The sequence below is a fragment of the Xenopus tropicalis genome, chromosome 5, assembly GCF_000004195.4.
Source record: "Xenopus tropicalis strain Nigerian chromosome 5, UCB_Xtro_10.0, whole genome shotgun sequence".
Classification (NCBI taxonomy): domain Eukaryota; kingdom Metazoa; phylum Chordata; class Amphibia; order Anura; family Pipidae; genus Xenopus; species Xenopus tropicalis.
Genome location: NC_030681.2, coordinates 85,593,623 through 85,645,433, shown reverse-complemented (window position 1 = coordinate 85,645,433; position 51,811 = coordinate 85,593,623). Strand labels below are relative to the sequence as shown.

Genomic DNA, 51,811 nt, shown 5'->3' with positions numbered 1-51,811 from the left:
ATGTATGCTATTAGCTTTCTGCAGAATAAACAGCATTGTTCCCACCTTCTTGCTGTATGCATCTTCAGGGAGAACAGGAACATTTTGATACAAATGAAGAGATACTGTCTGTATACGAAGTGGCAGGAGGCACAACTGCACCCAGGCCAAACCCCCCATTGAGGTCTACTGGGGACAAAGATCACAGTTACAGTGTGTGTGCAGGGATATGTCCCAAATATGGGAAAGGCCGGGGGCCCCATAGGGAGGTAGTTACAACACTGTATAGTGCATTCAAGTTTAAAAAAGTTTAAAAGTAGAATTACAGGGAAGCGCACATTAAATAAACACTATATAGTGGTAGGTTAATACAAATTTTATGATCTCTCCTTTATCACACACCCAGTGAGTCAGCCTACTCACCAGATATTGATCAGTATTAAGCCAAATAAATAGATGGGTTCATTCAGTCCAACAGGTTTTGCATGGTTATACATCATGCTTCCTCAGGGACAGAATTCATTCAAGTTTTTTTGTTAACTGGTATTATTTCAGTTTTGCAGTGTTTTACTTTTTTTTATTTTATTTACTGCCAGCTCGCCACAGCTCGTACCCTTGTGGTGCTTTATAAATAAAGTTATACTTACATACATACAAGAGCTGACCCCATATGGTACTGACCAATTGACCCACGGTATGGCTTAATGAACTGAGCAGCAGGAAGCAGCCGTCCTTAAAGGGGTGGTTTACCTTTCAGTTAACTTTTAGTATGTTATAGAATGGTCAGTTCTAAGCAACTTTTCAATTGGTCTTCATTATTTATTTATTTTGAATAGTTCTTGAATTATTTGCGCTCTTCTTCTAACTTTTTGCAGTTTTTAAATTGAGGTCACTGACCCCAGCAGCCAAAAAACTATTGCTACAATTGTATTGTTACTTTGTATTAGTTGTTTTTCTATTCAGGCCCTCCCCTATTTACTACGTGGTTGCTAAGGTAATTTGGACCCTAGCAACCAGATAGCTGCTGAAACACCAAACTCAAGAGCTTTTGTACAAAAAAGGAAATAATTAAAAACTACAAATAATAGAAAATGAAGACCATTTGGAAATTGCTTCAGAATATTACTCTCTACATAATATTAAAAGTTAACTCAAATGTGTGCAATTCCTTTAACTAGAAATAATGTTTATTTTGCCTATAGGGGGGCATAGGGTAAAATTCAAGGTTGACCACCCCTTTAAGTATTTCCAGAAGCTGTATTCTATTAGTATACCCCCTCAGTTACCACTCTAATACCTCTCACATTCCCCTTTAACATGATGAGCTGAAACCTCTACAGACCCACAAGAGTTGGATTCCTTGAGCTGACCCTGATAATTTCAGCACACTATGCAGACTGCAACAACGAAAAAGGACAGTTACCCATATAACAAGGCCTCTCCTGGACAGTCTTTAGTCCTGTTACATCTTGCTAATGTAGGCATTCAGGTGACAGTGCTGTAAAACATATTTCAATAAGTAATTTAACAGATTAAGGCTCCATGTAGCATGGTCTGGGCAGATCTTAAGCATGGTCAACAATTGAACAGGAAATTCATTCCAGAAACGTGGACACAACCTGATTTGTGTTTATTCTTTTGCAAACCCACTGATCATACCCACAGTAGTACACCTTTTACATGAGTTTTATAAGAAATGAAGACCAGGCCTTACCAAGAATGCAAAGGAAGCAATATTTTGGATAAAAAACATTGGATCAGCTGATACACAAGCTGCCGATGCATCATGAGTATAAGCTGACCCCAATGTAACAGTCTTTCCAGATCATTCTATATTACTCTGATTGCTTGCATTCTAACACACACTGACAGAAAGCTAGAGCATGGTCAGCATGCTTGCAGAAGTGAATGAGATGAGATTTGCTGGTGTGAATAAAACTGGATGCAGTTTATCCTCTTGTTATACACTAAATATGATCTATTGATAGAGCTCACTATAGCAAAGCAAGCTTCAGGTTGATACAATCACTGCCCTATCAAAGGCAGCATATGTAGAGAAGCCCAGCATTTACCATAAACTAAACACATTTATATTATTGCAGTTTATAGATAGAAGAGGGATTTTCAGCAATGGCTTTTTGGATCACTACCATTTAAACAGGTCCCACCTAGCACATAACAAGGCTTCAAATATAGAAAAATATTGGTGCATCAGCCATTCACCTGCCGTTCCAATAACATCTAGGGTAGCAAAAAAAATATTCATCCTCAAATTTAACTCCAACTGGCCTTCAAGGTCACCACCCATGAAGGCTTTTTATCCATATCATGCTCTAAGTGGCCTTTGGGCTGCTGTCCCCTCAAAAATTCTAGGCTGCATAGTGGGCAAGTCCCACATTGTGGATACCACAAATCTACAGTCATATTATGCAAATATACCCTCTGGATGCTTATTTCCCCATATATCATCTTCTCTGGCATTAGAAGAAAGGAGGTCTCATCTTTATCTGCATAATTATTTTTTTTAATTAAGCATTTTAAAACAGCAAATTCTTCAGCCTTGCCTGATTTGCTCTTCAGCTGGAGGCCTGCAGACAGTGATGTGCGGGGCGAGAAAATCTCAACCCGCACCGAACACTACCCAACCCGGCTCCCTCCCTCCATTTATAGGCCCACGCCCGCCCCACAATCACAAAAGGGGTAGGGCTTTCCGGGCATACGCCCGGAAGAGAGCTGCTGGAAGTGTAAGGTTGTGGCCATGGAGCGCTCAGCCCAAACCTGCCCACAACCCGCATGTGATGTGCTGAGGCCGGCCTGAACCCGCAGGTATTGGACCGGCACGCACATCACTACTGCAGACACAGCCCTGTAGGAGATATTTTGTTGATACAGCCTGCCTCAAATGACTCCTTTCTCTGGCATCATTATTGTCTTATTACCTAACAACCAGTAATATGGAATTGAAATTATATAACGAGACAGCGCTACTTTGTCGTAATACAACAATGCCTTGTAAATAATCAACCTGATATAGATTTATGCTGATAAAGAGAGCTGGCAATCTACAAAACCCCAAACATTCTAGATAATATACTTGCACAAAAAGGCAGCTGAAATGTTAGACAGAACCACCTAGTAATCCTATGATATGATACTGCACATTTGTCAATAAACACACACACAGATGTGCATTCACATAAATACACAAAACTATTTGTAGCCCTGTATATTTATCCTGTCTATTAAGTCATGTAAGTCATGTAAGTCAGTTAACTTTCGGTAAGTTAAAGAATGTCCTATTCTTATTATGTTTTCAGTGGGTCTTCATTACTTTTAATCTTCTTAAAATTAAGTAACCTTCTCTTTCGCCTCTTCCAACCTTCAAATAGGGGTTATTGAACCTGGAAACCAAAAAGCTATTGCTCTGTGGGGCTACAAATTTATTGTTACTTTTTATTCCTTACTGTTTTATTGCGGTCCACTCCTATTCATCTTCCAGACTCTTATTCAAACATCTGCCTGGTTTCTAGGGTCATTTGAACCCTAGTGATCAGATTGCTGCTGAAATGAAACATTTTTGTGTATTCAGTCTGTTACTCTGAATTCTAGAAATCAAGTCCAATTCCACTACCAGTACCCAGTTGATCACAAAAACGATTTATTTACTAATTACTTCTGTCAAAAATAAAGCTCTCAACAATGGACCTTATTTATTGCTTGTATATTTTGTAGAGGACAATAATTTTAGTTCATAACATATAGAGCATACATGTAACAATGTAATACATTTTAAAACATTATCTGTAATTCAAAAAAGCAAGATATACATTTGAAGCTAACAGAAGAATATTGCAGGATGCTGCAAAATGTTCCTACAAAATGCAATGCAAAATAAAAAAATGCCTCACCTTGTTAGCTGGACCCTTATTTAACAAAATAATCCTTTTCAATATGTCTATACACTTTAGTTTTGCTTAGAAAGCATTGAATTTTGTTTAATGGAACACTAACTTTTTCCCTACGGATAATTATGTTAGATATATTCCTTTAGTCAACCTATAAATAACAAATAGAACATTTATTTTACCATGAGTTGTCACATTCAGTAAAACCACAAAGAAACCCATCTAAAACAATTCTTGGTTCAGATTGTCACCAGAATTCTAAAGGTTTAGAACACATCTGAGAGTCTATCGCTTTCCATACATGCTAAGACATCTCTGTGGCAGTAGTGGATCTTTACTGTAACTGGTCATCCATGATGCCTGTCTCTCTCTCTCCAACTTACATGAGCTGATCTAATTGTCTGGCTCCAGTGCAACTCTATCAGATCAAATTGGGAGCATGTGCAGACATGTAGAAAGAGGGTCTCACTCAACAGGACTTTACATCCAGTCCAAACTATTGTGTTTACAGACAAAACCATCCACTCTCAAACAAGAAAAACGCAACTTTTTAATCAGAGTAAGAGATGTTTTTATTTTTTTTAACATATGTATTTACTTTTTGCGTTTATTAAAGGAAAGCTATAATTTACAGTACTTAAAAATAAAAAATAGATAATGTCCCCTTAAAGACCCAAATAACCCAGCTCTTAACATTTTACCTCTACAACCAAAATCAACTTTTTTGTTGTTGTTGTAGTATTTGAAACACGCTTGTTAATCTTCTCTGATGTCTTAGGCCCAAATTAAGTTCCCTTTACCGTTGATGTAGACAACAAGCATACCTTGAAACCATAATTTTTGGGTTGGACACATTTTGAAACCTGCACCAATGATTCAGCTGAATACCTAACTAAACTGTAGCCCTAATTTCCCTATTTCAGTTGGTAAAATAATAAAAAAAATTAAATTTTTTGGTCAAATTGGTCACCTTATTGGTCGCTTGGTAATCTAGTTCAGATTTGGTTCGGCAAAGCACAAAGACACGCTGAATCCAGATTTTGATTTGGGATTCGAACAAATCTCAGTACCTTTTGCAGGATTCAGATTGGCTAATTAGGTGCAACCCTAGTACACTAAGACACTGCAGTAGTTTTTAAAATCTCAATTTTTTTTGTGGGGCAGCTTTCCAGTATGGAATTTAGTTGTTGGCTGACTTACTCTAGTAACCAGGTATTTGAACATGAGAATGAAGTGCCTAAATGATAAACAATGAAATTAAATAAAAACACAGCTATAGGACCTGTTATTCAGAATGCCTGGAACATTGGGTTTTTCGAGAATTGGGATTACCATATCTTGTCTACTAAAAAATCATTTAAAACATTAATTAAAGCCAACAGAATTATTTTGCCTCCAATAAGAATTAATTAAATCTTAGTTGGGATCAAGTACAAGACAAGATTTGTTTTTTAATTAAAATCTATGGGGAAGCTTCTGGATAATGGATTTCTGGATAACAGGGCCAATCCCTATATTATGGTTTCTAGAAACTAGTCAATAGAAATGCAGATGTACAGAAGCATGTGGGTATTTTCATTGTTTGGGAGATACTGGCCTGAAAATGAATAAGGGAAAGATTAGATCCCCTTTTGAGGTATAAAATTATCCAACTTGTTTCAGAGTTTCACACACAGAAAATGTAAAGTTTTAAATACCTTCAACCGTGTACAACTTTTCTTCTTAGGCAAATAAACTAAAATGTAAATAATTGTACTGTGCCTTTGAAGACCACAATTATTAAAGTATTTCTGTGGATCTGATATATTATATAAGTTCTTATGAGTACATATATTAAGTCAGTCCTTACTAAAACAGACTGTTTGTTTTAGTATCCCATACAGTATATTGTGGCGTTGAATTGTTTTTCAATCATATCAGAAAGAGAATTTATTATAAGTTGCACAATATCTGATACATATTTTCATGGACTCTCACTGTGATATACAGAAAAATACCATATACAATGGTTTTTTTCCAGGAAAGATGCTGCTACTTAAACTCTCTTTTAAAGCCACCTTGAGACATATGCAGCCATTCAAACAAATGAAGTAAATACAAGTTGTCACTTCTGTAAACAGTTCTCCACACATACCTGATGCACATGGGATTTAATGTGGCACTCGCTAACGGCTGATGGACAAGACCAAACATTATAGCTCATAGTCAAATATGTAATCATTTGCCAAGTATATTCTACGGAATATAAGAGCAGCCAATGCTAATGTCAGTACAACAATAAGAACTGCTGATCCAGTATTGCTCCCATTAACCGCATGCTGCTGGACCTGAATGAGTCCCGTTGAGGCTGGAATTCTCCTCTGCTGTGCACGGCGCTGACGTGGGCTTCTGGAGACATTTGTACTGGGTGTTGGTGGACTTGTTTCTTGACCAGCAGAGGTTGATGCATCTGCAGCCTCAGTCTAAAATGAGCAAAAACATTTATGGAAAACAATGCAATATATGTCAATACAGTAAAACAGATGAGGGGCATTTTATTTGGCTTAACCAAAATTTTTTAGTGTGCCTTGCATGATCTAAATTATGGAATATCTGAATACTATTTAGGGTTGAATGTATTTTATCCTCAGTATCTCGTTTGGCAGGTATGGCCAAGTAGCAGAATGCCATTGCCCTTCTGACTACCCTGAGACTCCTTTAGAGTAGACAACCAGGCAATATAAAATAGGATGGTCAAGACATAAGATACATCTACACGATTAAATGTATATTTTAAATTGAGTGATCTTTGTTTATTTTAATGGAAAGCAACCACAAAAAGATGTTACTAGTATTAACTACACAACAGGATAGAACTGTACATGATTTACAAAGCAAGGTGTCATTCTGTTTAAAACTTGCAGTACATGAGTGTATGGAGAAAGGGAGAATTTCATGTTATGAGCATAAAAATTTAGAGCAGAAAACTATTTCAGGTTTGAAACAACAGAGGAAACTAGAAGTTAGCACTGATGGAGTTTGGCATAATCTTCATGAAAAGAAAGCAATGCCTTGGCCATTCCACTGAAATATAGAGTTTAATAGTTTCACTGTAATTCCAGTCCTGAATTAAATATTCACTTCAAAGTCATTTCAGTCAAATATTCACCTGACACACTGCCCTCAATACTTTCCTAAATCCAGTAATAAATAATAACCTACTGCTTTATGGTTTACACTGTGCAGTTACAGAAACAAGAATACCTGCTGGTTTTATGTAACACACAGATTAACAAATAATTCTGTAGGGAACAAATAATATACTGTAGAGCAACACTGCACTGCCTTACCAAACAAAAAAAAATAGCAAAGACATCACAGAGCGATTTGAGGTGTACCTTTCAGCCTGACCATAGATTACAAAATCAAAGGCACATATCCCACGAATCTTTAGTACATCAGAGTGCTCAGATTAAAGGAGATAAATGGAGATAAATAGGAAACTGCTGAGATTACCAGTGATAAACCACATCCCTAATAACATATATCTACTTCTACTGGGATTTATAATATAGTACATCATAAAGCTTGCCAAGCTATAGGAAGGAAAAAAAATGAATGCGAATTTTGTTATATTTTTATACAACTGGAAAAATAGCCTTTGTAGCAAATTTATCTTACTACTATGGTACTAGCAAAATTGCTACAAATATAATCTTACTTTATAAAACAAGCTATAATTTCTGAAGTGGGGAATATATGAGCAATTTATGAATATATCACCCTAAATGTAATTTCAGTAGGGATTTTTCAAATGTAGAAGTCCTGGGTAGCAACTATAATAACTAAATGAGCCTTGGGTGAAAAAAGATTGCAAACTCTTGCCTTGACTAAGTTACACCTGTAAAACTGTATTTACCAAAATATATACCCAACTTGCTGCTAGAGGTAGAATACTGACGGTGAACATCAACTACCAGCAATCTGAAAATGATAGGGGTTGTACATCATGTTATAACAGTGTTTCATATACTGTAGACCAGTGCTGTCCAACTTCTATGGTGCCGAGGGCCGGAATTTCTCTAGCATACATGGTGGAGGGCCGCTAATGGAACCCAGTTTTGACCACTCCCCTTTTTGAAACCTCACCCACTTCAAACCACACCTATTTTATCACAGTGGTGGTAGCACAGCAAAATCCCAAATGCTTGGTCCTTACTGTGGGGATATCAACCATCATTCATATGTGAAAGAATTATGTCATATTAAGATATACCCTTAAATTCCTTATGTCTCCTCCTCCCCTGTGGATAGCAGAGCAACCCCCAGTACATAATTACACACCTTAGGGACCATTAATGGCTATTTCCAACTGCTAACAAACTCCCACTACAAACCCCTGCCAGGTTCACCTCCCACAAGCAGCAAAGGGCAAGCAGAGTATGGCACACACAGGAAGCATTCTGCCTTCCCTACCCTGCCTGTGTGTGCCATACTCTGCCTGCCCTACCCTGACTGTGTGTGCCATACTCTGCCTGCCCTACCCTTCCTGTGTGTGCCATACCCTCCCTGACCTATGCTGCCTGTGTGTGCCATACTCTACCTGCCCTATGCTGGCTGTATGTGCCATACTCTGCCTACAGTACCTATGTCTGATGTGTGAAGAAGTGAACAATGGGAGTGATTACAGTCTGAGCCTGAGGTGTGAACACTGCAGGAGGTGAACAATGCAGGTATTAAAAGGTGTGAAAAACACAGGGGATTACATTTTTAAACAATACAGAGGGATTACAGCCTGAATCTGAGGTGAGAACCATGCAGGGGGCCAGTTAATCTCAGTACTGATACCATTTAATGCTTACTCAAAGGTAAGCCATCAAAGCAGCCAGACAGGTGGGGGGCCACACAGAGGGGGTCATGCGGCCCGCGGGCCGCCAGTTGGACAGCACTGCTGTAGACTGTCCAGAGGGGGGAGTTAAGGTAAGAAGAGGAAAGAATGCTCAGGTACTTTTTTTAATAGTGCTCCTTATCTGTATTTACAGTTCTATTTACTTGCAGATAAGCAAATCCTAAAGGCACTGGCTTACACTGTGCCCTATTCTGAAGGCAAGGAAAGTGGTAAACCCATATGGGGGTCCAAATCGTCTCTATTGTTTCACTGATTATAACCATTTTTGAAACTATGACTGGGTGGATGATAAAATATTTTTTCTATATGTGTAACACCCTTAAGGGTGACCCTGATGAAAATGTGGAACCAAAATAAGCCTGAAGCTTATGACCCTAAAATGCACAGTTAAAATTACAATTTACAGGAGAGACGAGTATTGTAGGTCCATTTGAACTGACTAAGCACTGTAATGATGATTGTGTTAAGTTGCTGTTAAAGGTATTCCCCCATTTAAGCAGTCCTGTAAAAAGCAAAGCCTGCTTGCTGCAGCAGATGGTCTGATGTTATTAGACGTGTTTTTGTCTTTACCAACCCTCAGGCCCACCACTGCTCAAATAAACAAATAAATAAAGTGCAGCTTATCTAGGATTTGAGCACAATTTATCACTGAATTTAGATTGCATTTACCAAAGTCTAGTGGCAGCTGCCTTGGCTCAGAACCAGAGTCCATCCACTACCATAATGGATGTGTTATATAAATACCAATGCACAGAGAATTAGGGAAATGCCAAATTAATGCTTTCAATTATAGAAGTGTTACATAAGAGAAAACCTCATTAAATTCCTATTTCAATTTCTAATGACACTTCTTTGACTAATTCACTGCCAATGGCGTAGAAACTACTATTTTATTTCTGAACCAGTTCTTAAGACACAATGCTGGATACCCTGGCCCCATTAATTACTTTCTATGACTTACACACAATGAAGAAAAATATATACTCCACACAATGAAGAAAAAAAATTACTAGTATTTAACCAAAATAATGAAAATAATGACACATTCACAACCGCGTCATTCTAATGTTTTTTGTAGGGATGCACCAAATCTAGGATTCGGTTCGTGATTTAGCCAAGATTCGGATACATACGAATCCCACTCCTGGTCGAAACAAACCTGAGTCCTAAAAATCACGTGACTTTTTGTCACGTAAACACGGAAGTTGTAAATTTTTTACCGCACGTGCCCGACATTCAGATTTGGTTTAGTATTCTGCTGAATCCTTTACGAAGGTTCCGGGGGTTGGCCGAATCAGAAAAAGTGGATTCGGTGCATCCCTAGTTTTTTTGTCAAATTCCAGATGTACTTTCCCAAGGTTCTTTATCAGTTTTTGCTTATTTGTCCTATGCTTGTACAGGCCAGTGTTTTTTTACATTGTTGCCCTATATCAACAGGAATATAAATCACCAACATATTCTGCAATCTTTACTGTTCTATACAACAGAACATAAATAATAGTGGAGGATTAATTAAGATGTGAAGCAGAACAAAGAAGTGATGCTGCAAAATAGGTTAATACTGTTGGACAACCTGTTTTAGTCTGCTAACATATGTTTAAGCCCATAACATGGAACGACAGTGTGTGATATACTGATAGAGGGTACACAGATGGTTAGAAAATTAATCAATTAAGAAATTAAGAAAATTGATAGCAATGGAAACTGAAAAAGACAGAATACAGATAAGTTATTTAATATGTATAAACTTTATGACTTTACATGGAAAGACTAAAGGTCCCCATACACGGTAAGATCCGCTCGCTTGGCGAGATCGCCAAGCGAGCGGATCTTCCCCCGATATCCCCACCTACGGGTGAGCGATATCGGGGAGCTTGAAGTTAAAAAAAATAAATAATCCGATCGTTTGGCCCTGGCCAGATAAGCTGCCGAGTCGGTCCAAGGGGCCGATATCGGCAGCTTCTATCGGCCCGTGTATGGGGGCCTTTACTCATGAGGGCAAGGTTGCTAAATGTGTGTAGCTTTGACTGATTTGGCAGTAATCATATTATCTGACAATCAGACAAATGATTGGAGCATACAAGGGACCCATCCACCACAGATCACATGCATAGTCTGATACTGCCCTTTGCTAATATGATTTTCCAGGCTCTTTCTCATCATTACCTGAATGGGTCCTAGTCAAATATCAGTCTGGGTGCGGATCCATAGTTAGCAAATATTGTCTGTTCATGGATAGGCACCTTACGGACTGATTTTAGTGTTATCTGTTCGAATCATGGAACAAGCTTAGAGAAGGTACAGCAGAGTAAAAAATGTGTTGCAAGTAACATTAAAGGAACAGTAACACCAAAAAAATTAAAGTGTATAAAAGTAATTACAATATAATGTACTGTTGCCCTGCATTGCTACTACTGGTGTGTTTGCCTCAGAAAGACTACTATAGTTTATATAAATAAGCTGCTGTGTAGCCATGGGGGCAGCCATTCAAGCTGGAAAAAAGGAGAAAATGCACAGGTTACATAGCAGATAACTAGTAGATAAGCCCCATATAATGGGGGTTTATCTGTTATCTGCTAATTAACCTGTGCCTTTTCTCCTTTGAATGGCTGCCCCCATGGCTACACAGCAGCTTATTTATATAAACTATAGTAGTCTTTCTGAGGCAAACACACCAGTAGTAGCAATGCAGGGCTACTGTACATAATATTGTAATTACTTTTATACACTTTCATTTTTTGGTGTTACTGTTCCTTTAAGGGCTCTGGCACACTTCTGCGATTTCACTGAAATCGCGCCGCCGCGTATGCCATACCACCGGCGATTTACATTTTCGCCGGTGGGATGGCATTTCGGGGAGATTAGTCGCCCGCGAACAGGGAGATTTGTCGCGGGCGACCAATCTCCCCGTGTGCCAGAGCCCTAAAGAAGAAAACCTGGTGCAATTTTCAGGAAATGGACTTGCCATTCAGTATTTTAATGTGTAAGTTGCAGAAATAAAGGTGACTTTATTTTTGTGTCCTCTGCATTTGCCCTAACGTTATCTATTTAAAATTATTTCTCTAAAGAATTACATCCTTATCAGAAATAATTCATGACAAAGGATGTGCAGATACAGAATGGCTCATACAAACCTCATGATGTGTGTGAGCATTTGGTTCCATTGTCTCTGGTGACTGATTAGGGGGATTTTCAGCACCTTGAGCACTCCCAGGTGGGTTCACTTCTGCCTAATTTTAAAAAACAAAAAGCATGTTTAAATATATTACAAATGTTAGTTTGTGCAAAAAGGAAAGTACCCTCCCTGAACTACGGCCACAAAGTGGGAATCATGGAATTGTCAAGAATGTTATTGTATGATGTAGTAGCACCCTTGTCAGCAATGATGGGAATGGCTTAAATAGTCAATTAGAAATAATTTTTGGTAGTTTTATGCACTTGTCAACGCTTCCATTTAAAAGAATTCTACAAACCCATTTTCAAAATATTTGGCACATTATGTAAAATGTAAATAAAAATAAAACAGGGTGCAAATCATTTAAGCCCTATATTTAATTTCTACGAAGGCAACATGTCAAATGTTGAAACTGAGAAATGTTATTGTTTTCTGAAAAATATTTGCTCATTTTGAATTTAATGCCAGCAACAAATTTTAAAAAAAGTTGGGACAGGGCAACAAAAGACTGGAAAAATTGTGTAAAGCTGAAAAAGAGTGTATCTCAGAGAGACTGGGTCTCTCAGAAGTAAAGATGGGGACAGGTACACACAGGTACACTCTGTGAAACACTGTGCCAGCATATACTGCAACAATTTAAGAACATTCTTAAAGTAAAATGACAAAGAATTTTGGGATTGCATTTCACAGTACATAATATTATTAAAAGATAGGATATCCGTGACTACTGGGCCCTCGGCACCACTGCATTAGAGTAGAAAAGCCAGCAAATGTGGTGGTATGGGACATTAGCGCACATTGCATGGGTAGCAGAACATCTGGGAAGCCACCATAAATGCTAAAAGATATACAACGTATACAGGTTTGGGAGTAACACATGCTGCCATCCAATCTCTTTTTCAGGAAAGGATCTACCACAAACAGCATGTTTTACAATAGCATTGTTCCATAGTAAGAGAGTATGCCTGCTAAACTGGCCTGCCTGCAGTCCAGACTTGTCACCCATTAAAAATATTTGGCCTTTTAAACAAGAAAAGGGACAAAGGAGACCCTAAACAGCTGAGCAGCTAAAAGCCTATATCAGGAAAGAATTGTACAACATTTCACTTTCAAAACTACAGCAAGTGGTCTTCTCAGTTCCCAAACAGTTATGGAGTGTTGTTAAATAAAGAGGTGATACAAAACAGTGGCAGGCCCAGATTTGTGGCGGTGCCACAAAGGCCTGTACCTGGGGAGGCACTGGAGCCAATGCAATTGTTTCAATAAGGTAACTTTATTTTAACAAGCCTGGATTGGAGTAAGCCTTTTGTATGCCTGCCAATTATCTCAATATGAGAACAGTTTTTTCAAATGAAACCAACAAATATTCATTGGAATATGTGTAAAGGTTCAAACAGAACACCAATTCCACACCCTGTAAACAGCTACCAACATGCATCACCATGAACAAGGCTACATAGCTTATAAACTTCAGGAGCTACAGCATATGTAGTCTTACACTGACTCCTTTATTATTTACCTTAAAACTGATTTGTCTGGCAAGCTCTCTGGCCTCCACATCAGCCTGGCTGGAGCTGGAGCTAAGAGGAAGTAGAGTACACTTCATGTTAACCCCACATACTTCACAGAAGTAGTCTTGAGATCTGTTGGATATAGACAAAATTGACAACATGTCAAGAAACAATATTTGATTTCAAAACCAACTCTGGCAGTAATGAAGCAGTTTACTCATAGGCCTAAAACTTGTATAACATGTTAGAGTATCATGATAAAGTATTTAATATAATCTTTGCAAGGTTTTATATTTTAAATGTCACCACACTCCATAGGAACTAGTTTCAACAAGACTGGAACATTTCCTGATGTATATAAACATTTGACTTCAAAGCAAAATAAATGAATTTCCAGCTCTGAACAATTTATGGCAAAAGTCAGATCACTACTCATTTATAGGACGATGCTTGCATTGAGATTATTTAACTGAAAGCAATTGCAATTACCTTTTGGCAAGAGCTTTTCTTTCCTCGGGTGTGTAATCCAGGGAACCTATGGCACCTTCTCCTTTTGTAGGCATAAATCCAATTATGGCTAACAAAGCAGTTCTTACTGAAATGGAAGAGAGGTAGGAACAACTTGTAAACCTACATATAGTGCATGCATGCCCAAAACTGCACTTCACTGCCATGTGCTTAAATGACCAACAACTCCACATTCTTGTATAGAAGATAATCAGGGCAAAGATATTCCCTCTGCATAATGGACTTTTGCTTATCAGTAAGCCAAAACAGCCACAACATAGCATGAAGTGAGGGGAATGTTTATAGGTTATTATTAGTCTGCGCTAGGGATGCCTGGTAAAGTAAGAAAAAAAGAAAGCAATTAAGTTCCCTGGCCTAACATATAGGCACAACCCAGTGAATCTGCCGTTTCTTTTCCTTTAATTGTATCACAGAAAAGTGTGAAAACAAAATAAAAGTTTATACTCAAAATAGCTAAATAAAAAATATGCATTTTTAAAATTAACCAAGAGGCATAATATATTTTTCGCACAAATTCTATTTACTTTCGTCATGTTAAAAAGAAGTGTATACTTAAGATGAGATGTATACTTCCCATTTAAAAAGGTGATAAAATTATGATAAAAGGTAACCCATCTAGTGCCTCTTGTAATTTCTATTAATTTCAGAAATTCTATAACATGGTTTGGCAACCTACTGCTTTCCCAATGTTGTTCTACACATTCTAGTTGAAGGGTGCAGGGAGTTTCAACAATCTAAACAGTCTAACAGTAGTTTGTACTACCTCAGATCTGTTTTGATAGTCTGTGCCTGTGCCAGTCTCTGCCAAAGAAAAGACCTGTCTGCTTATAAGGGCTCTGGCACACGGGGAGATTAGTCGCCCGCGGCAAAACTCCCTGTTCGCGGGCGACTAATCTCCTCGAGTTGCCTTCCCCCTGCCATTCCACCGGCGAACATGTAAGTCGCCGGCGGGATGGCAGACGCGGCGGCGCGATTTCGTGCAAATCGCCGAAAAAGACTCGCGGCAGGGAGAAGGCAACTCGGGGAGATTAGTCGCACGCGAACAGGGAGTTTTGCCGCGGGCGACTAATCCCCCCGTGTGCCAGAGCCCTAAAGAGCAAGATTTAAAAATAATCTGCATCATAGTACAGCTGTGCCCTTTAAGGGCTGTGACAGACAGGGAGATTAGTTGCTGTGCGACAAATCTCCCTTGTCACGGGCGAATAATCTCCCTGAAATGCTAGAATGTAAATCACCGGTGGGATGGCATACGCGGTGCGGCGATTTGCCGAAATCGTCGAAGTTGCATTGAGAGGAAATTTAGCTGATTTCGGTGCCGCATATGCCATCCCACCGTCGATTTACATTCTAGCCGGTGGGATGGCATTTCAGGGAGATTAGTCGCCCGCGACAAGGGAGATTTTTCGCATGGCAACTAATCTCCCCGTATGTCACAGCCTAAAGGAATACTGTCATGGGGAAACATGTTTTTTTCAAAACGCATCAGTTTAAAGTAGTTCTAATGTGTAGCGGTGGCTCCTTCTGAAGGCTCAGACTCAGGCACGATACACTGAGATGGCTGCCAATATTTCACCACTATTACAAGTAAAAAAAAAAAAAATAAGTAAAAAAAAAACAAAAACATTTGTTAGTTCAAGAATAGTAAATAGTACAATTTACAAATAAAAGTACACCATAAAAATCATGTCAGTATCCCTTTAATATCCGAATAATATACTCACTACTCCAGGAAGGCTGCCATGTTTCAGGGTGATGGCCAGAGATGCTCAGACAGATTTTCTTGCCCACCTCAAACCTTCCATTTGCCTGCCAAAATGAAAATAAATGAGAGACTGACTTCATGGCATATGCATTGCATGCTCATGGCAAACAGCTGGCAGAACTGTGCAATTACCGTTAGTAAAATAATGCTTGGAGGCTTCATAGGATACTCTGGTGGCAGGACAATTCTACCATGGTAAACGCCTCCATCAAAGTCTGAGTCAGGGGGTCCTCTGACTGTAAAGTGCCATTCAAAAAGATTATCCTGCATAAAGGGGGGAAAATAATCATCCTTAAATACAGTATTTCAAAACTAGCCATAACTTTTTTTAACCACTTATGTGCCACAGGTCATAGAATCTGCACTGCTGGTACTCAACTTACAGTGCCCCAAACACAAATATTTAAACAATAACAAAAAGAACAACTGCAACAATGACCTAGACTGCCAATGTCTAAATCATACAAGTCTCTGTGTACATACTACTGGAAGTTAATGTTGCCTTTAAAGGGGATCTAATCCCAAAACAAATATAGATTTTTACTTACACAGACTTCTTATTTGAGTACTTTTGCAATTTACATGTATTTTTCTTAGATAGCAGCAGAATTAGACTGCTAATACCAAGATTTAATTTTAACAGCTCTCTTTGAAGTTCAGAGTGTCAGCAACCCTAACTGTCTATGCATTTTGCATGCATCAGTTAATAATGAGGTTGCTAATTCTATGTTGTGTCAAAAGCATGGTAGCAGTCTAAAACAGCAAATGTGTCAGAAAATAGTGAATTAATATGAATTGCAAAGGTGTTCAAGTTAAGCACACTAATGGGATTATTTATCAATTTTTGTGTTTGTGAATTCAAATAACCTTGCATATCAAATGGTTGCATATTCGATCAAACAAAAAAACTCAAATATGACAAATTTTACACGTTCACAAGCTCTAAAAAAAAAGTTTTAAGATATGGCTTGAATTTGCCTATGACAACTCCCATTGACTTATATAAAAAGTTGCAAGCTACATATCAAATTTTTACATTTGAGTTACATTTCTAGCTTTAAGCGCAAAAAAAACTTAAATCGAGAAAAAAGAAATTAACAACCATTGATAAATCACCCCCTAAGTTTCCAAAAATGAATTTTTGGGTTTAAACTAGGGATGTACCGAATCCACTTTTTTGGATTTGGCCGAAGCTCCAACCCCTTCATAAAGGATACCGAACTGAATCTGAATACTAATTAGCAAATGCTAATTAGGTTTTGGTAGGATTAAATCTGGGAAAAATGACAACAATTTTCAACTTCCGTGTTTACGTGACAAATAGTCATGTGATTTTAAGGATTCAGATTTGGTTCGACCAGAGGCATGGATTCAGACAAATCTGAAACCTGCCAAAAAAGGCAGAATCTTTGCCGAATCCCAAACCGAATCCTGGATTCGGTGCATCCCTAGTTTAAACCCTTTTAAGCATGTGGGTATAATGTATTATTTGCATAGAACCCTCTTTCTTTCAGTAGGAGTCGCCAAAATGTTTGCCTCAGAAGAGGCATTTTCAAAAAATTTACCATTAAGTGGTCACTTACTAGTGATGTTTTACTTTTCCTGCTTAAGAAAAGTGAGGCTATATTGCAGCCAATACTGATACTGTATTTATAAATCTAATAATGCACAGAAGGAATGCTCAAAATAATTTTTACAGTTTATGCAATAGAAATAAATGGAACATATCCTATTAAAAAGTACTGTTTATGTAATAAGCAATAAGTTTGCATAGGAGCACCTCCAGTTGTATTCATTTGGTTGTGGTGTTCTGCTAAGAATCATTTTAAAGACAGTACCTCTAGTGGCTGAGCATGGTAGTGATCTGTTGGGTCTCTCAGTTCAGCAGCTTCTTTCATCAGCCGTTTCACTGCTGCAAATTTGAAAACATTCTGAAAAGTTAATCAAATGATATATCGTACTTCGTAAAGATATTTACCATTTTTACTAGAGTTCAGTATTGCTCAATCCCTTTTAATTTGCAGTCTAGTAACACTGCAGATGAGTTAGAAAAAAAGACACACCCATCAAGTTCAATCTATTTGCCTAAGGGAAACCTGCTTAAATGCTAGTTGATACAGAAAAAGACAAAAGGTATTTCCTCATTTTTTAAAGGCTTCCATTATTTCTTGAAACTATCTAATATAACTGCTGAAACAACAGCACTGAGGAAACAGGAAAAGGTGATGTACCGTGTTAGCCAGTCAAAACTGTTTACAGGGTAACCCTTTTGAAATAAAAAATAACAAAAGTGGTATAAAGGTGATACCTTTATTGGCTAACTAAGCTGAGCTTGAAAAATGAACTAAAATGTTCTGAAAGCTTGCTATGGTTATCTTAGTTAGTCAATAAAGGTATCACCTTTATACCACTTCTGTTATTTTTTATTTCAAAAGGGTTACCCTGTAAACAGCACTGAGGAAAGAATTCCAAAACTTTTTAGTCCTCGTAAAAAAAAAAACACTTTTCACATCTTTAGATGGAACCTCCTTTTCTCTAATCATAATGGATGACCTGGTGAATAAAGCATCTAAGAGTTTATTGTGGGGTGCCCTTGTAAAGTAATACAATGTAATTATATCCCCATTAAGCACCTCCTGTCCAGCTTGAACAACCCCAGCTTAGCCAACCTTTTCTCAAAATTGAGACCTTCCATTCCCTTATATCAATTTATTAGCTCTTATTATTTCTTATTGCATAATACTCATCATAAATATTTTTTTCAGGATTAAATACTAAAACTGCAATGCATATTATATTCTGTTTAATATTTAATATGCATTAAAGGGCAAAAAAAAAAGGGTACACAAAAAGTATGTGTACCAAGCTGCATGATCTACGGCCTGCATTTCCAACTCCTTTTGGTGAATAAAACATCTTGGATGGATAATTTCTAGTGTGAAAATTTGTGTTAAAAGCAGTACAGTTGAATGCCTGAAAGGTCCCTTTTACTTTAATTTACTTTTACTAACTGAAATAATATTTGTATAAATAATTTGGGCTACTTTTACTTGTTCATGGTGCTGATGCCATAAGTACTGGCTTTCTAGGCTAAATCTAAGAAATCTAAATCCACTACGGGAAACCTGCTCAATTTTAGCAGTCAAAAAACAGTAGAGGTTAAGATTTTTTCTACAGTATGTCCTTTCGGTAAATACTGTAGTTCCAGAATGTTTTTGTAAATGGCTAATAGTAACAAATGTACCCAGCATTCTACACAAGCTTTGCTAAGAATACTGATGACCATTAAACCAAAACAGGATAGTTCTTTGTCTGACAAAATATACTGTCAGTGACCTGTGCAACATAAATATTATTTGCTTATCATCTCCTTGTAACTAAGTTTAATAACAGCAATGTATAAGGTTTGTTCTTAGAATGTATCATTCCTATTTGTCAGGTGGTAAAACAGTAAGGGCCAAAGTAGGTTTGCAAATGTTACCTTAAATATCACTGGAAAGTCCCTTAGATACAAAATAACACCTGGTTTGTGGTTATCTTTGTGATGAAGTCACTGGTTTGGAACTAAACCTTTCGGAGATAAATATGATTTTTACCAGAGTACTTTATTACACTGCAGTACTGTAGCACAAAATAGCAGAGTACAAGCATGACTATAGAACAGAATGCATTAGATTTATTTCACTTTGTATTATTTCTTCAAATATGTATTGGGTTCTTAGGCCGCAATTTTAATCTCCAGTCATTGGCACAATTGTAGGGGTCACAAACAACAATCAGGACCAGTAGTGGCATAACTGTTTATTAGCTGACCCAAAGAATGCAGGCAGCCCAGATGCTGCTGTAATGTGTAGTACTGCTATGAAGGTTGTACCAACTGCTTGCAGTTTCAGCATTGTGCATTACTTATTGTTGTCAACCTCTCTAAACATTACTTTTCTTGTAGCCTACCACAATATTTCTATTGTATTACTGGCCTCAAAAGCCACTAAAGTTTTTTAGGTGCTAATCATTTTCTTTTTTAAAAAAGGTCATTTTCACTACAAAGAATCACGCTACAGCAGTTCCTATACCATAACTACCATTGGTGATACTACTTTTAATCTCAGATGAAAGCAGGTGGCTAGAGGATTATGGTTTTGATACGCTGATCCGAAAGTTCCACCTGCATAAGAGCAAACAGTGTACTCTTTACCATATCTGTTTCATATATGACAAGAGAAAAAGCACAGCTTCCATAAGCTTTTCACCTCTATAACTCTAGATTTACAGTCAATTACATATTATAATCAACAGAAGGAAATTAATCCCTTATTGCAGGTGACGAATAATTACTAAATACCATAAAAACAGTTAGTGACTCAAAAATCAGTCACTAAGGCACATATAGTGAGTTTATGCACTCTTCCAGCTATAAGACTACCCTGTACAGATGATAAGCCCACAGGAAAATTGCGTAGAAGAAACACAACCTAAAGCAATAGCCAAGACGTGCATTTGCATCTGTACTTGCTAGGCACAATTAAACAAAATTCTGATTTTTGTAGGCAGAATGTGAGGGAAAGTTATATGGTCTTCACTTCCCCAGTCTTTCTGTGTCCGGCTTCAAAGTGGAAAATACATTTACCCTGGTATCTTATATGCCCCCTGTGGTACGTTCGCCTTTCATGCAATACAGTTCTGTCCAACTTCTGTGGTGCAGAAGGCCGGAATTTCTCCAGCATGCATAGTGGAGGGCCACTAATGGAAGCCAGTTTGGACCATTCCCCCTTTTTAAACCGCACCCACAAGAGCTTTTAAGACCATGTCCACATTAATGGTGGTAGCGTAGCAAAAATCCAAATGCTTGGTGCTCACTGCGGAGATATCAACCATCATTCATATGTGAAAGAATTATATTATGTCATATCAAGACACACCCTTAAATCCATATGCTTCCTCCTCCTTCCCTGTGGATAGCACAGCAACCCCCAGCACATAATTACACACATTAGGGACCATTTTATTGCTATTTCCAAATGATAACAAACCCCTGCCAGGTTCACCGGCAGCATAGGGCAGGCATAGTAGGGCACACACAGGCAGCATAGGGCAGGCAGAGTATGGCACACACAGGCAGCATAGAGCAGGCAGAATACTGTCTATGTGTGCCATACTCTGCCTGTACGATGCTGCCTGTGTGTGCCATACACAGGCAGTACATACAGTGACACAATGCTGGCACTGCTTCTACAGTCTGTCTGAGGTATGAAGAAGTGAACAATGTCTGAGCCTGAGGTGTGAACAATGTCTGAGCCTGAGGTGTGAACAATGCAGGGGGTGAACAATGTAGAGATTAAAAGGTGTGAACACTACAGGGGATTACATATTTAAACAATACAGGGGGATTACAGCCTGAATCTGAGTTGTGAATCCTGCAGTTAATCTCAATACTGATACCATTTAAATCTTACACAAAGGTAAACCATCAAAGCAGTCAGATAGGTGGGGGCCACATAGAGGGGGGTTGCGGGCCGCTAGTTGAACAGCACTGATAGAAACTGCCTTTCAGAAATGTGTCATACACTGGGAGTACTGGAATCAACGGTATATGATCTGTTTCTCTCCCCACTTATATGTGGCAACATTGGACAAATGACAGCTTTCTAATCTTACAACTTCTGGTGTTTTCTCACAGACACCGTCATATTAGAGCTGTTCTATTCCCACAAGTGACCTTGTACCTGAATAGTTTCCATCATGTTATGTGAAAAAATAATTTTCCATTATATGATCAACAATATGCAGTAGGTGTAGCTTTAGCTATGTTTGAAAAACATAAAGGCACCATACCCACAAAATATGTATATCCCATATACCTCTCCTGCCATAGACTAGCTAAAAGACAAGCAAGATATGAATAGGTTATCCAAAGAAAGGAAACAATGGCAAGGAGAGGTGATTTCACTGGCAGTGCAAACATGTTAGGCACCCCCAGTGAGTTTAATAGCTATTGTAAAAGAAACAAACTGCACTGAACCAGGGGAGATTAGCATAGCACCACCATCTTACTTACATTTCCCAAGCATGCTTTACACAGACTTAAGGTGGCCATACACGTGGCGATCTGACGATGTTTCGTACGACCATCGGTCGCACGAAACATAGTTACATAGTTACATATAGTTACATAGTTACATAGGGTTGAAAAAAGACCTGTGTCCATCAAGTTCAACCCATCCAAGTAAACCCAGCACACCTAACCCACACCTACCAATCTATACACTCACATACATAAACTATAAATACAACCACTAGTACTAACTGTAGATATTAGTATCACAATAGCCTTGGATATTCTGATTGATCAAGAACTCATCCAGGCCCCTCTTAAAGGCATTAACAGAATCTGCCATTACCACATCACTAGGAAGGGCATTCCATAACCTCACTGCCCTCACCGTGAAAAACCACCTACGCTGCTTCAAATGGAAACTCCTTTCCTCTAATCTAAAGGGGTGACCTCTGGTGCGTTGATTGTTTTTATGGGAAAAAAGAACATCCCCCAACTGCCTATAATCCCCTCTAATGTACTTGTACAGAGTAATCATGTCCCCTCGCAAGCGCCTCTTTTCCAGAGAAAACAACCCCAACCTCGACAGTCTAACCTCATAGTTTAAATCTTCCATCCCCTTAACCAGTTTAGTTGCACGTCTCTGCACTCTCTCCAGCTCATTAATATCCTTCTTAAGGACTGGAGCCCAAAACTGCACTGCATACTCAAGGTGAGGCCTTACCAGGGACCTATAAAGGGGCAAAATTATGTTCTCATCCCTTGAGTCAATGCCCTTTTTTATACAAGACAGCACTTTATTTGCTTTAGTAGCCGCAGAATGACACTGCCTGGCATTAGACAACTTGTTATCAACAAAAACCCCTAGATCCTTCTCCATTAAGGATACCCCCAACACACTACCATTCAGTAGATAGTTTGCGTTTATATTATTTCTACCAAAGTGCATAACTTTGCACTTATCAACATTGAACCTCATTTTCCAGTTTGCTGCCCAGTTATCTAATTTTGTCAAATCGCTCTGCAAAGCGGCAGCATCCTGCATGGAACTTATAGTTTTGCACAATTTAGTGTCATCAGCAAAAATAGAAACAATACTGTCTATGCCCACCTCCAGGTCATTAATAAACAAGTTAAACAGCAAAGGCCCAAGGACTGACCCCTGCGGTACTCCACTAACCACACTGGTCCAATTAGAAAATGTTCCATTTACAACCACTCTTTGTACTCTATCCTTCAGCCAGTTCTCTATCCAATTACAAATATTATGTTCTAGGCCAATATTCCTTAATTTGATCATTAACCTTCTGTGAGGTACTGTATCAAACGCTTTAGCAAAGTCCAAGTAGATGACATCAACTGCCATTCCAGCATCAAGGTTCCTACTCACCTCCTCATAAAAGGCAACTAAATTAGTCTGGCAAGATCTGTTACGCATAAAACCATGCTGGCACAAACTAATAGTATTGTGAACTGCAATGTATTCAAGTACCCTATCTCTTATTACCCCTTCCAAAAGTTTTCCTACTACTGATGTCAGACTAACAGGCCTATAGTTCTTAGGCTGAGAACGGGATCCCTTTTTAAATAACGGCACCACATTAGCAATCCGCCAGTCTCTTGGCACCATGCCAGACCTCAATGAATCCTGAAAAATTAAGTGAAGAGGTTTGGCAATCACAGCGCTCAGCTCATTTAATACCCTGGGATGAATCCCATCCGGCCCTGGACCTTTGTTTACCTTTACATGTTCAAGTCTCTTTTGAATTTCCTCCCGAGTGACCCATGCGTCAGTAGCTAAATTACTAGAACTGGGCATATTACAAGGGAAGCCTTCATTATCTGGCTCCTCAGATGTATAGACAGATGAAAAATAAGAGTTCAAAATTTCAGCTTTTTCCCCGTTTTCATCAACCAACGTACCCCCCCGTGATAATAAAGTTCCCACCCCTTCTTGCTTCATTTTTTTACTATTCACATAATTAAAAAATAATTTTGGATTCTTTTTACTCCTAGCTACAATATCCCTTTCCATCTCTATTTTAGCTTGCCTGATAGCTTTTTTGCATGCTTTATTTGCTTCCTTGTACCTGATGAAAGTTTCCGCTGTCCCAGCTAACTTGAATGCCCTAAAAGCACGTTTTTTCTTACCAACCTCGACAATAAGATCCGCCACACACCATTCAGGGCTGAATCGGCAGGTAACGAGGTAGAAACAATAGGATTTCTACCTCCTTCTGCCGATTCAGCTCTGAAGGGAGAATTTTGGTCAGGCGCCTTCTATGGCGCCCGATCAAAATTTTCAAACTTGTCCGATCGGCGAGTCGTCCGATATCGGCAGCTTCCTGCGATATCGGTCGACTCGCCGACATGCCATACACGCACCGATTATCGTACGAAACGAGGTTTCGTACGATAATATCGGTGCGTGTATGGCCACCTTTAGACACGTGTGCAGTATAGTGAATTTAATTAATTCGTTTATTATTTATTATTTTGGAAATCATAACAGTTAAAGCCACACAAATGTCCCTAGTATATGTAACTATGCTTTATAAATCCTCCACTTATCATAATGAGCTGCTGCCAATGCACCATTCACAATACTGTTCCCCAGAATTAGTCTTTCAACACAAAAATGAAAACTCTGAAAAGTAAGCAATTTATTTTACTTTGGGGCAGGGCTCCTTTTAGGTCCAGTGCTACCCTAATGAAGGACCCGAGTCTGCCCCTACTCCCCCCATTGGTGCCTGCCAAGTAGCAAATCACCCCCCAGTGGCTTTAGTTGTACTCATTATTATCCTTTTTATATAGTACTGACGCATTTCCACAGCTCTTTACAGAGATTATACTGTACATCCTTCACACGAATCCCTGCCCCAGTGTAGCTTACACCCAAGGTTCCTATCACATTCTCACACACTATGAAAACATTAAGAGCCACTTAACACCGGCAACCTTTCAATGGACAGGAATGATATATACCCTAAGAACTGCCACGGGATCCATGGTACAGCACACCGCTGTTTGGTAGGTACAAAGATAATAACACCTGAGGTAGGACACACAGTCCTGCATCCTAGTACAAACCAGAAAGCTCCCGTATCCCTCTTAGAACAACTCGCAGCTATATATCTCCCAACATTAACTCGACAGCAGCAGAGCTGTAACACAGTAACACAGCATGGATATATGCCACAACTCAGTCTACCCCCAGTCGTAGCACTCCAGGCTCCAAGCTTTTACTTACCAGGGCTTTTTAGGTTGTACCGACCCTCCATGTTTAGATGACAGCGGCCTTGTTCCGCGGGCACGCCCACAGAGGTCAGCTGCTGTGACGTAACCATGCCAGCCACGTCAGGAGCCGCTTTGGGGGCGTGGAAATGCTAAAGCTTCAGTAGTTTCAAGGCGAGGCTACACGCTTGGCGGTACTAGAAAGCGGAAGGATGAAGTGGGAGAGTGTTGTGTGGAGGGATATGCTTCGCGTACTTTTAGCGAATAAATTAGTACGTGTTAGCATAATGTAGAGAATAGCAGTTCAATTCTCTTCTTATTAACGAGGCTGGCGTGGCTTTATTTTACTTCAAATAAATACAGAAGAAAGGTTTTTGTGCGAAGAAGAGTAGATTACATTTTTGTTGAAAAATTCCCCTGGGAATGGCCGCGTTAGTTACGTTACTTCCGTGTGGTGTTATGCACCTGGTGGTATTGTAAGAATTAGCAATTGGTCTTCATTGTTTATGGTTTCTAAATCACTTATTAATTTATTTTGTAAGGTTTGGAATTTTAACTTAAATGGCTGCAAGGTTATCAAACTGTGCAGCATGTTGGAAGTTACAACTAAACATGAATAATAAAGTGCTTGAATAGAAATATAGCTGATAAAAATAACATTTCAGCCTTTCAGTTGATCTGCATTTTTGTCAGTAGCCAAGACACAAGAAAGCCAGAAAGAGGCAGAATGAAAAGGAGTAATAATCCGAAAACCATTTTATAGTTACATAGGGTTGACCAGTTACAGCGCTGCAGAATATGTTGGTGCTTTAAAAATACATTTTAATAATAAGTTCAACCCTTCCAAGTAAACCCAGCACACACAACCTATACTTACCAATCTATACTATCACATACATAAACTATATATATACAACCACTAATACTAACTGTAGATATCAGTATCACAATAGCCTTGGATATTCTGATTGTTCAAGAACTCATCCAGGCCCCTCTTAGGCATTAACAGAATCTGCCATTACCACATCACTAGGAAGGGCATTCCCCAACCTCACTGCCCTCACCGTGAAAAACCACTTACGCTGCTTCAAATGGAAGCTCTGTTCCTCTAATCTAAAGGGGTAATCTCTGGTGCGTTGATTGTTTTTATGGGAAAAAGACCACCCCCTATCTGCCTATAATCCCCTCTAATGTACTTGTACAGAGTAATCATGTCCCCTCGCAAGCGCCTTTTCTCCAGAGAAAACAACCCCAACCTTGACAGTCTAACCTCATAGTTTAAATCTTCCCTCCCCTTTACCAATTTAGTTGCAGTCTCTGCACTCTCTCCAGCTCATTAATATCCTTAAGGACTGGAGCCCAAAACTGCACCGCAGGTGAGGCCTTACCAGGGACCTATAAAGGGGCAAAATTATGTTCTCATCCCTTGAGTCAATGCCCTTTTTATACAAGACAGTACTTTATTTGCTTTAGTAGCCACTGAATGACACTGCCTGGAATTAGACAACTTGTTATCTACAAAAACCCCTAGATCCTTCTCCATTAAGGATCCCCCCCAACACATTACCATTCAGTAGATAGTTTGCGCTTATATTATTTCTACCAAAGTGCATAACTTTGCACTTGTCCAAATTGAACCTCATTTTCCAGTTTGCTGCCCAGTTTTCCAGTTCTGTCAAATCACTCTGCAAAGTGGTAGCATCCTCCATGGAACTTATAGTTTTGCACAATTTAGTGTCGTCAGCAAAAATAGAAACAGTACTCTCTATGCCCACCTCCAGGTCATTAATAAACAAGTTAAAAAGCAAAGGACCAAGGACTGACCCCTGCGGTACTCCGCTAACAACACTGGTCCGATTAGAAAATGTTCCATTTACTACCACTCTTTGTAATTTATTCTTCAGCCACTTCTCTATCAAATTACAAATATTATGTTCTAGGCCAATATTCCTCAATTTGATCATTAACCTTCTCTGAGGTACTGTATTAAATGCTTTAGCAAAGTCCAAGTAGCTAACATCAACTGTCATTCTAGCATCGAGTTTCCTGCTCACCCTCCTCATAAAAGGCGACTAAATTAATCTGGCAAGATCTGTTACGCATAAAACCATGCTGGCACAAATATAGTACTGTGAACTGCAATGTATTCAAGTACCCTATCCCTTATTACCCCTTCCAAAAGCTTTCCTAGTTCTGATGTCAGACTAACAGGCCTATAGTTCTCAGGTTGAGAACGGGATCCCTTTTTAAATAACGGCACCGCATTAGCAATTCGCCAGTCTCTCGGCACCATGCCAGACCTCAACGAATCCTGACAAATTAAGTGAAGAGGCTTGGCAATCACAGCGCTCAGCTCATTTAATACCCTGGGATGAATCCCATCCGGTCCTGGACCTTTGTTTACCTTTACATGTTCAAGTCTCTTTTGAATTTCCTCCTGAGTGACCCATGTGTCAGTAGGTAAATTACTAGAACTGGGCATATTAAAAGGGAAGCCTTCATTAGCTGGCTCCTCAGATGTATAGACAGATGAAAAATAAGTTCAAAAGTTCAAAATTTCTGCTTTTTCCTCGTTCTCATCAACCAACTTACCCCCCCGTGATAATAAGATTCTTGCTTCATTTTTTTAATATTCATGTAACATAGTAACATAGTAAGTTGGGTTGAAAAAAGACATACGTCCATCAAGTTCAACCATAATGCCTATATATAACCTGCCTAACTACAAGTTGATCAAGAGGAAGGCAAAAAACCCCATCTGAAGCCTCTCTAATTTGCTGCAGAGGGGAAAAAATTCCTTCCTGACTCCAAGATGGCAATCGGACCAGTCCCTGGATCAACTTGTACTAAGAGCTATCTCCCATAACCGTGTATTCCCTCACTTGTACTAAGAGCTATCTCCCATAACCCTGTATCCCCTCACTTGCTAAGAATCCATCCAGCCCCTTCTTAAAGCTATATAATGTATCAGCCAGTACGACTGATTCGGGGAGGGAATTCCAGAACTTCACAGCTCTCACTGTAAAAAATCCTTTCCGAATATTTAGACGGAACCTCCCTTCTTCTAAACGGAGTGGGTGCCCTCGTGTCCGTTGGAAGGACCTACTGGTAAATAAAACATTAGAGAGGTTATTATATGATCCCTTTATATATTTATACATAGTTATCATGTCACCTCTTAAGCGCCTCTTCTCCAGTGTAAACAGACCCAACTTGGCCAGTCTTTCTTCATAACTGAGACTTTCCATACCCTTTACCAGCTTAGTTGCCCTTCTCTGGACCCTCTCTAACTCAATAATGTCCCGTTTGAGCACTGGAGACCAAAACTGAACAGCATATTCTAGATGGGGCCTTACCAGTGCTCTGTAAAGGGGAAGAATAACCCCCTCCTCCCGTGAATCTATACCCCTTTTAATACAGCTCAAAACCTTGTTTGCCCTTGCAGCTGCTGCCTGGCATTGCTTGCTACAGCCAAGTTTATTATCTACAAGGACTCCAAGGCCCTTCTCCATTATGGATTTGCCTAGTGCAGTCCCATTAAGGGTATACGGGGCTTGCATATTTTTACATCCCAGGTGCATGACCTTACATTTATCCACATTAAATCTCATCTGCCACTTAGCTGCCCAGATTGCCAGTTGGTCAAGATCCTGCTGCAGGGATGTCACATCCTGGATAGAATTGACTGGTCTGCAGAGTTTTGTGTCATCTGCAAACACTGATACATTACTCATAATACCCTCCCCTAAGTCATTTATGAACAAATTAAACAAAAGTGGACCCAGTACAGAACCCTGAGGGACCCCACTGAGAACCTTATTCCAAGTAGAGAATGTGCCATTAACAACCACCCTCTGTACCCGATCCTGTAGCCAGTTTTCTATCCATGTGCAAACGACTTCACTAAGACCAATAGACCTTAGTTTAGAAAGCAGTCGTTTGTGGGGAACGGTATCAAATGCTTTGGCAAAATCCAAATAGATTATATCTACTGCATCCCCACTGTCCAGCTTCTTACTTACCTCATCATAAAAAGCAATTAAATTGGTCTGACATGACCTGTCCTTCATAAAGCCATGCTGATTACTGCTCATAATGGCATGTAATTAAAAAGTAATTTTGGATTCTTTTTACTCCTAGCTGCAATACCCCTTTCCATCTCTATTTTAGCTTGCCTAATAGCTTTTTTTGCATGCGTTATTTGCTTCCTTGTACCTGATGAAAGTTTCCGCTGTCCCAGCTAACTTAAATGCTTTAAAAGCACGTTTTTTCTTACCAGCCTCGAAACTAACACTTTTATTCAGCCATAAAGGTTTTGCTTTGCGATGCCTCTCCTTGCTTACAAGGGGAATATACTGTTGTGTATACCTGCAAAGTAATGTTTTAAAGATGTTCCATTTTCCTTCTGTATCTAACCCTATGAAAAGCCTTTCCCAGTTGACACATTGCAGAGATGCCCTTACACTGGAAAAGCCTGCACATCTAAAATCAAGCGTTTTAGTTAATCCCTTATAGAGCTGTCTCTGCAGCATTATCTCAAAGAAGACCATGTATGCCTATTCAAAAGTTTTTGAGAATAGGTAAATCTACAAAATACTCAATGTTTATTTAAAGATGAACATCTTTAAAATTGGTTTAATATTAATATAACTATACTAACCACAAACTAGAAAACCTTTATTGACCCATATATGTAACAGAGCTGTCATTCTGGAAAATTGGAAGATCCCTGCCCTTCACTGAAAACAGGAAGTGACATCACATGCTTGTGCATGTCCCCAGAAATTATGTCATGTGCAATTGCTCAGCTGAAGCCGCTGAATGGTACCTGCACCCTAACACCCAGATGCTTACTGTGTAATTGTTAGCAGTCAGTACCAAACTAGGTTCCTTTTTTCAAATCTTCATATTAAAAAATCAAACAAACCCCAAGGTGTATCCGCCTTGGATACACCTGTATGTGATTTCTGCCCGTGTATGGCCAGCTTTATCTACAACCAGTGTATAGATCACCTTCAATTTGATCTAGTTAGGTTCATTTTTTCACTGGGTGCAAATCCCTCTGTGTTTACAGAATAACCAAATTCTGGACAGCACTTCACACTGGAATCTTCATATCTTCATAATTAAAATGCCTTTATTTGCATAGTTGGAACAGACCTGTGCAGCAAAGTTTCAGGTGTAAATGACCCCTTTTCAAGCTGACCATGTGTTGCATATTGATTTATTTATAGTCTGTAACATACTACCATCTAGTGGTCATTAATCAGATACAATCAATTACAGCAGACAAAAAATAAAACATTTTAAATCAAACACAATAGCAATTTGCTTCTATTTTACAAAAAGTCCACTTTTGCTTACTGCATCCGATACCTAAAGACAAGTATACAACATTGTTTACCTTAATAACCCTTAAAAAGGTAAACTCATCTAAACATAGGAGTTGAATCATATTCCTTATTCAGCCCATCTTCTAATCCACATCGTTTCACAGTGAAGGAGCTCTTTAATCTTATCGCTACAATGACAGAATTTACCTACTGCATCAATCATTTGAAATTTTAATTGTTTACCCCATAATTAGAAAATTAGAAAATAGATCTACAACATATTAAATGTTTATTTAAAGGTGACCATCCTCTTTAAAATTGGTGTAATCTGCATATTAATATAACTATAATAGCCACAAACTAGAAAATCTGTATTGACCCATATATGTAACAGAGCCGTCAGTCTGGAAAATGTAAAAATTGGGATAACCCTGTCCTTCACCAAAGGCCAGAAGTGACATCACATGCTCCCACACTCCTGCCCCGGAAGTCATGCTACCTGCACATGCACACATGCTCTATGTGAGGTCACTGTTTGCTTACTTTGCATGTGCGCCTGGAATTTAAAGAGAACCTGCAAAAATTCAGGAGAATGCGGTAGGATGATGAGAGACTAGGGGGAGGGGCCAGAATTGGGTAACTACCAAATAAAATCAGGGGTCGGCAGCTCTGATGTAATACACCTGGATCACCTACTGCTCCCTGCTGCGGAGTTTATATGTTCCCCATGTCCAGCATGAAAGAATAGCTTGAAGCAGTGATCCCCAACCAGTGGCTCGGGGGCAACATGTTGCTCACTCTCAGTGCCTCCAAACCAGGTAGTTATTTTTGAATTCCTGACTTGGTGGCAAGTTTTGGTTGAATAAATACAAGATTTACAACCAAATAAAGCCTCCTGTAAGCTGATAGTGTGCATAGTGGCTACCTAATAGCCAATATTAGCCCTTATTTGGCTCCTCCATAAACTTTTATGATGCGTGTGTTGCTCTCCAAGTCTTTTTACATTTGACTATGGTTCACAAGTAAGAAAGGTTGGGGATCCCTGCTATAAAATTTGTAAAGGGTTACAGTATGTTATCTTTACAGTATAACCAGCTTGTGTTTGGCTCTATAAGGCAGTGCTGTCCAACTTCTACGGTGCTGAGGGCCAGAAATTCTCTAGCATACATGGTGGAGGGCCGCTAATAGAAGCCAGTTTTGACCACTCCCCTTTTTGAAACCACACCCACTTCAAACCACACCAATTTATCACAATGGTGGTAGCACAGCAAAATCCCAAATGCTTGGTCCTTACTGTGGGGATATCAACCATCATTCATATGTGAAAGAATTATGTCATATTAAGATATACCCTTAAATTCCATATGCCTCCTCCTCCCCTGTGGATAGCAGAGCAACCCCAGTACATAATTACACACCTTTGGGACCATTTAATGGCTATTTCCAACTGCTAACAAACTCCCACAACAAACCCCTGCCAGGTTCACCTCCCACAAGCAGCATAGGGCAAGCAGAGTATGGCACACACAGGCAGCACTCTGCCTGTCCTATGCTGTCTGTGTGTGCCATACTCTGCCTGTCCTACCCTGCCTGTATGTGCCATAATCTGCCTTCCCTATGCTGCCTCTGTGTGCCATACTCTGCCTGCCCTACCCTGACTGTGTGTGCCATACTCTGCCTGCCCTACCCTTCCTGTGTGTGCCATACCCTCCCTGACCTATGCTGCCTGTGTGTCCCATACTCTACCTGCCCTATGCTGGCTGTATGTGCCATACTCTGCCTGCCCTATGCTGGCTGTATGTGCCATACTCTGCCTACAGTACCTATGTCTGAGGTGTGAAGAAGTGAACAATGGAAGTGATTACAGTCTGAGCCTGAGGTGTGAACCCTGCAGGGGGTGAACAATGCAGGTATTAAAAGGTGTGAAAAACACAGGGGATTACATTTTTAAACAATACAGAGGGATTACAGCCTGAATCTGAGGTGAGAACCATGCAGGGGGCCAGTTAATCTCAGTACTGATACCATTTAATGCTTACTCAAAGGTAAGCCATCAAAGCAGCCAGACAGGTGGGGGGCCACACAGAGGGGGATCGCGGGCTGCCAGTTGGACAGCACTGCTATAAGGTATGTTAACTTGACACAGTATAAGCAGCTAGTGAGCTCTAGTGTTTGGCTCTATAAGGCATTTTAACTTGACACAGTATAAGCAGCTAGTGAGCTCTAGTGTTTGGCTCAATAAGGTATGTTAACTTGATACAGTGTATGACCAGCAGCAAATTACACTATTGCTCAAAAGGTCTGGAAACTCTGTATTTTCATTCAGAAGCACTGTCAGGTCTGCAAGATGTTGGTTCTGCCAGAGATCTGCTTCTTTCTAGCCGGTGTTTCCCCACCCAGGGTATAACACGCTTCCGTTGTCCTGAAATAAAGATGCCATGCATGTAAAGTTTTCTAATGAATTAGTATTGCCCAAACATCCAGGAAGCTCTGACAACTGCTCATTTTCTTTAATCCCTTTTTCCTGGGATCCTGACTCATCTCACTGACTCAACTTAAGCTGGGACCTTCAAACTGACATTAGCTGAGCCTTGTCCTCTGCAATGTGCAATTTTTGTAAAGGCCGTGATCATTTGCATTGCTGTTCCACAGTGGAAGGAGCCTATTGTGCTCTTAGCCAAGGCCACAGCCCAGTCACTGTTACACCCTGGTTGTCCTTTAACTTGCATACAGGTTTGGACTGGCCTGCCAGAATGACGGAGGATCTCCTATTGCATCCATGTGTGGGAACATTCCCATAGCCCTTACATATTTTCACCATAAGATTACGTAAATAACCTTTTGGCTCTGTCTCAATTTACTTGTTGTGAGAAGCCCAGCCTGACACTGCTTGCATTTGGCCTAGATGTTTTATATCTTTAAATGCCAAGTAAATATATGCAGTTTTTATGGAGAACAGAACTACTGCCAGAATATCTTTTCGTAATATGTTATTGATGGCCAGGGACACCAGGGAGTGTTTACCTGTCCTCCTTTACAGATGAAGCGGACACAAGTAAGCTACGAAAGGCCCCAAAAATGCATGCTTTGGTGTTTTTTAGGCCAAAATCTACTTAGTGTAGCTGCACACAGGCTGACCCAGCGCCTCTCTGTGGAGCTACACACAGCTGCTGATGAAAATGGATCTGCTTTTCTCAGTCTTCTCAGTATAAGTGCATCATACACCAATGCTGTCACATTTCTGCAGTACTTTACAGTTAGTTTGTCATGCACATCTCTCCCTGCCCCTGTGGAACTTTCTGTCTATGGTGCCTATTAAATGCACACAACTGGGTACGTTTTTTTCAAGAGCCAGTCAATTTGCCTACCTCTATGTTTGTGGTAGGAAACCAGCAAACTAGACTATCTAGAGCAGGGATCCCCAACCTTTTATACCCGTGAGCCACATTCAAATGGAAAAAGTGTTGGGGAGCAACACAAGCATGAAAAAGGTTCACGGGGGTGCAAATAAGAGCTATAATTGGCTACTTAATAGCCCCTATGTGGACTGGCAGCCTATAGAAGGATCTGTTTGGCATTATACTTGGTTTTTATGGCACCAAAACTTGCCTCCTTACCAAAAATTCAAAAATAAGCAGCTGCTTGGAGGCCACTGGGAGCAACATCCAAGGGGTTGGGGAGCAACATGTTGCTCACGAGCCACTGGTTGGGGATCACTGATCTAGAGCATATGTGTCAAACTGTAAGATCATTTTATTATTATTGTTTTTAATGGCCTGGCGATATGAAGCGCCACACAATAAACTACAGATCCTATAATGCAGCGCTTCAGCTGCCTTGCCGAACACTTCCCGCGTTAATCAAGGGGAGCGGGGGTGCCAAGACCAGTAGTGAGGTCCTCTGCGACCGTTCCCAACGAGTGTGACTGGTATCTGATGTGCAATAGCGGCTCTTACCAGCACCATTCCCGCAGGTATGCGCTTGGCTCCTGATAGCCGGCGGCTAAAAGATTGGTAGCAGCAGTCTTTCTGAGCTGAGCAAGCTGTGGGCAGCAAATGGGGTCGCTAGGGTTTAGACTGCGCACACCATACTAGCTGCAGTATTGACAGTATTTACCGCAGCTAGTATGGTGTGCGCAATACGAATATCCTCTGAACTAACAGTAATAATCTGGCTGCGGACTCGATCATCCTTGTAAATAACTGTATATATTTATGAAATTGGTACCTACACCTGGCAATACCAAATCATGCTCTTTAATTAATCGAACTATATGAACTATATAACCGAGAGTGAATGGTTATTACAATGAATTCAACGGTCCAAATTGAGTATGTTCGTGTGTTTTTAACTTCTATCGTTGATCAATTAATTTAGAACTCACTTGACGATTTTAAATAATTAGCTATTTTAATGATTAATCAATAAAAGTTAAGTATTATGATTAAGCAAAGACAACTGAATTTTAGTGTGTTCAATAAATGTTTATCCTGTTCGGCCCGCGACCTAAAGTGTGTTTTGTATTTTGTATTTTTGTAATAAATATAAAAAATCCCAGAGCTACAGTAGGTCGCTGACCTTGGGAAATGAAGTGTTATTTATGCAACTTAAAACAGCAGAGTGAAGGGGCTTCCAGGCTGTCAGTGAGCATGTTCTGGAAAAATAAAAGCAAGTCATGGTTTTAAACTTAACCCTTTTTCTGTCAGAGGTTTCTGATCAATCTGCACTAACTGCTGCCAGTAACCACACAAGCCAGCCCAGATCTTAAAACCATAGAATCAATAGTGTGGTCATTTTTTGCCACCACAGTAGTTTCTAAGTATAATATGGGAGAAAATGGAGATCATGAAATAACAGCAGAGGAGTGTGAATTGTACATTGTAAGTTCAGTTATATCCCATGCCCCTTTGGTAGCTAGCACAATCCTAAGTACATTACAGGCTTGTTGCACCAGTGCAGAGCATATGGGGTCACCTATATTGCAGTTTCGTGTCTATTGTACTAGGTCAGCAGAAGTGACATACACCAACCTTATGTCCTATATAGTTGCTGTTGGTTGAATGGCTTGGTGAATAAACAGTATTGAATTAATTGTAGTTCTCATTCTTTAACTTCACTTTAATGTCCCAAGGTTGATTTTCTCAAAGTAGCCATCAGATGTGCACCTCAGGAAAAGTGTAACTTCTGCCCCACCAGTAATTAGCTGGTTAAATGAGGGTTATGAGAGACGCTCTGACTGAGATGGCTCTAACAAATTGAATATTAAAACACAAATAATGGAAAAATCAAACAAACTACATATGGGGCCAGTTCTGCACAGAGAGTGTGGCAAAGAGCACATTTCCTATTGCAGCCTTTTGTCCAGCTTCTGACTAATCATACACAGTTGAGCTCCAAACATCTCCGGACACGATATGCTGCTAAAACCAGGTCTTTATTATTCCATCTAAAAGCTTCTGACTAAGGTTCAATGACATTGCTGAGCTGACATTTCAATGAAAACATACAGACTCAGCAGATCCTTTGTTGCTCAAGGGATCTTGCTACAGCACACAGGCATGTACAATACCACATGCTGAACTACCACTTGTTCAAGCATTTTTTTTCATATTGTTCATGCTTTACACTGTCAGAGAGCACACAGAGACCTAGCAGCCTAATAGTAATAATACAAATTCATTAGGTAATAAAAATGACTACAATGCAGTTGTATATATCTTAATTATTATGTTGGTTTGAAAAACCCAACGTACTGTTCTTCAACTTCAGCTTATTCTTCCAATTTTTATTCTTATTCCCCCCCCATTTTCTAAATGCTACTCTTCCTACAGTTTAAGGGGTACAACACCCAAACTCTCCACATTTTTTTCGCCCTATAGCGAAACAGGTTGCTGCTGCTTTTCTAAGTGATCACGCCCCCCGTCTTTTTGTGGCACCGCTCCGAACACCCCAATTTTTCCATTGACTTTGACAAGGAAGATTTTCAAACTGCTGCCACTCTTACAGCTTTGAAGTTACACCCCCCAAACTTGAATAACATAATCATGGGGTCACCCCAAATTAAAATAATATTTGTTGGATGCCCAAACAAATATTCCCTTTTGCCCCTTTTTTACACTGTTTACCAAAGTTCCAAAACTTTGCACAGTCAGTCACTGGGTGATTACATATTCAAGGTCAAAAAGTGGGCGGAGCCACCAACATTCAATCACATGTCTTTAATTTATTTCCGGGGTAAAGTTCAACTGCTGCCATTCTCACACATTTAATGCCAGTGTCCCCAAACAGTTTGTCACTGGGGGACTAAAGTTAAAGGTTAGGAAAAGTGGGTGTAGCCACCAACAGCCAATCCATTTCCACCCATTGAATTTCATTGATTTATATTTAAACTGATGCCATTATTTAAGTATTAACTCCAGGGTTGCTAAACTTTGCACAGTGGTTTTACAATATAACTGTGGCCCAAGGTTCAATATGGCCCTCTAGCATTAGGATCATTGAGGTAAATTAAGGTCAAGAATATATAATTCAAGCAACTTTCCAAAATACATAATGTCATTGCTATTAAAATTAGTGTCTATCTATTTCTATTCTGTACACTAACTGCTGATTTTGACTGGAGAGAACCAATATATGAACATGAACTGGCTTTAATATGTATTACAAGATGTGAAGCAAAGAGGGCAAAAAGAGTCAATGTTGCGTTAGTACTATCTGTATATTATTATTTTTTTTCTTTTTTTTTTTTAAAAAAAGCTTAATAGCAATGAATAAGGTATTGGACCCTCAGTAATAAATGGGATTTAACTGACCTTAAAGGCTAAATAATTTCTATAATGAATGCTGTTTCAATTTCTTTACCTTGCACATTGGGGTAGGTAAATATCCTATATTGGGAAAGATCCATTTCATACCAGTGGTGCTAGAATTTAATGGGTGGGATATCACTTATTCACTGTATGTATAGGGAACAGAGAGTCTGCATGTTTGGCTCATGACAACTCCCACTCAATAAAATGTTACAATTACCTATAGGAACCAACCAAATATTTACTTTCATTCTGTAAAACTTTTACTTGACTGCTGTAAGCTAATTGCTGATTGCTGGTTTCTACTGGAAACTGCATGCACAATTCAGCACCTATGTTAGTAAATTATTTTTAACTGTGTCTGATTTGCTTTTCTATTGCTTGCACAAATAGTGGCACAGACACCTCTTTTCTTGTCTCAGGTTATGCTGGCTACATTACAACCCAGGAAGCCATATGTGGTTGTACAATCTGTCAGAAAGACAAAAGAGACAGATTACAGAAGCCTTTTCACACATGCAGAAGTGTTAAAGACAGGCCCGGATTTGTGGAGAGGCCACAAAGGCCCGGGCCTAGGGCGGCAGAAACCTGGGGGCGGCATGCCATAATCTAAAAAGTTTTGTACCCATACGGAGCAATGGGGGGACTTCTCCACACTGCTCCGTATGCAAGTTTGGCCCACTGCGCATGCGCGCGCAAGCCCCCCCCTTGCTGTTTGTGCATGCGCGCGCAAGACCACCACCCCCCGCGCTGTTCACGCATGCGCGTGCAAACCCCTCTCCCCCTGTATCGCGCACGCATGCACACTGGGGGGGGGCGTGTGACCGGGGGCAGCCTCGGGGCGGCCAATTTGGAAATCTGGCCCTGGTTAAAGATCGCAAGAGAAAACCCATACCTGCCAAGGCTATGCTGCTTTTCAAACCCAGGTACAATGTTGGCTCCATTTTGCTATATAGTTTGTAGTACGGTTCCCTGTATCACCTATATGATAGGTTTAGTCATACATGTGATCACCTTACATAATGTCCCACATATTACATATATTATAGCCATCACAAATAACATGACCCCACCTAACCAAACCCTTCCTAATTCAAATTATATGAGGTTTGCCTTGCTTTCTCCATACATGTTAATGCAGAATTTATATATCCATGTCTGCATTCTGCCTGGAGTTTACCCTCAAGTACCCAGTAAAGAGCTGATGCCATATATTCATATTATATTCGTACATTCATATATATTCATGTTACATTTTCTCTTCTTTATGTGCAGCATGTACAGGAATGGGAATTTATTAGTGATATAAAGAGAGGATTTCTTGCCCTATCCTATATGACTTTAGATTAATTTAATTAATAAAATGAGTACTACCCTATGTTGCCTACCCTATGCTAATTTATTCTTTCCATTTAATCTTTTCATTTGTCTATGTAACCATCGGCATGTTTTTTCTGTAATGGCGTTCCTAAATGAGGAAACCTTCAAGGTGAGCTAAAGCAACATGTCAAGCTGGACATGGAGGGAGTACTGTAAGTGGCACATGGGGTAAATGGTGCAAGTACAATATCACTGCGAGATAGCTTTATACCAATGGCACTTATATTTGCTTTTTGTTCTGTTTGTAGCTAGAGTCCTATCTTTGTGACAATAACAAAGACAAATATAACTGTTTTATTTGAATCTTACCCCTTTAATCCTCTCATCTTAGACTGGTCTGTAAGAAAGATGGAATAAAACAATATGTAATATTTTTACACTAAAAAGCATCACAATCTACTATCAGTTATTTATTAATTTCTTAAAAGGAAGCATATTATAAGATAATCTTCATGGAGGTAACTATTACTTCTCTGTTTAAAAGGTTAAATTTTGCAGAGATGATATGTGGCCTGCAATTCCTATATTGCAAGAAAATGATCCATCGGTCAGTATAGATTTCTTTATTTTTGTAGCATTCTACAGCCGAGGCCACACACAGGTTGCCCTGCAAATCAGCAGCTCATTAATTCCATGACTGGTTGGATGATGATCTAATACAGCTTCTGGAGAGGTGTAAAGCAACAGTGGAATGGAAGTATTGTAACATTGGCAAATATATTTAGTCTGTATTTCTTCTAAATTGCTGGAATTCAAATAATTGTCCATTGATCCTTTAGGGCTCTGGCACACGGGGAGATTAGTCGCCCGCGGCAAAACTCCCTGTTCGCGGGCGACTAATCTCCCCCGTGTGCCAGAGCCCTTAGCTACTTAAAAAGAAGCCGAAGCAACACTTAGGTTGTGCGAAAAGATATCAGATGGCACCCATTCTTTGAATCCAGAGATTGGGTATGACTGCAAGACGAAGGGTTACACCCCTTTCCAGCCGAGAACAGTAAGTACATGGTTGGGGAATCAAAACACAAATGCAAATCACAAATGATTATAGCCCTGAGTGAACAGCACTTACTAGTGATATAGGTGAGTCAGAAAGCAGCAGGTTTAGTTTGTGGAACTTGTATTTAAGCATTAAAAGCATTTAAAAGTCCCCATAGTCGCACAGCTATAGAAACCCATGGAACACCTATACACATAACACAGAAGGAATGCTCTATTGGGGGGCAGCAAGTGGAGTTATTAACATCACTGAACCTTCTGCATTCTCATTCATTTGTCCCAAAATGCTTAAAAAAGCAATTTTTTTCATGCAAAAGAAAAGGCAGTCACTAGGGGTGCTGTAGAATTGGCATCTGTGGAAGATGTTTTTGCAGAGACAAACAAATAATTCATAATACATATATTCTTCAGGCCTCAGGAGGATGAAACTGCATTGGGGGACTAAAACATCATTCCTGGTTTCATGTTTCTAAGTTACACCTGGCTGAAGTAAATATATATGCAAGTGTGTAAGCACAAAGCAACCTTACAGGTGCCATATTGCCAAGTGCTAAATTCATAATAACCTATCCACAACTGCAGGCAGTCACTAGTAACTATGGTACTGCCTGCTCCACAGTTTAGAAGCACTAAAACTGGAACTAGGGCTTCCTATCACTATCAAATGAATGATATCTCCTAAATATTCATCATCTCATGTAGGTGCTTCTCACTCAGGGAATCATTTAATGTGGCTCATTTACAAACACTGATGCTAAAGTGCATAATAACCAACCAGCAATTACCTTCAGATGATCTTGTGCAAGTTAGACAGTGAGAAGGACATTGCTTATTAGCTGGCATAAGTTACTGCACTTGTGGAATTATCCACAATGGTTGCAAATGAGGGTGCTCCTGTAGCACCAGAACACCGGCACTGAAATGGTGAGCACTGGATTCCTTGCCTGTCAGGTATAGCCAGCTTGCAGAGAAGAGGAATTCCATTTGTACAACTTTTTATACAATATTTCTGCTGGCACTGGTATTAATGTAACTGATTTGAGAATACCAAGAACTGCTAATTGATAAGCAGATTGGGGCACCAAGGACCCATAATAGAACCTGATATCAAGGGTTTAGGGTGCCCGAAAACATTTTCTTCTTGCTGAGTAAAACCCTGTAATCCCTAATTTGAGAGATTTATTGTATAAATACAAGCAAAAGGCACAGGTCTCCCTTGCTGCAGTGTATGCTGTGCTGTGCTTTTGTTAGCCACAATTGCTTAGTGTATGGTGTTCTTAAGTGGCATTCATATACTTCCCTTAGTTTTCCAAAATTTGTGTCTACAAATATATCGCTTTTATCTTTGTGGTACATGTGGTCAAGTGTCAAGTTCTGGAGCGCAACCAAAATTTGGCTGTGCCAGTGTAGGAAAGCACAGTTTTGTTCTCTACAAGCAAATCTTTGAGCAATATTGTTCTAGGAGAGCTATTCCATAATTCCTTTATACAACACCTAAACCTTTTTCAATGTCTATTCAGTTATATGAACACAAGAGGGAATCTCCTTAGAAAAAATAAGTCTACATTTATAGTTGCTGGTCAAGATGCCATGCAATGGGCAAACTTCCATGTGGTTGTAGCACCCTCACACTCATCCCTTTAAATGGTGGCCTTATGTCTTTAAAAATTGGGTGTTGGTCCGGGCAGTCTCTCTTCTTTAAAAGTGACAGAGGAGGGGATTAAGTCCACGGAACCAATGTTGTGGTGTTGGTAATCTCGCTCCTATAAAAGCTAATGGTGAAACCAATGAAACTAAAATCAAGTCCCTGTCTGAATCTTCTTTGCTTTATCTTGACAACCCCTATGTGCCTTAAGAATTATTCCTGAAGGTACATTAATCAAGTAAATAACATTTTTCAATTATCTACCATGATTACTCTTATGTCTAGCTTGTCAACATAATATAACATTCCAGACATACATGCCAATCAGGGGGTCGGATGTAGGTGGCTAGACAAGCTAGATCTCAATCACTGCCCTTCTGGAATGGGTTTCCAGCCCACCTTGCTTGCCCATTCCTGACTACATGTACAGAAGATTGGGGGACACCAGACCCTGCCATACACTAAAAAAGGTTTGTGTATATAAAACAGCACAACTGAACCTTCTACAGATGTATGTCCACTGTGTCACCCAAATTTAGAGACACAAGTGTAGATTAAAAGCTCATTCAACTTTCTTCCAATGGACATAATAAAATGTAAGTATTGTGAATAAATTATTGATTGCAAAATGAAAAGGCTTTAAATGGTATTACTGAGGTAATTTAATTGCAAGCAAACAGAATGCTGGGAGTACATGCATTCTGATTTGTAATTAAATGTCTCTAAAATTCAAGATTCAATTATACAATGTTAATGGAGAAAGGATATAACTACCTAATAATCAGGGCTCAAATTGTTCTAAGATTGAGGCTGAGTTCTCCTGTGAAAATCTAAAATCTAAAGCGGCTATAGAGTCACTGAGCCTGTAAACTGCATTGTCATCGTATTGTTGGAAAATAAGCAATGAAACTTTGTTGTAGGTTCATTGAGCTCAACTCCCCCAGAGAAATGCTCCCTTAAAAGTAATAGAGAGTTCTATAAAAAATGCTGCTTCAAGTGTCAGTATGTCATTTCTGGTGGTCATTAACAGTGCACCAACCTTGTTTGTGTTATTAGGGGGGCACCTCATTGTCTGTATGTGTTAAGGAACTCTGGTGTTCTAGAACCAGGGACTCTATGTATACTGACTGCTGCTCCTCAAGGTTGAGCCATAAGAGGCGTTGCAGCTTTAGCCTGGAGGTTAATTTCAATTACTTTTCCTCCTGGCTGTAGTTCCTGGCTGACACTGTGATCCAGCTGCAGGCAATAGCCCAATAAAGTGGATATATAAAGCTGCCTTTTCCAATACCCTGGATAAGTGTGCTTTTACCTTGGCCAAGTATCCTGTCTGAGTATCCTGTATGTCCTTCCTGCCCTGTCCTTGTCCCCCAATCACTGCTTGTCTGCCACCTTCCCTGACCTTCTGCCTGTTCATGAACTCTGTGTGATTGCTGCTTGCCCTCACTTTGTGCCCAAACTTGGACTTGTTTTGATTGCCACCTTCCCAGACCAATTGCCTGTATTTGGACTTGTTTTTCTGTCAGCTCATTATATTCTGGAGTCCTTGCTTCAATTTTCATTATAAACTTTTCTGTTTAAATACACAGGGGATACACAGCATATTAGCTCCCATTGGCTAGTTCAGCTAGCACCCCTAACAGTATGTATACTACCATGTTTACATCTAAGCCTAAACTCCCAACATACATAACTAGTAAGGCAACTGCAAATGTCTCCATTTATAAACTCTACCAGACACTGATCACCACATCACTTGGTTGAAAATTCTTGATGTCTTTCAATAAACAAACTGTATTGGACATGGGAAATTAATTGATCTTTCCTTCTGTCTCAATGAATTGCCCTATGTTTTCAACACAAAATCAACGCAAATCAACACTAAAACAGCTATATTCAAGGTCAATACACACAGAGAGAGATTCACACAGACTACCCATGGCAGCTAGGCACACAGTATAGCTTCTCTCTTCAGTAACCTAGATCTATTAATGTCAATGCAATGGTGTTTGCTTTCTATAAGGTCCTATCTTATTTTTTTGTTATTTATAAAGCACCAACACACTTCTTCAGTGCTTTACGGAGATTTTACATCATCCACATCAGTCCCTGCCCCAAGGTCCCTATCACATTCACACACACACAACGGTCAGTTTCATCAGCAGCCAATTAACCTGCCTGTATGTTCTTTGGAGTGTGGGAGAAAACCGATCAACCTGGAGGAAACCCACACAGACAGGGGGAGAACATACTGTACAAACTGGCTGGTATTGAACTCAACACTGCAAGGCAAAAGTACTACCCCACCAGTTTTAGTCTAGAGCAGTGATCACCAACCAATGGTTCATGAGCAACATGTTGCTCACCACCCCTTGGATGTTGCTCTCAGTGCCCCCAAACCAGGTAGTTATTTTTGAATTCCTGACTTGGTGGCAAGTTCTTAGCACTTATGTGGCAACTCCATGCACTTTTATGATGCTTGTGTTGCTCCCCAAGTCTTTTTAATTTTAACTGTGGCTCACGAGTAGGAAAGGTTGGAGACCCCTAATCTAGAGGCTTGGTTATTGGTTATTATCATGCCAGTAAGTTAAACAATGGGGGTTGGAGTTCCTTTGAGGTTGATCCTTCCAGTCAAAAAACAAGACAGATTTGGGGACACACTTCACTTCATGTATGTAGACCAGGGAAGGCTTTACTTTGGTTTAGACAGTTTGGCAGAAAAACTGCTCAGTGGTCTTCAATATATACTGTATATAGGCAACACTAGGTTTAGAACAACAGTGAGCCAAAGCAGAAATATTATATGGTATTACTTACTGCCTATTTATCCTAAAAAAAGTGTTCTCCTGTTTAAAGTAATAGATTTACTGAAGTCCAGCATGACTTCTTCATTAGCATAACCCAGCTAACAATAGAGTTTAGCTCTTTCAATAATGCAAAGGCTAGCACCTTTTAGGGGAATATATGTGCCCATTAACCCTCTCCTGACACTGGCAGTCTGACACATGCAGAAATCATTAGCACTATAACACATCATATATAATGGTCTGCATGCTACATTTCCAAAAAACTGTTTACACGCTGAAATTCATTAAAATGCATGGCCACTCACTTGCAGAAATCATGATTAAATCTGGCTCTTAGGGTGGTATGTAATGAAATGCATTACATGAAAGAAGATGTTTGCAAACACTAATTGTTCAGTATTGACTCTAAATGTGCCATATAGTACAACAATCGCCTTCCTTCCCAGAGGGGGTAAATTACTATGCAAACCTCAAATACTGTTCCTGAACAGTTATGTCTCTCTGGCATACAAAGGCCGATGACAGCTGCTCCTCTAGACCAAGTAAGCAGCTTATTGACCTGTAAAGGGGCCTCCTGACAGTCTGCCTGATCTGTCATTTTGCCAACTTAGTAAAGTACATGGGTGGAAAGGCTCTACTTGTGCATTATAAGGTTGTTAAAACTGCCTTATTTTAAGATGAAAAGGGGTTAACATGCTGTGGTGTAATTGTGACATGGGTGTGGTTTTGGTGTTCCTTCCTCTTATAACCTAAAACATTACCTAGATGATTATACTTATGAATGAGTGCATGTTCCAATATAGATTGTTCCTTTTAACTGAGAGAACATATTTGTGGTCTGGTAGAGCACAAGTCTGTGAAGATTCTTTGGTGTCCACGACTTGCAAGGTAACAATGTTAACCACTGAGCTATTGTCCTTCTTGTAGCCTGCAGGTGAAAGTAATATAACTGCTATAATCCCAGTGCATGGCCAGTGGATGGAGTGGATCATGTTGGAAAGGACAAAGACTTCACGTAAACTGATACTTGTCCAATGGGATGAAAAATAACAGTATTTCAGTGACATTTATTGTAATTTACCTGAACATTTTTTAGGCTAAAAGGAGAAGGAAAGTCATTTTGGCATTTTACTGCCAATAGATTAGCCACATTACTGCAAGCTAGAACGCTATATATTTATTCTGCAGAAAGCTTTGCCACAGCCCTAAGAGCTTTTGTTTAAGATAGCAGCTGCCATTTAAGCTTGGTCTCCGTAGCTTCCGTTCTGCTGGTAGCATAGATCACACATTCTGATGTTGGAGTGAATTCTTCTGAATTCTTATGGGAGGGGGAGAAAGAGAAGGGAGAGAGTGCAGTGCAGACTCCGGGCCCCGGGAATGAAGGATTTTTCTGAAGTCAGAAACCAAAGTACATGTATACACAAAAAAAGACAAAAATCCTGTGTTTCTATTGATAGAGGACTCAGTGCAGCGTTTATGTTTATGGAGTGCTTATGGCTGTATTTACATAGACCTTTCTGATAAAGCTTACTGAGTTTTTACTTTTCCTTCCCCTTTAAGATAAACATTGCTGACCACAGTATCATCACTGATAAAGATAGTGGCATGTCCTTTTAAATCTGCCTTATGTATAGGGTATGTATAGGTTTTATCTCAATGCAATATGTCCATTTAGCTGACTCACTGTTATAAGAAGGGGAATACTTAATACTAAGACATTTGAGCTTTTTTTTTTAATTATCTGTCATAAGGAAAATGAACATTTTCAATAACTCTAGATATTCGGGTACTTCTAATTTCTGTTTTGGTGAGTGGTCTACAATGATCTGGTACCTTTTGTTTCCCTTCCAGTGTAAATGGACAAAAATAACTGCTAAAAAAAATTTCTTCCTATAAATGGGAGCACCGGAGGGTGGGAGGCATTTGGGATAACAGCCTCTGGGAAGGGACTGTGGCTGTGGGATAGCAGGTGTAGTAGGGAGAGATGGTGCCTATAGTAGCAGTGGGGGGATAATAGCCTCTGGGAAGGGACTGTGGCTGTGGGATAGCAGGTGTAGTAGGGAGAGATGGTGCCTATAGTAGCTCATCCCTGAAAAAGAGATGGGATAGTAATTTAGGGATTATCAATAAGGGCAATGGCACCTAAAACTGTAATAGACAGAGGGTAGTTATCTGCAGCGTGCAATGGCGCTTCCTAATCTGCATGTCTGCATAATGTGAATGAAGTTGTTTAATTCCAGGCAATGTCATTCTGTGGCTACTAATTGCAATTAGTAGTACAGGTACAGGTATGGGACCCATTATCCAGGATGCCCAGGACATGGGGTTTTCCGGATAAGGGATCCTTCCTTAATTTGGATCTCCATAACCTAAGTCTGCTAAAAATCATTCAAATATTAAATAAACCCAATAGGCATGTTTTGCCTCCAATAAGGATTAATTATATCTTAGTTGGGATCAAGTACAAGGTACAGTTTTATTATTACAGAGAAAAGGGAAATCATTTTTAAAAATTAGAATTATTTGCTTATAATGGAGTCTATGGGAGATGGACTTTATGTAATTTGGAATTTTCAAGTTTCCGGATAAGGGATCCCATACCTGTACTGCCTTGTATAAAAAAGGGCACTGATTCAAGGGATGAAAACATAATTTTGCCTCTTTATCGGACTCTGGTTGAGCTTGTGGAATGCCCTTCCTTGTGATGTGGTAATGGCAGATTCTGTTGATGCCTTTAAGAGGGGCCTAGATGAGTTCTTGAACAAGCATAGTATCCAATACTATTGTGATACTAACATCTATAGTTAGTATTGATGTTAATATATATGGTTTATGTATGTGAGTGTATAGATAGGTCAGTATAGGTTTGTATGTGCTGGGTTTACTTGGAAGGGTTGAACTAGAAATGGTGATTGTGTTAATGAAAAAACATGGAACGTGAAAGATCTGTTCATTTGTCAACCTCTACAAATGAACAGATAATAAAGTTTATGGCCACCACCCTGCACCACAACTAATCATGGTAAAAACTAATTACTATGTGCAGATCTCATTGGATACCAAACTAATGGCCTATGTATATTTTATAGGCTTTATACTCACAAGATACAAATTGTCACAGAAAGATGCAAATAAGGAGACAGACAGTAGGACAGTATTTGTGGAAGAGCAATTGGGTATATAACCTCAGATTATTAATAAATGTACATTCCCTGGCTCCATGCTTTATTATATACTAACATAATTAATTTGGGTTGAAAAAAGACTAAAGTCCATCAAGTTCAACCCCCTTATTAATAATTAGTTCTGTCCAAGAGCATACAATTTAAATCATGGGGGTTTTTAGTTTCAACTTTATGAAGCCACTATACCACGTCAAGGTAAACCCCATTGGTGGCCCTTATCTCTGGTCATATTTTCATAGGTTGGTATCACTCTGTTAGTTAAAGTTCTTGGGAGAAGTGTTTTCTAAACAAAGCATTGGTCTCACAGGTTGCTCCTCCCCCCCCCCCCCCCCCCCCCCCCCCGTAGCTTTACTAGGGGACAGATCTCCATTGTTGGCTTCATGACCCAAAGTACAGACCAGATCATGTAAGTTATTATACAAAAACGGGTACATATAAATCTCCCAACTGATGTTTGGTCACATCTCTGGGTGTGCCAGTGTATCTGTTCTTGGACTCAATATTTTTTGGTTTCCTAGTTCTCTTGTTTTCTCCAGGTAATCAGCTTGCAGAAGATTCTCTCTGCTAAAGCCTCTTAGAGATGCACTTTTTCTCTATTAAATCATGAGGCCCCTGCCAACACTGGTCTTCACTGATGCCCTGAACATCGCAGAGTGTCAGGATTATTTGTGTCAGCACTGCAAGAGTTAACCACATTGCATGCTGTAAGACCTTGCAGCCTATGGGAATGCTGGGGGTTTATTAAATCTAGCAAGGCCAATCAGGATGTAGCACAGTTGTTTTAAATCTTTGCTGACATCCATTCCGTGCCAGATCAATTTGGCTTTCAAGCGCATTATGCTAGGTAATTCTTGTAGAGAGTTACCTCTTCTCTAGTGAATCTTTTACGCTTAATGGCTTGTCCTTGGTTATGTTCTGGATTAATGCTTGTTGGCGCCACACCCTAGATTATAGAAAGCCTGGCAGTTATTGCCTCCCCATGGTTCTATTTTCACCTGTGATGCTCCCTATAACTGTAGTGCAGCCATCTGTGTGTTTGTTGAACTGAAGAAGCTGCTCGGATGAGTAGTGAAATGTCTTCAATGATTACTTAACAAGTCCAGTTGCTTTAGATTTATTTATACTAGATACATCTGTGTGCAACCTACTAAACATGAGAGGTCCACGGTTCTCCTGCTGCACGCTGACTCCCCTTCCAGGGAATCATACTGATACAAAGGCAAATTAATCCAAGTGCAGATGACTCCACTGCTCCCTTGAGCACTGCTCTTCATCCAAAATGGGTGCTGCCTTCATTCCACCTCTTAACAGTGCATTTCCCTTACACCAGACATAGTGCATATCCTTTTGGTGCCTCTCGCCATAGGAATTGTGACTCAACTCTCCCTTAGAGAGATAAACAAAGTAAAGTGGATTCTATGTGTCAGGCTTTTGCTGCTCTCCCCCTCCCCTTCCTGAGCTCCCCCCTCACTTCCTGTGCCGCCCACACATGTACTTGACTGCTGCTGTGCCTGATTCTCTCCTGTCTCCCTCCTGCGATCTTCAGCTTCTAGACCCCAGGTTAGTGCCAGATACACACACAAACACACAATCACACACTTATTGCACTAATACACACTTATTCTTACACTTATACACACACACTTACATTTGGGGGGGGTTTCACACATTCACAGCACTTACAGCACTCATACTTACTTGGTGAATTTGGTGCATTTTTAGTCATTTTATTGCATTTTTAGTCATTTTATTGCATTTTCAGTTATGCATAGCTGTTGTTCGCTTGACTTTGTCTGAAAAACTAATTTGCCCAAGCCAAAATACTCAAACTGTGATTATGACTGCAGATATCACTAGGAAAAAAAAAACATTGATTTTAGGTTTTTTTGGGGATTTTAGCAATTTTATTGCATTTCACATTGTTCTTTGTTACTTGTCCTTGTACATGGACATTTTGTCTGCTGTATTTCAATTTGGGTTCCTCTGTACCCCGCATAGTTAAGTAAATCTATACATATAGGGCTACAAACTGTTCAGTAGACCCCTGGCATTCATATTTAGAGTGTTTTATGTTGGTACGTTATGAAATGTGGGGTACATAATGGGGCAAAATGCAAGCTTTGTGACGATTTTCAGAAATGTTATAAAAACCGTTCTGTTTAGCATAGCTTTGTAGTTTGGTAGTTTGCAGTAGAAAGATGTATTTAGCCATTTTTGTTTTGTCAGAATGTGTATTTTTGGAAAATATATGGTTTCCTAGGGTCTCCATACTGTTAGGGGGTCTTATGGCACATAATACACATACCGGGTGCAAAAACTGCACAAGCCAGTGCGTCATTTGTGAAAATACATGCCAGATACTTACTTAAATCTAAACATGTTGGGCATCATACTGTTCAGTGGCCCCCTGGCATTCAAATTCAGGGTGTTTTATCTTGGTACCTAATGATACATGGGAGATAAGATGCTGCAAACTGGAAGCTTTGAGAGGATTTTTGGAAAAGTTATCAAAAATGCCAACTTTAGGAAAGCTTTGCGGCTTGGTACTTTGGCGTAGAAAGACATGGGTACTCATTTTGAATTTAGGAGAATGTGTACTTTCCAAAAATATATGGCTTTCTGGGGTGAGCATACATTTTGTAGCTTTATCCTACATAAAATTATGTAAATGTGTTGATTTTGCAGAAGCTGGAATGACAGAAATGATAGATTATATGTGGGTATGTTCACATTGGGGCCCCTACATGCCACATACTTAGGTAAACCTATACATATTGGGTATCAAACTGTTCAGTGGACCCCTGGCGTTCATATTTAGGGTGTTTTATCTAGTTACTTTATGGCCTGTAGGAGATAAGATACTATAGACAGGATGCTTTGAAGCGATTTTTAAGAAATTTCACAAATTTTGATAAAAACCAATAACTTTAGGAAAGCATTGCAACTGGGTAGTTTGGAGTAGACAGACAGTGCTATCTATTCTGGATTCCACAGAATCTGTTATTTCTTAAAATGTATAATTTTTTGGGATAAACCTTCTGTTAGTGGAATTTTTGACCTTGAAATCTAAATTATGCAGCTTTCTGGAGCAGTGCTTTGGAAATTTGGTAATGTAGTTTTTGACCTATACAAGTGAGAAATCTCCATAAAACTATATATATTTGTTATTGGCACGTTCAGGAGACATGGGACTTTCCAAATCAGTTTTCATGCATAAAATTATTTTTGTTTCTGGTGTATGTGTTTATATTATGGAAAATATTTTTTTTCATTTTTTAGACATTTAGAAGCCTATATCTTGTTACAGAATTGGAATTACACAAAAATTCCACCATATTTTGAAAGCTTAGATTGTCCTGGAAAAAACGGTATATAATTTTCCTGGGTAAACTAAAAGTCCCCCCCAGGAAAAGCCCCTAAAGTGAAACAGTGCAAAATGTTCAAAAACTGTCTGGCAGTAGAAGTTCCACTTTGTTCAAAATGGCTGGCAGTGAAAGGGTTAAAAGCTATCAAAGAACACTTTTTATGTTCAATGTGGTGCCAAACATTTACATTGGTGCAGTGGTGTGCATTGGGACAGAAATCCAGCAGCAAGAAGGTGAATGTTTCCTGTTTGCAGAAGGTTCTATCAGTTGGAGCCTTGTAGAGATGCACTTTTTCTCTAGCACTATGGGGCTTGCCTTTGGCTTTCCAATAGAAACAAAAGAGCTTGAAAGCTTGAAATGTTACAGTCTGTAATGCAAAAAGCCCTGGGACTTCAATATGGCACCTCCTTTTAGTGAATCAGGAGACCCCCTACCAGCCTTCACCAATGCCCTTTTGGCGCCCAGAATAGGAGAGGGGGGGCATTACCTTTGGTTTATCATCATAACCTGTTCAAGCTGGGTTGCTTGTGAAACAAGACTAAGGCTATCCAGCTTCACATGAAGCTTTCTGGATGCCACATTGTTCAGTGGGATCCCTGTATCCTGTGTACTTTGTAGTATAGGTCTTCATTATTAATGCCGGCCTTTAGTGGGATAGTTATGTGATTTGGCAAAAAATATACTTTGCTATTTGGTCCATGACCTTTGTGTCAGAAAGAAAGTTCAGTCCTAGAACCATAAGCATTTCTGCATGTCAAGTCCAATTACTATCCAATCTTGGTCACTGGGGGAAATAGAAACTTATGGCTCCGACAAAGGTATACTGTCCAATAATGGTTCAAGCATCAACCAGAGTGTTTTCTCCAGCTTTACTCCATCAATTCCTACTTTGATCATATCTTAATGGAGTGCCATTGGCATCTCCATGGTAACTGATGTCAATATCCAGGATAATCCTGTCGGGCTGCTTACGTTCGGTCCTGACCAAAGTTATCCATGGTGCATTCTTTCCGAAATTAATTAGGGTAAATTAATTAGGTTAAAGTGGAATAATAAAAGCATAGAATGGCTGCCTTGTACAAGAGACTCAGTGCAATCTTTAACAAGTTTCTTGACATACAAGCAAATGTATGGCCAAATACCTGCCATAACCTTGTTTATTGCCTCCTTCGGATCCTCTTTTGTGTTACATGTAACAATTTCCCAAATGGAACTTGCAGAGTTGCTAGTGGTTCTGGCTTTTGACTGTTTCTTGCAGAA

The 51,811-nt window shown here is 39.6% G+C and overlaps 1 protein-coding gene across 3 annotated transcripts; it reads right to left on the bottom strand.

Annotated features, from left to right (window-relative positions):
- Positions 1 to 3,681: 3,681 nt before the first annotated feature.
- On the bottom strand, positions 3,682 to 25,195 carry ube2j1 (ubiquitin conjugating enzyme E2 J1). Of its 3 annotated transcripts, none has more exons than XM_012962939.3 (8): positions 25,051 to 25,195; positions 17,587 to 17,660; positions 15,881 to 16,012; positions 15,708 to 15,792; positions 13,948 to 14,053; positions 13,467 to 13,590; positions 11,907 to 12,002; positions 3,682 to 6,346 (listed from the first exon to the last, which is right to left on the bottom strand). In XM_012962939.3, exons 1-8 carry the CDS (start codon positions 25,145 to 25,147, stop codon positions 6,077 to 6,079), a joined length of 984 nt encoding a protein of 327 aa, XP_012818393.1. In that variant the 5' UTR covers positions 25,148 to 25,195; the 3' UTR covers positions 3,682 to 6,076.
- Between the last annotated feature and the right edge of the window lie 26,616 nt (positions 25,196 to 51,811).

Bases quoted from the DNA above. Each gene is read 5' to 3' on its own strand.
- ube2j1 (XM_012962939.3), bottom strand. From the start codon at position 25,147: ATGGTTACGTCACAGCAGCTGACCTCTGTGGGCGTGCCCGCGGAACAA. The intron at 16,013-17,586 runs GTACTGTCTTTA...CCCTTTATGCAG, and splicing joins ACCATGCTCAGCCACTAGAG to GATAATCTTTTTGAATGGCA. The intron at 13,591-13,947 runs GTAATTGCAATT...TATATCCAACAG, and splicing joins AGAAAAGCTCTTGCCAAAAG to ATCTCAAGACTACTTCTGTG.